We start from the raw sequence: 72,089 nt of genomic DNA, 5'->3' as shown, positions 1-72,089 counted from the left end.
ACTTAGAATTTGGGGAGATCAAACACCCAAAGGAACTTGGAAGAGAGAGTTTAAACTAATTGTTTGCAAATCTCAAATGACAAGGTGTCCCCAGCTGGTATTCAGATTACTTAAAGATTTAAAATACTAGAGTAGAGCCTATTTCAAGACTGAATAAATCAAAATTGGAGCTAGGCTCAAGGAGTTTAAAGAATTACATTCCCAGATTGCTGAACATAATTCAGACAAAATTAAAGAATATTACTTATTAAAGAAATTCACTCACCGGGACTTGAATTATTCCTATTCATTAGATGGATGTGTTAACCCAATGGGGGAATTCTTTCACAATGTATATGTGCATCAAATCATCACAGTGTGCACCTTAAGTATCTGATAATTTTGTCAACTGTACCTCAATAAAATAATAAAAGAAGATGTGAGTCAATTATAATTATATCCATTTATTATCAGCTATATTCTGTATTATAATATGTCTATATTTCTACACACATATAGCTATTAAGCTGCAAGTCAAACGCATTGAAATCCTGTTATTAATACGTTTTTACTGTGGAATTTGTAACCCTGTCACACACGTGGTCACTAGCTCTTCCCTCTCCTAGGATGGCTCCTTTTCTTACTCCCTCTGCTCAATCTTGTCCTAAGGTGAGGCCTCCCCGAACTGCACTCTTACCACTCTCATCTGCCCAGCACACTCCCTCCGTATTCCTGCTTTATTCATTAGTGTATTAACACTCCTCCAAAACAGTTACCACTATCCAGCATTATAAGTTTTACTCATTTATTTATTTGTTATTTTTTTCACAGTTTTCTCTCCACAACAAAAGTTTCATGAAATCAAGGGTTTTTATTCTTTACTGTTTTCTTTAAGATTATTTCTCTAGCACTTAGAACAGTGCCATCCCCTAGTAGGCATGCAATGACTATTTATTGAATAAATAAATTAATGAATTCTTAACTAGGAGTCCCATTAGGACATGCCATCTCCTCTGTTCAATTTGTCCTATTTTTTCAGTTAATGTCATGGGTTCAGAACGGCTTGTTCACCTGGCACTACATCCTCTACTATTTGTAATGCATTCATATTTCTGAAATAAGACTTTGTTACATATAAGAAGACATTCTTATCTTTTCTATCCAAACTTATTTTAAATTCACATTTTAAAGACAGAATATTTTGGGGATATCACCTTTCAAAATTTTGTTTTATAATAGGGTGGTATGTTATTCTTTTTTAACTGGGAAAATGGTGTTAGTTGCTTCAGTTTATCCATTTTAATTTAAACAGGGAAGCACATGAGTGGTTGACAGTGTCATTGGGGCCTTCTCTGTAAGAGGCTAATTTCTCTTCTTTCCTCTCCTGGATGCTCAGCTGCTGTCCTGATGGCCTCTAAGCTGTTATTGCCACCCTTCTCTGATTACACTGCTCAACATCTTCTTCCTCTTCTGTTATCAAGGTCACTGGGACACTACAGAAGCTTAAACTTCAGGGACTTTTCCTTGCACAGGCCTCTTTCAAGACCCGTACATCATTTTATATTTCTAGATCTTGTAGACTTTTCCTCACTGTTTCCCCACTCCCATACACATATCAAATTGTGTATGTCTTAGTCAGTTCAGGCTGCTATAACAAAGAGCCTAGAATGGGTGGCCTAAACAATAGACACTTATTTCTCACAGTTTTGAAGACTGGGAAGTCCAAGATCAAGGTGCTGGCTAATTCAGTTCCTGGCAAGAGTTCTCTTCCTGGTTTTGTCCTCACAAGGTGGAGAGAGAGAGAGAGAGAGAGAGAGAGAGAGAGAGAGAGAGAGAGAGAGAGAGAGAGAGAGAGCGCCAGAGAAGAGGAGGGAGTGAGAGAGAGAGAGGTTGGAGAAGAGGGAGGGCGAGAGGGAACTAGAGGGAGAGGACAATCTGTAGGGTTTCTTTTATAAGAGCACTAATCCTATTCATGAGGACTCCACCCTCATGACCTAATCACCTCCCAAAGGCCCCACCCCTTAATAGCCATCACATTGGGAGTTAGGATTTCAGCATGACTATTGGGAGGACACAAACATTTAAGCCATAACACCTCACAGAACCAGATCGGTCCTGCCATTGTCCCACGGAATTTTGTAGGGTATAAAGAATTTATCACATGTTATCATAGATATTTATCTCTGTGTATAGTATTTATGCAGAGTATGGCCTTCTCAAGTCCAGAGTTTTGTCCTATTATCTTTTTATCCTGAATGTGTGGCATGCAGCCAGATGCATAGTGGTCAATCAATAGGCAACCATGGAAGTGATATTTTTTAGAAAGAAATGATACCACAGTTCCACGAATCCATCTCACTACTTTCTCACCTGTAAGAGAAGAGGGGGGCTCATTTCCTTCCTGCCACCCATTAAAAAGTTTCTTTGAGTTAATACCCAGCTTAGGAAGGAGCAGTTACATTTTTCATGTCACTCTTAAGTCTGAGTTAAGCTGTTTACACACTAAGAGGGAACCTACTGTAATGGGAAGAGGGATGACATTTTTAGCTTTAGCTCTGGAGCAAGCACCTATATTTGCATGACTCTGGAGGAATCATTTTCTATCTGTGAGCTTCAGTTTTCTTATTTAGTAAAAGCAAACAAACCAAAGGGGCCGAGGAAGAATACTTGACCTGGTAGAATCACAAGCTGTTCAGTAATCAGATGGGATTTTATATAAGGAAGTCTTGACACTGCATAGATCTAAAGTGTTAATATTATTTTGGAGAGTTAGGGGATACTTTTATTTACATAATTTTATTTATATGTAAACATGGGTTAGCATGAAATGATTATGATCTCCCAAGCTCACAAATTTAAACTCCAGGATCATAAAGTGATTCAAAGATCAAAAGAAAAAAATACATAAGTGCACTCATAATTAAAATGTCATAATAATAAAGTTCACTTGCTACTTTTGATTTCTTGGGGTTTAGAAACAAACAACTCGCTCAGCATGTTTTGGCAGAACTTCTTTTTAGAAAACAAGAAGGTTAACTACGAAATTATGAGGACAGCAAATGGAAAAAAACAACCGTAATGTTGCTAAATATAGAAATGAACACAAATTCTATATTGGAAATCAAACTAGTGTGTTTTAAATTGGAGGTTGTGTGGGTTATTTTTTTTTTTTTTTACTTTCTTCTTATATTGGATAAATTTTCCAAGAGTCTTATTATACTTGAAAAGGGGTTCCATTTTTTGGTTCCTTCTCCCCACCCTCCCCCCCTCAAAAAAAGTATGAACTTTTTAAAAAAAACAACAACTCTGTGACGTCTATTGACAGAGAAATAAATATGTTCCTCTATTTTAGTCTTATTTAAATACATGTGGTACATAAAGGTGTGATTAGCACTAAAAATACACATTCCATGTGAAGAAATTGTGTCTTTAGAATATAACATGTAGGAATGCAGTAAGAGACTTTTTGTTGGACAGTGTGTGTGAAATAATATTTTATGGCTGTTGTACTATTACCAGAGGGCATGCGTGTGGACTTGGCCCGCCAACTGGGGAGAAACATAAAGGGAGCCAGCCCCTGTGGGAGGAAGGCATAAACTCTCCCTAACAATTCAGGCCCACATGGTTTACCTTAAGAATATTGTACGGCTCTACCAATTTTGGGGTGAATCAAATTGCTAAGTCCACCACTCATATCACCACACACTTAAGTATTCATAGATGCAGTTTATTAAAAAACATATATATCTTTCTTATTGCCAGTAGGCTGGCAGTTTTCAAAAGATTTTACTAGTGAAACAAGGATGGAAACAAATGGGAATAAAGAGAATTTTCTTTTAATGGCTTCCAGAGCACAGAAGAGTTATGCTAAGATAACTAAAAGTCACCTCAGTCTTCCTGGCTGACACTAGACAAGCATTTTCAATCACTGGCTTGACTTGGTTAAAACTCACGGGTAAAGAGACCGACCAAGTAGAAATGGCTTCAGGAGCTGTTGTGAATTACAAACTATCTTAGAAGCTATTTTATGGGGTTACCCATCGCATATGAACACATCGATTTTACACTCTGGTTTCAGGGTTGAATGTCTTTCTCCATTAGGTTCCTCAGCAACCTTGGAGATAAAAGATATTGCCATTCTTGGTCCCTAGTTTTCATCCCAAGTTTCAAATTACTCTTTACCCAACTTGCAGGCAACTTTGCTTTCACTGTGTCACATGGTTTCTCTTACTCCCTGGTCCCTTCCTTGCTGTCCTGTTTGGCTTGCTTGAAACATAATTTTTTAGTCAGTGTTTCTCAAATGATTAGAATGCAAAAAACAAAAATTAAAAAAATAAAAATGTTTACATGCAAAAAAGGATTCCATGGTGAAATAAGTTTGGGGGAAACTGAGTTAATTGAAGTTAAACTGCAAAGTTTCTCAGGGTTGCAGTGTACAAGGTTTACACCCAAGGTGCTGAGCATTTCCCAGAATCATTTATTTGTGGGACTTTTTTTTCTCAATGGAGAATACTTTGAGAAGGGATGCTCTGTTGGAAGTTATATAATATTGATTCTACCCATAAGCAAAGTTAAACCTTTCCATCTGTGTTTGCATTTAGCATCCGGGCGTCGTTAGCCAGCCCCTCCTTGTCCCCATGTTATTGGTGTGAGAGGATGGAGAGGTGGGGTGGTGGAGTAGAGGATTGGGCACAATTTTTCAAAGATTCTGAATTGATCCCAATTACCTCCTCACTTTATAGGACTATATTAGAACACTCAGTATTTCTCTCTTTGAAGACTCCATTTTTCCTCTGAGGATTTTTGCTAAGTTCCCCAGACTCTCAAATAGTTGAAATTATATCATCTGTGCTGATCGTAGGAGATTTATGGTCTTTGAATGTCATACACTCAAGGTCATGCCTGGCCCCACTCTCTATTTCTCTCTGGTCCTGGCTAGAAGAATAGTGTGGTATAGTTTTAGTCTTTGTGATCCAACAGCTAAATCATTAAAAATGCAATAATAGTAATAACAGAGAGATCTTATTAGTTAAGTTGCTCACTTTTAAAATCTTGACTTCCAAGATTCTAAAGATTAAATGAAATAATGTGTATTAAATGTGAAACAGAATGCCTGCTACATAGTGATTCAATAAATGGTAGGGACTCTTTGTCTATAACTAAATCTTAAAAACAAACAAACAAACAAAAGAATTGGATGCAGAGAATGAAGGACTATTATATGGTAATTCCACGCTTTCTAACAAGGGTAACTGAGAGGCAGGTGACCCATATAATGGAGGCGAGGAAATGTGGACAAATCATTCTGCTGAGGCAGAACCAACAGAATACGTGGTTCTCCAAAGCAGGTCACACACCTGGAAGGTTGATGTGGTCATATACTTTACACAGTCAGAAAGTCAGATGTGCTAAAAATACTTTTCTTAGTTTCTCCATAACTGACGTCACCTTTGTTCCTACGACTTCAACTCCAGTTGTACTAGAAAATGTAACCTTGCTATTCTAATGTAACTCGGAACCAATTAGGTCTCATTCACCAGTTAGATCTTAATAACTATTTGGATTCTTCAAGGATTTCTCCTACTTCCTCCACTTCCCTTATTACCAGGCAAAGGGAGTGATCTAGATGCTTGGTTCAGGATACCTAGGGAAGAAGCAGAGAGGGAGGCAGGGTGGCTTGTAAATTGTCCTGGCATCAAGGGAAGTGTGTTCATTCTCTGGTCCTCGCATGTCCTTGCTGGCTTCAGCTTGTAACCCCATTTTTCTCAGTGGCCTCTTTCCCCAGTGTATCAGCTGCCAGTGTCCAGTCTTGCCACAGCCCCCACTTCTTTGAGCCACATGTTATGCATCCTTGCTCTCCCCCAGTGAATGGTCACTTTTTCTCTTCTGGCCCTGAAAGCTATTTCTACACCTTGCTCAAAGGGTTTTAGGATTCCCCAGTGTTTTCCCTACAACTTACTGGCATTGGCTGACACTTGTAAGCCTACACTCCAGACATTTCCCACAGACTTAGCAACTCTGGCACTCAGGGACCGGACTCTAGGCTTCTCCCTAAAAACCATTATATATATGATAAAAATGGGAAAAAAAACACACCTTTTCCCCCTACACTGATAGAATTGTTCTTTATTTTTCTCTGGTTGAACACAACTTGTTTCTTAAAGATTTCTGAGCTCTCATTTATTCTAGCTATGAAGTTGTCTATGGATAGCTTGCATGATTACTAAAAAAACTATGTTATATTTTTAAATGCAAAAATATTAATTGTTAATTATTATATTTGGGACTTGCGGATCCATACTTATTTTTCTTTACTAATTAAACTACTATGTTTCCATTTCAGTTTGTAGTATATATCCTTTATCTATCATCTAGCTAGCTAGCTATTTAGCCATCTATTGCTCTTTCAAGTAAACCAATTACTTTCAATTAATGATTAATGTTTATGGGAGAGATCTTTACCTTATTAAAGGTCAGCAAAAAAAAATGGCACACATATCAGATACTCCTCTCATAATTGTTTCTGGACACATCATACTTCTATCACCCATGGTGAAAGGAAAGAGAAAAGGGCTTGGGGGAGAATTCAGAGTTGATTTCATAGTTACACTTAAACAGAGTTAAAAATTGATTGAAACGACAATTTTCCATTTTTCAGAGTAGAAATGGTATGTGGTCTTCTAGCCATAAAAAAACAGAAATGGGGATTAAGAGCAAAATGAGATAAAACATAGCAAGATTAATTTTATTTCAAAAAGTTTAGCAAGTCAAAAAGTTTACCAAAAAAATAAAAAAATAAATAAAAACTACAAAAAAGATTTTAAAAAATAGATACTCCAAACAAAGTACTAATCCTGATATATAAAAAGCCAGATGCCGTCACAACCTAAACAACCGGACAGACAACCAAACAGCAGGTTAGGGAGCTGAGGGAGCCGGAACTGTAGGCCCCTGGCTGTCCACGGCACAACAGAGGGAGGGGGGAGCTGTGGGCCAAAATAACCAAAGGACTGGTCTGGCTCTCACGGCGTGCGGAGGCTGAGGAGCCTCTGGGAGTGGGGGCTGTGAGCATGGAGCTTCGCGGGGCAGCTGAAGCCGAGGAGCCTCACAGGGCAGGGGCTGTTAGTATAGAGCTTCGTGGGGTGGCTGAAGAGGAGGAGCATCATGGGGCGGGGGTGGTGGAGGTGAGGCAGAGGAGTGGGGCGGGGGCTCTGAGCGTGGAGCTACGCAGGGTGGCTGAGGCGGGGGAGCGTCGTGGGGCGGGGGCTGTGAGCATGGAGCTACGCAGGGTGGCTGAGGCGGAGGAGCATCGTGGGGCGGGGGCTCTGAGCGTGGAGCTACGCAGGGTGGCTGAGGCGGAGGAGCATCGTGGGGCGGGGGCTCTGAGCGTGGAGCTACGCAGGGTGGCTGAGGCGGGGGAGTGTCGCAGGGTGGGGGCTGTGAGTGTGGAGTTCACAGGGCAGGGGCCACGGAGGTGGAGGAGCAATGCTGGGTGGTGGACATGGCCCTGATTGCAGCTATACCTGGAGACCCTAACCACACACGACTTAATCGTGCGCTGGGCCTCTAGTATATTTAATAATCAAAGCAGTCGCCCAGCTAGTGTGGCTCAGTGGTTGAAGGTTGACCTATGAACCAGGAGGTCACAGTTCCATTTCTGGTGAGGGCACATGCCTGGTTTTGGGCTCAATCCCCAGTAGGGGGCATACAGGAGGCAGAGATCCATGATTTTCTCTCATCATTGATGTTTCTATCTCTCTCCTTCCCTCTCCCTTCCTCTTTCTGAAATTTGGAAATAAAATAGCAATCAGAAAATAACAAACAGGTAATCATTTGAAATTATTTTAAATTTATGTTAAAACTAGCCAAAAGATGAAAAGTAAAAAATAATGTATAATGGATATCACTTTTCTCTAATCAAATGTGCAAAAACTGAAAATTATTGGTAAAATAACATTTTGGCCAGGGTGTGTGGATGTGAATTTAAGATAAATTAAGCAATATTTTTAAAAATTTTTAATGTACTTCCCCTTTCGTTTAATGATTTTACATATATATTCAATCTATAGATAAATGCACAGTGTGCATTTCAGCATTCATTTTTGCATTTTATAGTCACAAAATGTGAAAACAACTGAAATGTCCATAAGTAGGTTAAGTTATATATTCATATAAATATGTACATTTTATGTTCATTAAAAGCAGTGGTCTGTGTTTATTGATTTGGGCTGATTTCCAAAATATATTGAATGATTAAAAGCAAGTGGCAGCACAGTGTACACATGTTATCATTTGTGCCCAAAACACTCATATATATGAAACAGAATAGAGAGCCCAGAAATAAACCCGCACCTTTATAGTCAATTAATACTTGACAAAGGAGGCAAAAACATACAATGGGAGAAAGATAGTCTATTCAATAAATGGTGTTGGGATATTGGACAGATACATGCAAAAATGAAACTAGACCATCTTCTTACATCATACACAAGCATAAACTCAAAATGGATTAAAGAATTAAACATTATGATCAAAACCATAAAAGTCCTAGAAGAAAACATAGGCAGTAAAATCTGGACATTTCTCAGAGCGATAGTTTCTCTTATATGTCTCTTTGGACAAGGGAAACAAAATAAAAAAATAAACAAATGTAACTACATCAAGCTAAAATGTTTTTGCAGAGCAATGGAAACCATCAGCAAAATGAAAAGACAACCCATGTTCGCTGAAACATCTGATAAGAGATTACTATCTGAGATTCATAAAGAACATAAAACTCAACACCAGGAAGACAAGCAATCCAATTACGAAATGGGCAAAGGACCCGAATAGACACTTCTTCAAAGAGGACATACAGATGGCCAATAGACATATGAAAGATGCTCAACATCACTAATCATCAGAAGAAACCAAATTAACACCACAATGAGATGTCGCCTCACACCTGTCAGAATGACTATCATCAATAAATCAACAAATAACAAGTGCTAGCAAGGATGTAGAGAAAAGGGAACTCTCAGGCACTGTTGGTGGGAATGCCAATGTCCATAGTCTTGACAAACAGAGATTTCCTCCCACAAGTTTAAAAGAGTATATATTCTAATAAATTTGAGCTTTCATGGATAGAGTGTTGAGAAAAAAATTCCAATATATAACATTTCCATATGATAATAAAGTACATTGACATTTATGTATAGTTCAAAATCTTTAGCATTTAGCATATATAACAAAAACACGCACATGGTTTTAAATATTTTGAATACCTTTTTGAGTGAATAGGAATAGTTTCTCAATCCAGAATCCTAGATACTGAAACTAACTAGATTCCAATATGATTATAAAAACAAATAATATGTCATTTAAGTACAATGCAATAAAATGTAGGTGGTTTTCGATTTTTAGCTAAATGGTATATTGTTATTCCAAAAGACTAATTGGATATCCTGGGTTGAACAAAGGGTAGACTGAGAGTTGGGGAACATTAAATACAAGTAAAAAATATGCAAGGTAACATCCTATATAATAAAAGCCTACTATGCAAATCGAACAGCAGAATGACCGGTGAAACGACTGGTCACTATGACACACACTGACCACCAGGGAGCAGACGCTCAACACAGGAGCTGCCCCCAGCCCACAGGCCCCATGCCAGCCAAGGTGAGTGCCAGCAGGGGCACCCCTCTGCCACCCCGATCACCCTGCCAGTCACCTCCCGCAGAGGGTGGCTACCAGCGGTGGTGGGGGGTGGGGCCGGCGAGCATTACTAAAATCACTTCAGTTTGTTGGCAAACTGAATTACAAACCTATGCGCTGACAGGTTCTCACTTGAAGTAGTTATCTTTAGAGCCCAGCTGGCATGGCTCGGTGGTTGAGCATCAACCTATGAACCAGGAGGTCAGGATTCAGGACACATGCCCCAGATGCCGGCTCAGTCCCCAGTGGGGGGCATGCAGGAGGCAGCCAATGGATGATTTCAATCATCATTGATGTGTCTATCTCTCCCTCTCCCTTCCTCTCTGATATCAATTTTAAAAAAAGAAATAGTTATCTTTAATTTCCCCAGCTAATTCTTTTGCTGCCATCAGTGAACCTGAGGTTTAGAGAAATGACTCCAAGAAACAACTGCCAATCAAGCATCATTATCTGCCATGATGACAGCAATTCTAGACCATAAAAGAATTTCCAATGTTTGAAATCAAAATACGAGGGTATGAAGATTATTTTCCATTCAGTCATTATTATCTTCCCTGATTTAAAAGTTTCAATTTCAGCACATTCCTCAGATCTGTTTCTTTTTAATATTTTGTTCAAAAGTTGCCTTTTTTCTCCCACTAGCTTTGCTTCCCAGAACAAATAAACATTTCCACTAACCACGGCCGGCACTGTGGCTGGTCCCTGAGCAGAGGCCTTATGCTGGTACATAATACCTTTCAAAAGGTAGAAAACCAGCTTCTGGCCCGAGGGAACTTGGGGTGGGGGCTACTTCATACTCTCTCTTATGCATGTACACAAGAATTTTTCTTTCTCAAATATCTTCAAGAAAATCACCACCTACTTGCCTGTCCACTGGAAGAATCTACATTACTTTGTCAAAGGCTAGGAAACTTAAAATCATTCACATATTCTCTGCACAGATTTGTTAATGTGCATTGACTGTTGCTTCTATATTTAATGTAAGTAATGCAAAGGAAGTATCAAATGCTCCTATGACATAACTATTCTAAGTTCCTATCAATTTCAGCAGAACGATACTACTGCTGATAGTTACAAGAGTGGCATCTGTTGGTCACTCGTGTACCTGCGCGTATGTGACTACAGAAGAAACTACGTGATAGAGTGACCACAAAAGCATCAATTATTTCAATAGAACATGGCTGTTCTGTGCTAATACTTGAGATACAAAGATGACCTAGCACAGACTTGTATAACAAAAATATTTTTAGAATTTTGTGAATATGCAATAGGAGAGGCAAGGAGGTAAATGCAATAACAGAGATACAGTTCAAGTGCTATTGGTGCTCAGAGGAAAGAGAACAAGCTTGTAAATGGGGAACCAAAGAATCCCAAAGGAGGTCAAATCAATGCCATGTGAGAAGGACTTGTGTTATGAAGGACACACACACACACACACAAGTACATACACAAAAATACACAAATACCCAAACACACACACACAAGTACACACACAACACACACAAATACATACACGCTTTTTTTTTAATATATTTTATTGATTTTTTACAGAGAGGAAGAGAGAGGGATAGAAAGTTAGAAACATCGATGAGAGAGAGACATCGATCAGCTGCCTCCTGCACGCCCCCTACTGGGGATGTGCCCGCAACCCAGGTACATGCCCTTGACCGGAATCGAACCTGGGACCCTTTAGTCCGCAGGCCGACGCTCTATCCACTGAGCCAAACCAGTTAGGGCTACATACACGCTTTTGAACAATGTAAATCATGAGATTAGACAGAGATGTTGAAATGTTTAAGTTAGAGTATGAGTGATATTAATTAGTTTTGTTCATTTATAAAAAAGATGGGTAAAGAGTAGTTGGAAAAAAACTGAAATATGAGGTCTCAGCTCAGCTAGGGGAAATAAATGTGAGGACACATTGTTTGCATTTGTGCTGGAGGGGGCAAGAAACCAAAGAAAATATTCAAAGAGGGGAGTTACGTCTCAGGAAGACTGATTTAGGAATGAGTTGTCCCATAAATTCACTTTCTCAACCATAGTTAACCTATTATCTTCCCTGGAACCAGAGATAGTAGAAGTCAAGGAGAACACAGAATCCAAGGAAAGAATTTCAAGAATAAGGGAATGAATTACTGCCTTGAGTGCAACAGGGAGATAGGAGATAGTAAGAAGTGCTACCTATTTTTAATAAATAGATCAGAGGAACCTTCCAGCCAATTTCCTTTGATAAAGAACTAACATTCAGGTATTTGCACAAACTTCACCTCGTAGGTGAGACCCTTCCTAACCATAACCATCTAAAATACCCACAACCCATCATCCTCTATCTCCTTCCCCTGCTTTATTGTTCTTCATAACAATTATATCCCCTGGGCATTATATCCACTGGGCATGTTATGATGTATGCATTGGCTTCTTTATTCCATCCCCTTCCCCACCACCACTTCACTGGAAGCTTTTGGTCAGCAGATACATGGTCTGATTTTTATCTTGAATAGTACTTAGCATGTAAAATGTACTTGATGAATATTTGTGGAATATATGAAAGAATGGAAAGACACCAAGGATTAAGTAGGTAACAAGGATCAGAAGTCAGTGAATATAGGTGGCACATTTATGAATCTGAGTGGTGAGGGGCTAAAAAGCAGATAAAATAGTGACTATTTCTTGTGCTGTTCTGGACTTGGGAGATAGGTGAAAATACAAAAGAAAGGGTGACGGGCAGAGCGAGGTCTTAATGAAGGTGGCCTCCCTGACTCGCTACACTATGTGAACATAGAGGCCAGGTGATCCTTCTGAAATGTCAGATCATGGCACTTTTGACCTCACTGACCTCTTTGCAACACCGCCTTCTTCCCTAACTCTGCTGCAAGTCTGTGGGCCCAGTGGCCATGTCCTGCAGGAGGGCTTTGTCCTCACTTCCTCTGTCTGGAAACTTCTTCCCCAGAGATCCACATGGTGCAGATGCTCCTCATCTTACCATAGGGTTATGGCTGATAGAGCCATCGTAAGTTGAAAATACCATTAAGCCGAAAGTGTGCTTAACGCCTCTAACCTACTGAACATCAGAGTTTAGCCTGGCCTACCTTAAATGTGCTCAGAACACAATACCCCAAAAAGGCTCCTAGTGACTCAGGCCTCTGTGGAGTGCTGGTCGTTGATCCTCCGATCCTGGGCTGATGGGGAGGTGTGGCTTCCTGCCGCTGCTCAGCTTCACAAGAGAGGAATGTGACGCATGTCCTAGCCAGGGAAAGATCAACGTTTAACATTCCAAGTGCAGTTTCCACCGAATGTGTGTTGCTTTGGCACCATCTGTAAAGTTGAAATATGTGAAGTTGAACCATCGTAAGTGGAGATCATATGAATGTGCAGAGGTATAGGCTCCACATGGCTGTCTCCCTAAAAGCCTCACATCTTTGCTGAAATGTTCCCTTAGGCTTCGTCTGACCCTTTATGTGAAACACTACCTCCCCTCCTCCCACCTTAAATTTTTCTCTGCAGCATTTACTACCCTCTGACATATTCCGTGTCCTTGTGATTGTTGATCTCCTCCCCTCTGGAATGTTCCACGAGGCATGGATTTTTATCTGTTTTGTTCATTGCATGCCACCCAACTCTAGAATAGGGAGTCAAAAAATATTGTGGGGGGAAAAAAGAGTGAGTATGAGCATAATTGCAATGAAATGTAGGAATGAGCAGCCATAGAGGAGTTTAATGAGTTCATCAGTCGGGTCTGGTTGTGACTGTTCACTCATGAAGGTCTCAGTCAGGGGTCTGCTGCACCCCCGCCCCTCCAGGAGGGCATTTCACAAGGGATGCTGCTCGCATTGTCACCATCCTGTAGAACCTGGACAAGGTCCACAGGCATTGTTTAGTGTTCTGAGGGGCCAGGGGTGATAAATACCTTTTAAGACATGAGACAGTCCCTCACAGTATTTTCCCACCCAAATGTCACATCACTGCTATTGAGAAACACTGCTTAAAAGTTCTTCTTCCTTATTTATAAAGATAACATAGAAGGGTTGCCTATTCCTGTTATGCCTATTTATTAATAAATAGGTGAATATTGACCTAGCCAGTTTTGCTCAATAGTTAGAGGGTAAACTGTGGACTTAAGGGTTGCAGGTTTGATTCCGGTCAAGGGCATGTATCTTGGTTGCAGGCTCAATCCCCAGCTCTGGCTGGGATGTGTTTGAGAGGCAACCAGTAGATGTTCTCTCTCACATCAATGTTTCTCTCTGTGTGTCTCTACTCCTCCCTTCCACTTTCTCTGAAAATCAGTGGGGAAAAAGGATCCTTAGGTGAGGATTAGCAAAAAATATATACACTGAGTGGCCAGATTATTATGACCACCTGACATTTGTAGGCACTGCAACGTATGGGATGTGGAAGCCGAAGGCCTGTTTGAACACCTTTGCTGTCTGCAGTTACCAAGATAAAATGTCTCAAATTCTCACAGGAACACAAGGATTGGACAGTTGAACATTGGAAAAAAGTCATGTGGTCCGATGAATCACGTTTCCAGTTGCATCATGCGGATGGCAGAGTGCGAATTTCATGGAAACAGCATGAAAGCATGCACCCCACATGCATGAGTACAACCCTTCAAGTTGGTGGGGACAGTGTTATGGTTTGGGGCATGTTTTCCTGGCATGATTTGGGCCCTTTAATTTGTGTGGAACAACGTCTGAATAGCACAACATACCTAAGTATCATTGCTGATCAAGTTCATCCTATCATGTTGATGGCGTATCCCAATGGAGATGCCTTCTCCCAACAAGACAATGCGCCATGCCACAGTGCTTGTATTGTGCAGGAGTGGTTTCAAGAACATGAGGGAGACTTTACCTTGCTTGGGTGGCCCCCACAATCACCACATCTCAATCCAATTGAGCACTGTGGGACGAAGTTAAAAGAGCCATCAGGCAGCTGGTTCCACAACCATCAAATCTCACAGAACTGGACAGTGCTATTCATCAGGCATGGTGTCAGATTCCTCGCATCACCTTTCAACATCTCGTGGAGTCAATGCCAAGAAGAATCGCCACAGTATCGAAGGCAAAAGGTGGCCCAACGAAGTACTGATGGGGTGGTCATAATCATCTGGCCACTCAGTGTATAATAAGTAAACAAACAAATAAATAATAAAATATTAAAAATACTTGGGCATTGTGTTTTCCTTCAGGGATGATTTATAATTTATCTGAAAACTTACTAACATAATCATAATTTCATATAGTTGTCATATAGCATGATTTATCATTTTATTTTCTATCTCCAAAAAGTTTTTTATGTCCTTAGCCTTCATTTTTTTTGATATAAATGTGTTTCTCCTTCTCACTGGTTTAATAGCTTGAGTTCATGAATGTGGTTGAAACAGATTCTCACTTTCTCACTGTTCTGTGTGCAGGAACTCTCTAGGGAATGGGAATTCCCAGGTTTCAAACACGACCATGAATTCGGACATTTCCAGATTGCCCTATCTGATTTACATAAAACTACCGCACTAACACAGCCCGCAACACAATTCTCCGCACTTTTTACCTCTTTTCCCGTAGCCTCCTCTAGTTCTTCAGTGCAAACAGTGCAGCAGAAGCTGCAGAAGTTGGTGCTGCTCTCTCAGCATTTCACTGTTCTCCTAATTCTTTTCCATATAAAGGTGAAATCAGGGCCCCCATAAAAATGTCTCTCTGGGCGAATGTGTCATCAGTTGACCATTCAGACTATATGGACCTGTTCCAAAGGATATTAATTTAATTCTTATTTCAGTTGCAGATTTAAAGAAAGTATCAGATGAGGGATACTAGTATTCTGGAAAAACAGGCTTGGTTAACTGCTTCTCTGATAAGTTAATTCTGTTCATTCTTTCTAAGGATAGAGATCCCATAGATTCCCAGTTACTTTCCAGAACATTATGAAAAAATAACAGTGGTGATAAAAATCACGATTTTTGTTCATTCATTACCAGAAACTGTGTGTACATAAGGCTTTATGTGCATTACCTCATTTATCTTTACAAGTCCATTCATTCATCCTATATAATAAAAGGCTAATATGCAAATTGTCCCCTCGGGAGTTCCACCGACCGTGATTTCCACTGCTCACCATGACGTGCGCTGACCACCAGGGGGCAGCGCAGAACGAAGGAAGGCCCTGATTGCCAGCCAGGCCTAGGGGGACCTCCTATCTCTAACGGGGAGACAACCAGGAGACTAGTATGTGTAATGCACTTTACCACCACAGATCTCAGCTCAGTGATCACAGTGCTCTGAGAAGGGAGCAAGAGAAGGGAGTGGTGAAGGGGAAGAGTGTCAGTCACGTGACCTTCTGGGAGGTCAGTGTGAAGAAGCCCAAGGAGGGGATGAATTGGGCAGAAAGAAAGAGAAGGAGAGAAGTAGAGAAGGATGCGGGTGGATGAGGCGGAAGCCAGCCCTGTAGAACTCTGTAAGCAGATAGAACATTGAGTCTGTCCAGGGCGTTGGAATGTCACCGGAGGTTTCCTGCAGTGAAGTCACTGCCCATGCTTTACTTTCACAAAGACCAGTCCCCACCCGGTGAGGAGGGACTGTCAGAGGGGGGCCCAGAGGTGTGTTAGAAGCTGCCAGTGTTCAGACCTATCACCTCCAGACATTTGGGTCCTGTGCCCATATTTATAAGCAGTTTTGTATCTTGCACCCCACTATATTTAACATAAATTTTACCAAGTGATAATATATATTAGACAGTATACCATGCACTCATATATTGTATTCAATGTGAAATAGAAATTAACAAATAAAATATGTGGAAAAAATTATAAAAACCTTCAAATGATTTCATCAATGTTGTAAAAACATTTGCCTTCACCAAAACATTCTTTTGACATTCTATTATCACTTTTAGATTAATTTTAAATTTTATTTGTGCTTAAATTTTTCATCAGAGCCATATAACAAAGTGTGCTTAATAATTTTGAAGAGTTTTATTTAGGACATGACTTAAATCTACATGTTACATTTATGTTGGTGTAAAAATGTTTGCTAATCATAACTGCTTAACTTTCACCAGCAAATATATCAAGGCAAATTTTCATTATTAATGCATGATAGAATATTTATCACGTCAAATAGTCTTAAAAATTACTAATTCTTTGACCAGTTGGTCAAACCCGATTAGATCGTTATTGTTTTTACCTCATAAATGCTTGCTATCAGAAGCAAGGTAATGATCAACTGTAACATTTCTTTTGTGTTAGCTTGTGCTTTCATTATTAAATCCTCTTAAATCTTGCTTCTGCAGGAATTTTCTAAGAATGTTTGTCAGTGTTTAATAGAGGCTGGGTTTCAAAATTAGTTAATTCTCAGCCCCGAGTCTCTAAATGCACTATGTGCAAAAGCCCTGAGAGCTAACAGCCATGTGAGGCACACCGGGGGGGACACCCCACTGCCCACAGGAGACTCGCAGCCCTTACATGCATGGGCCTTGGGAGGGCAGTCATGTCAGCCCACTAGCCTGTGGGGAATCTTAATAATGTCCTTCTGATTTCCTCAATAAAATTAAACGTAAGTAAACATTCTTGGGTTGTTGTTTTTTTAATATATATATATATATTTATATTTTATTGATTTTTTTTTTTTTTACAGAGAGGAAGGGAGAGGGATAGAGAGTTAGAAACATCGATGTGAGAGAAACATCGATCAGCTGCCTCCTGCACATCCCCTCCTGGGGATGTGCTGGCAACCAAGGTACATGCCCTTGACCGGAATCGAACCTGGGGCCCTTCAGTCCATAGGCAGATGCTCTATCTACTGAGCCAAACCGTTTAGGGCCACTCTTGTTTTTTTTTAAGCACTTATCTCAATGGTTCGTCTTCTGTGCTTTCCAGGAGGACAAACTCCCCTTTGGACACCATTAACCTACGTGAGAAACGATGGGGGCTTGGATTAGGATGGTTGCAGCCTGCGGGGTGCCAACCGGTCCTGAGAGGTGACAACAGCCTGGGTAATACATGTGCTGGTCACTCCTGGGATGCCGTTGCACTGAGGGCTTTTCACCATTCGAAGCTAACAAATATCAATTTTCAAAAAGAATATATCTTGAGTTCATAATGACATCTAAATGTTAATATTTAATGATTCATCATTAGTTAACTGTTTTAAAAATTGACCCTCTTTTTGCTTACATTGAAAACGTTGGTCTAAACAAATAGCCTTATTTCTTCCTTGCATTACTCCACTCCTCCTCCCCTCACTAATAATGCTAATGGCAGACTGCTGAAGAAAAATGTTTTTTGCAACTCTGCCTTTACAAGATATTCCATTAAGGATGTGTGCTCAAAATGCTGTTTCAAAGTCACTGGAAATATTTTTGTTCCCTCCATCCTGTTTCCTTCTTACTCCTAGAAATAATCATTTTTAATCCTTTTTAAGTTTACGGTTCCACTTTTCTTTTAGCAAATAAAAACAGGTTTGTGTTACAAATGCATGTGTGCATATATATGCATTATTCCCCCTAACCTTTCTCACGGGAGTAGCATTCTAGTTATACTCCTGTGGACCATGCTTCCGCACTTAGTATCATCCTGGGAGACCTCTCTCTACCAGTTCACAGAGATTTCTCTTATTCCGTTTTTCAATTGCATAGAATCACCTTATGTGGACATATCATTCAGTCCACCCCCTTTTGGTGGACCTCTGAGTTGTTTCTGGCCCTCTACTAGTACAAATGATGTTATAATGGTTAATGTGTGCATGTCATTTTATGAGTTGCCAGTGTGCCTTGGGAATGCATTTGTGGACGAGGAATTGCTAAGTCAAAGGGTAATGGAATGTAAATTCTCAATGGGACAGATTAAGGCCACATGCCAGGTCCTTGCTTCTCTTTCATCAACAGTGAGAATTGGGCCTGAGAGATTCAACTCAGGTTGTTGACGGGTCTCCGGTTGGCTAGGACAGGACCAGTGTTGGCTCAACCGTGTAAGCAGGACTCAGGAAGGAGTCCGTGCCCCTGGCGCTCCAATGCCCAGGTGACTGTCTCAGAAGGAACTGGGTCAGAGTCACCCATAGAGGGAATAGGCTTTGCTCCCAAGAGCATAGACCATTGTTTCTGGGAAAGCCCATGTTTGCCTTGTCAGGGTGTGCTTGCTTCTCATGTGCTTGTCTCCCATAGCTGTCACTGAGAAGGAGGAATGAAGGAATGAGACCAGGTACCCACCATGCCCCCCACGTGTGCATCGCCAGAGGTGTGCATGTCTAGGAGGTTAAGACTGTTTTGCATCCATCAGGCCTTGTCTGAGGCTGGAATCTGCTCCTCTCTCTCTCTCTCTCTCTCTCTCTCTCTCTCTCTCTCTCTCTCTCTCTCTCTGAAAGGAGCCCTGTCTCCATTCATTGTGGAGCTAGATGGAACTTTCCAAACATGTGGGTGGGAACCTGGAGACTTGGGAGGAGAAGGTGAAGTGAGCCCTAGCCGATTTGGCTCAGTGGATAGAGGGTCAGCCTGCAGACTGAAGGGTCCCAGGTTCCATTCCGGTCAAGGGCAATGCCTGGGTTGCAGGCTTGATCCCCAGTAGGGGTTGTGCAGGAGGCAACTAATCAATGATTCTCATCATTGATGTTTCTATCTCTCTCTCCCTCTCCCTTCCTCTCTGAAATCAATAAAATTATATTTTTAAAAAAAGCAAGTAAAGTGAGAAGGGAGGACTAGCAAGAGGAAGAGAAGCTGAGTGAGAGCCTCCGGCCTCCTGGGGATGACCCTCTGAGAAGTCTTGTGTTAGTGAGGCTTTCTCACACATATTGTGTGAAATATGGCAAGGAGGAATTTACAGTTCTAGGTCCGGGTCCATCTCAGCGAACTGGGTAGGATCTACCATCACATCAGAAAGGAGTGACCCTTCTGCAAGGCAGAGCCACCCTGGGAATCACAGCCTTGGGTCAACTGGTGCTTCTCCCCCAGGACCACAATGGTTTCTCCCGAGGCCCTCTGTGTGGGAAGCATGAAAATATCTATGTTCAACTCATGCAATTTCCTCAGCCAGAACTTCTTGATAGTTACTTTGGATGTAAGTAGAAAAAGAAAGGAAGAAGGAAAGAAGAATGAAGGGATGGGAAGAAAGAAAAGGGGGAAAAAGATGTTTATTTCAGTGATGCGTTAAAAAAATAATCATTGTTGTTTTAGAAAAACAGATCATCTCTTATCAAAATTAACATGTCCTCTAGTTCTGAATCTACTTTAAAACTCTATTGAAAACAAGAAAAAATTGAAAAAACAAAACAATTAATTATAATCTTTTATTGAAAGAAAAAACAATATAGCTGAGTTCCAAAAGCTATTCGTGATAAGCTTTATAAGGACAGAGGTTTACACAGCTTCTATGTATGTACACATTCATGACATTATATCACATCATTGCAGGCACCAAGCATGGCCACAGTGTTAGGTAATGAATAAAACTCATCCAAATTAAACTTTTTAATAAAAATATCTAAAATGATACAGTATATGGTAGGTTTATGTACATATTTGAAACATTTAGATACCTTAAAAACACATTATTTTCATATGTGCATCACAATTATCTCTAATTCTTAAAATATTATGGTACCAAAATTCTGTTTGTCAAGTAACACAAGATGATGTAATTTATAGCAAGCACCAGTTAAAGTCAGCATTTAATTTTCCAAACAAGAGGCTTTCTAACACATGCAAAGTGATGTGGGTATTTAAAAGAACCATTGAAATAATTCAGAGCCTCAAACTTTGTTTCTTTCATTAGTTGATTATTTTAGAGACAATGGGCTGGGGCACTGGATGATTTACATCATTTTTTTTTTCCTGTTTGATGGAATCCTGGAGCTCTCGGAAGAAACTTCCAAGGCACTGGGGAAGGTGTGGGGGATAAGCAGATCCATTTTTTGTGTATAGAATGTCAGAGCTTTGTACTAGTATGTCATTGAGATAATGGAAAGGGTTCTGTTGCTTTAAAATAAGTTTGAAAATACTAATTTGGAAAGCAGCCTCAAAGCATATTTCATTAGGTTATGTTAACATAGTTTAAGAAACATCTCTTTCAAAACAGATGATCACATCAGTCAATTGCATACCTCACCTGAAAGTTTACGTAAGAATATGGCCCATTTAATTACAGGTGATGTGATTCTAAACATTGGTTAGGCTAAAAAAGAGTTTGAATGGAATATTAAAATTGTATTCTTAGCCCAATAGTTCAGCTTAGAGAACATTATCACATTATAGACCAACAAGTCAAGGTGAGGAGATAATCCTTTCCTCTGTGGAATTAATTTTTTTAACCTATCTCCTTTTTATCTTATGCGCCCTGCGAAGTAAAAATAAATTATTGCTTCTGCAAGTGGAGCACACTTATAATCTTGTTTGCTAATTTTAACTCTAATTGTATTTAAAATGTAAACCAAATAAAAATATTTTAGTAATGCCTAGTTAAAAAGAAAACAACAACACTGTAATAAGCACCTCAGAACTGGAAAATCATGAAAAACATTATTTAGCAAAGTGGATACCAAGATGTAGTATTGCTCTTATCATCTTAGAAAAGTATGTCAAAAGAGTCAAGCATTTTCAAATACTGTCCGATTTAGAGAGTATTTGAGAATTATAAAATTACGCAACTTAAACTTTTATTGGACAGAAGAAAGGGCTTTTGCTTCAGGCCAAGCAGCCATCAAGAATTTGTTTTTCAACCGCCAGAGGGCGCCAGTGCCTGCAGTATGGTTGGTAGGTGTTTAACCTTTAGGCAATATTTGAATTTGGACATTGCCAAACTAAGAAATGCCTTAAAAGAAAGTTAGTAACTTCAGAAAAATAAATTTACATTCTGTAACACTAAAATAATTTTTGGGCTGTTAGATTAAAAATAGAGTTCACCGGCCTGTTTCTGGTTAAGATTAATTTAACAGGATTTTATTATTATTTCTGAATCGGAATTGAATGAATAACACTTTTAATAATGACTAAAAAGAGCCTTACTAAAGCTATTAACACTAACAATTCATTTAGCACCATATATTTAGCACCAAAATAAATGATAGTTCACACCTAATAAAAACTTTCATTGCAAAGAAACCTCAAAATTGTAACAATTTTGGTGTTTGTAATGCATTTTCAGCACCATTAGCCAGTTCATTGTTAAACTTCCTAAGTTTTTGATTGGCCTCTCATAAGTCAAAGTTACATCATGACATAATTTTAAAAAATCATTTTGCATGTGTTTAAACATGTCTTTCCCATACATATAATGGCAATATTAAAAAATCATACATAAGCAATGATGTTAGACTGGTAGAAATCTAACTCTACTCTCCTTAAATGCCAGCAGATAAAGGCTTCCATCCATGTCAAGATTTTCATCCTAGGAGACTGCAGGGCCCGGGGAATGTTGTTACACAAGGCGGAGAACATAGACCTCAGGCTGAGCATCACTTTTCCTCCATGGATACATTCAAATGACCTGTTCAGCTTATCATTCATATAATAAGCAGGGGATGAACACAAAACACAAACTGGCCTAAATGTGTATGAGATTTGCTTATGTAGATATTATAAGTTGATTCAACATAAGCATGTCTTAATGAATATGTGTGTGTGTGTGCATGTATATGTATATTTATATGTATATATATATATGGTCTCGAATCAAATGTTCAAAGTAAATTGTATTAGTTGAACTTGCCCTAGTGTTTGGTCAACTCTGTGCCAAAGCTGCCTGGAGCTTTCAAATGGCTGTTTCCATGGTTTCAAGAGAGTATGATCTCACTGCCAAATGAATTGGTAGGGACACTCTGATGGCCCAAAGAAGTGATGATACTTCAACTGCTGGACAGAAGCAAAAGGGATAATAATTACTGGTTCTGCCACATTGTAAAAGCAAGTTTCTCTCTCAAAACCAGGAACATTAAGACTGTTGGTTACCAAACCCAAATACAATTCTATAAAGAAATCCATCAGTTTAACAGCAAAATTTATCATTTTCCCAGTCTTTTGATGTCACGAAAGCCGAAAAATATATAATGTGACAGATTTTTTTTACCTTTTTACTAAAAAAAAAAAAAAAAGATGGAAATGAAAAAACTATACCATAGAGAGGATCCACGCTATAGAATATGTTTGCCAATTACTGTATCTTTTGAATGAAACCTTTTGAAATGAAAACTTCAATACTGACTATTTAAAGCTGCTCTTATGAAATAGCTTATCTCCAGACCCTTTCTGCCTCTGGGAATTACAGTGAGAAATAGTTATCCTAGCACCTTCGTTGCATGCTGTAAAAATATGACAGGCTACTAGCAAACTGTCATTTGCTTTAGCCTGGGAAATAAAACATTTTACATGGCCACATTATATTACTAACTTTAAAAAGTATAGATAGACTAACAAATATACCCGTTACATTTTCAGCTGAGTTGTTAAATTATAAATAAACGTAGTTAGCCATGATTTGGAACAGACTGCTGAGTAAGTTCTAAGTGTGTAGTAGACCCTAGTCTTCATCTGATATGTCTGATGATTCATCTGGATTTTTGATGCATCCAAAGCTTTGTACTGAAGACGTTTTGTCTTAATAAAACATGGAAAGGTGGGATTCCTCTCAATTGTTGCAGTTCTAGAGTTTTTAGTTAATGCTCAAAACCCATTCATAGAAACGTTTATTACGTTACAGCCACTGTATAAGAAGCTGAGATAAATGCAAAGAATTAGAGTTTCTGCCAAGGAAAAGCTCACAATAAACTTACTTTTATCTTAAAGAAAAGTTTCACGTTAATGATAATTTTAATCTTCATAAATCCTTTTACTATGATAATTTTACCTTCCTAAGAACCTCTGTGAAATAAATATCCTTGTTCATTTTTAGAGCTAAGAAACCAAGCCACATGAGTTAACCAGTAACAGATTGGAACTAAGCATAGTCATCTTTGGTTGAATAGTACTTTTCTACTTCTGTGCAGCAAAATCAGGGATGGAAAACACTTTCTACAGAAATCAAGCCAAAATCCTACCAATGAGATTTCTCTCCAACTGCCTATTGCATGTTAGATAAAATTTGAATTGGGACCTGAATCATATAATTATTTCTATTCTTCATTTAAGTCTCCAAAATATGTATTTTTAATAAAGTCTATATATGTGCCCACAGAAGTGGAGTAATAGGATATCAAAACATTTGGTCATCATATCCAGTTTGTAAAAGGAATCAGGCCAATTATTTGTCATCATGTACATCAAAACTCCAGATGGGTATTTCTCCCGCATTGAATGGATTTCATTATCTATCCTCTCAATGCATCCACCCTAAGAAACTGCAAATGTGCAGGGAATTTTAAACAAGTAGCTTCCTCCTGTTATTTGCATTCTGGAACTAACCATGTTTTCTTACTCAGAAATTCTATGGAAGTATTATACAACCTAAGCACTTCTCTCTCTCTCTCTCTCTCTCTCTGTCTGTCTATCTCTCTCTCTCTCTCTCTCTCTCGCACACACACACACACACACACACACACACACACACACACACACACACGGTTTATAGTATTAAGTGTCTTGACCCAGATAATTGAGTTTTCTCTGAAAGCAATTTCCTGAATGTTTGCCTTTCCAAAATCGCATGATTGAAGTTTTCATAGTAATTTTGATCTCCATAGTCAAACCTAATTGAGAACTCAACTGAAATGTAATCGTCTACATAGAAATAAAATCTGGTAACTCATCCTCAGAAAGTCGTTCTGAAGAGGGCTGTTTAACAAGTCATTGCTGTCTGTGGTGTGCACCCAGGGTCTCTCATATGAGCCCCAAAGTCCCACGATAACAGTGAAGCAATGGAGGCATCCTTGGTACCGAGGTGTTTCTTTCTGGCACCCTTTACCTCCTGCTGACAGACCTCACGATACACCAGACCCTCCGGATAGGCCCTTCTGAAGCTCTGCACCCGGAGTTTTTGTGACTTTCCTACCTGTCTCCTAAACCTTACTTCTCTTGGCCGCTTCCGTGTTCTTAGGGTCTAGCTTTCTGCCTTCCAAAGGCACAACAGTCTACTCCAATCCAGTGTCTTCTGGGCAGTTGCTAATTCGTCCCTGCCTCTTCTGGTTCCAAGCACTGTAGCTAAACTTTCACGCTAATCAGGAGCCTTACCTATTGCACAGTGTGGCTCATCCCCTGTTCCACCTACAGGTGGACAGCGTTTTTGTGTTCACGTCCTCACAGCTACATGAACATCAACTCGTTAAAAAATAATAACTGTACAGCCAAATCATTGGGCTGTATTATTTCCTGAATGTTTTTGTGAGCTTCTGAAGGCAGGAACTGAATCTCATTATCTTTGCATTATGAGAACATAACCAGAAGAGATTAAGTAAAAGTTAGGATTTGAACCTCACATAATTGGAGCATAACCTTTCGTAAACCCAAAAAATGTCTCCAGAATGAAAGCTGGGATTGCTTGATTAATTTAGTATATCCAGATATCACTGAGGGTTATTTTGCAAACTATTATTTTGTGGGTATTACAGAGGTGGGTGCTGGACACGTCCCACCACCTCCCATATATTTTAAATAGAATATTTTAAGTTCCCTGTCAGTTTACTACTGAATAATATTATTATCAATGTGTTACATCATCTATTATGTTTGTGTGTGTATATATGGACATATAAATGCATACACATGTGTATGTCTATATATGCACACACATGCCTTACAGATCAACTAGATTTTTTATTCCGTAGGAACATAACATAATTCTTTTGGAAAGCAAGTTTTAGAAGTGGATGCATCGACGATATCAATACTACCTATACAATATTTTAATTTAGGGTTAGAGATCAGAAAATAGAAATGGATGTTCTGATGACCTCAAAAGATTAAACAAACATACTAGACAAACACTGATTTATACAAGGACTAATAAAAGAAAAACAAGATTGTTATAAAATATGTATAATATGTGCAAAACTCAATATATATATAGACCTATGATTCCCAGAAAGCATTCAACTTCCTGGAGGAGCCGGTAAACTTATTTGAACCAGTATAGGTAGTTTGACGTTACTCCCGGAAAACAAAGGTTGTCAGTACAAGATCCCCCATAACTCGGAGGACAAGCTGAACATGGTACCCCTACTTTATATGGCGCTTCTCCAATCCAGTTGCCCCTAGAGAAAAAAAAGAAAAAAATGGTAGCATTAATGTTACTTGCTCATTTAAAATTTTTTTAATGTTGCCCTGGCTGGTTGCTCAGTGGTTAGAGCATTGGGTCAGCCTGCTGATCAGAGGGTCTCAGGTTCAATTCCTGATCAAGGGCACAGCCTCAGTTTCTAGTTTGATTCCTGGCCCCAGTCAGGCTCCTGAGGAGGCAACCAATGGATATGTCTCTCTCGATGTTTCTCTCTCACATAGATGTTTCTCTCTCTCCCCTTCCTCCCTCCCCTCTGCTCTCTCTAAAAAAAAAAAATCAATGGAAAAAATACCATGGGATGAGAATAAAAAAAATTTTTATCGTTGTCAAGCACACGATCACATGTATTGACATGATGATTTTTTTGAGAAGTTTGTCATTTTTGGAAAGGCACTGAAAGTTATATCCATTTCTTATGTATACAGTAACTTATATATCTTACTTTTAAAACACTTTCTCTCTGACTTAATAGTATCTTAATTTATAGGTAATAGTGACTCACTACAATGAGTAGTGACATAATTAGTCATCTGACACCAAGCTTAATGCTCATTCCAATCCACCACATCTGTCTCTTTCCCATAGCCATCCTCTGGAGCACATGGGCCAGATTCCCTTTTTTAAAATTTATTTTTAAATTTATTTTTTAATTTCTTTATTGATTAAGGTATCACATATTTGTCCTCATTCCCCCATTCCCATCCCAAACCCCTCCCCATGCATGCCCCCACCCCCCTGTTGTCCGTGACCACTGGTTAGGCTTGTATGCATGCATACAAGTCCTTTGGTTGATCTCTTCCCCTTACCTCCACCCTCCCCTACCTTCCCTCTGAGGTTTGATGCTTCCCTATCTCCGGGTCTGTTTTTGTTCATCAGTTTACGTTGTTCATTATTTCCCCTAGATGAGTGAGATCATGTGATACTAGAAATACACTTATAAGAACTGAAAATGAGATTCACTTTTAAAAAGCTCACACTAATAAGATTCTAAGGATAATAAAAATATATGAGTATATACACCTTTATAACTGTTTTTGTGCTTATGACAACTTCCTACTCATGTCATCGTTTCTGGGAGGCTTAGAAATGATTAAATGAACAAAAAGTTGTCATAAACACACAAAAAAAGTTCACAAAATTTGTTCCTGAAGTTGTAAAATATTGAGATTCTCATTATTTATAAAATGAGATATAGAAAACTCCATTTTCGTAGTAAGAGAATGATGGCCCACAGAAGCAATTAAAGGTGATTTCAAAACATTTTCCCATAAATACACTCCTAGGCCTTTTTATAGTAGTGCTATTCGTTTTTTTATAATAAACACATTTAACTGAATTACTTTGTGTTCTCAATATTTTTCTTTATCTGTATTGATCACCAATATCAAAATAATACACCAGTTCACTATTTAGGAGAGTTACCTTACTGTTATTTAGGTACTTTAATTACAAAGAAAAGAGTAATAAATGTATTTGCATAGCCTAGGTTAGTAACTAGAGTTCTGGGAAATAGCAATATAGCCAACAATGTGAAGGAACTTGAATGTTCAGGAGAACATCTGGTTGTCAATAATAAAAAGTCAGACGACAGTAGGTGAGAGGCTAGGACATGAGACAGGTGGTTCTCAAAGTCTTTTAAGACCCGAATAAGACCAAGCAGGGACTTGGAACCTGTCTCTATAGGGCATGAAGGTATCAGTTTAAATCAGTCAGTTAAAAATTCACACTTATCTATAAAACTTTTATCTACACACATGTAAAACATGCTGGTTAACTATTCATATTACAACATGAGATGAGATTCTAAGACTGTCCACCGAATCGAGTTTATTCTAAACTCGGACCTCCAGAGAAGCTTCCTTAAGTGTAATTTTGATGACATAAGCTTGCTTAGAAACATCCAAGGAGACCCATTCTCTGATGAGTGCAGCTCCCTTCTTGGTCCTAAGTTCCCCCGTTCTATATTCAAAATCTTATTTCTCTAGGTATCTCTACCCAAGCTACATCTTTATCAAGATTATGTTACCTTAATTTGATATTTTTCTTTTTATTCTATATACTTCTTGAAATTATACAGCTCATATTTTAGTAACATGAATTTAGAAGTACAATTTTATTATCTGTAATCCTATCTAATAAAAGAGTAATATGCAAATTGACCGTAACTCTGCTACACCCACAAGCCATGCCCACAAGCCACACCCACCATCCAATCAGGAGCGAATATTCAAATAAACCCAACCAAGATGGCTGTGGCCACAGAGAGCAGGAGGGAGGCTTGGGTTTCCCTGGCAATGGAGGAAGCCAAGCTTTCCACCTGCCCTTGCTGACCCAGGCCTCCACTCCAGGCTACAAAGTTTCAATTATAGAAGATAAATAAATCCCAACAAAATGGTGGCAGCCATGGAGCTGGAGAGAGCAGGAGGCTAGGGTTGCCCCCAGCGATGGAGGAAGCCAAGCTTCTGCAGCCCTGTCCTGCCTTGGCCTCCGCTTAAGGCTACAAAGTTTCAATTATAGAAGATAAATAAATCCCAACAGAAATGGCTGCTGCCACGGAGCGAGCAGAAGGCTTGGCTCTGCTCCAGGCTACAAAGTTTCAATTGTAGAAGATAAATAAATCCCAGATACCAGGGCCTCCGCTTGGGTCGCTGGGGGGTGTGGCCAGCCTACAAACCACCACAGGCCCCTTGCCCAGGCTGCCCCATGCCCCAAGGGAACCCCCACCCTGATCCAGGACACCCTCCAGGGCAAACCAGCTGGCCCCCACCCGTGCACCAAACCTCTATCCTATCTAATAAAAGAGTAATATGCAGATTGACCATCACTCCAACACACAAGATGGCTGCCCCCATGTGGTCAAAGATCCTGCCTCCATGTGGACACAAGATGGCCACCACAAGATGGCCAGCAGGGGAGGGCAGTTGGGAGGGACCAGGCCTGCAAGGGAAGGCAGTTGTGGGCAATCAGGCCAGCAGGGGAGAGCAGTTGGGAGGGACCAGGCCTGCAAGGGAGGGCAGTTGGGGGCAATCAAGCCTGCAGGGGAGGGCAGTTAGGGGTGACCAGGCTGGCAGAGGAGGGAAGTTGGAGGTGACCGGGCCTGAAGGGAAGGGCAGTTGGTGGGCACCCAGGCCTGCAGGGGAGAGCAGTTGGAGGGGTACCAGGCCTATAGGGGAGGGCAGTTAGGGGTGATCAGGCCTGCAGGGGAGGGCAGTTAGGGGCAAACAGGCTGGCAGGGGAACAGTTAGGCATCAATCAGGCTGGCAGGGGAGTGGTTAGGGGGTGATCAGCCTGGCAGGCAGAAGCAATTAGGGGCAATCAGAAAGGCAGGCGAGCGAGCAGTTGGGAGCCAGCAGTCCTGGATTGTGAGAGGGATGTCCGACTGCCCAGTGGGATTGGGCCTAAACGGGCACTTGGACATCCCTCGAGGGGTCCCAGATTGGAGAGGGTTCAGGCTGGGCTGAGGGACACCCCCCAATACACAAATTTCGTGCACTGGGCCTCTAGTAATTATATGTTACATTATATACTTTTACATAAATCACAGATTTTTATCAAATAGAGAATAACTAATTATATTCAATAGTAAATCAGCCAACTAATAAAACTATTATTTATTCTTTTATTGTTTATGTAATTAAATTCTCCCTCCCTGTCTCTGTCTCTTTCTCGCCCCTCCCTTCTTACTTTTAACCCTGAAAAACTATTAGCCTTGAGATAACTTCATACTGGCATTAGAAGAATCGTATTCACATATCAGTCAGGATTTGAAAACTTTTTTCATTGCCTAGGTTTCAAAATAATGGTCTTTTATTACAACAAATATAGCATATGAACACGATATCTTAATCTCTTGGACCCATAAAACAATCAAATCTTTCATTGATAGTATTAGAAATTCTAGTCATTGGCCCAAAACAGAGAAGTTAAATGAATAAAATACAAATGTCTTTCATCATCTGGGGAGGATACTTGGCTTATTTGTGTCAGAAACAAGGGTAAAAGCTTAACAGGGAAATATAAGGAGTGAGACTGAAAATATTAATCAAATGCACAGTTCCATACTTTTTATAAAGCAGACACATTCTACTTTCCAAATCTTATTCTTCTAATAATTGTGAAGAGGGGACCATCGGGGAAATTGCTATTTCTCTAACTCTGCAAAAACACTGGCACACTACCACATACATGAGTAATGCAGCTGTTTGTGAAACATTTTCTCATTCCCTCCCCACACTGGCAAGGCTAGAGAAAATCTTTGGGACTTACTTTGGAAAACACCAAGAATGTCATAAATCCTTTGCACATTTTGGTATTTACTCCAAATGGGAACAGACTCATGAATAAATACTGCAATCTTTTATCAGCTGAAGAGTTATTGTTATCAAGAAGGCATTTTCTCGAATGTTAACACATGCTTATTTATTGCAAAAAATGTTCATAAATATGTCCATATTTTAGAAACTGTAATCAATTTCACAACATTTTTATGTAGGATGAAATTACTAAATACTTTTTAATACTGAAATTTAAATCATGGCAAAGCCTCAATTGAAAAAGAAGTCATAGCTTGTAAATCTTCCCTTCCAATATTGAATGCCTCCCTCGCCATCTATGGAATTAATAAACTATAGTTTTAAATTTTACTCTTAAAACAAAGAAGGAAGAAAGGCTTGTTTTGCTTTCCTAGGGAAAAAAGTAAGTTGACATTTTGGCACTGAGAGGTGGGAATATTATGGTGTTGATAAATTCCCTAGAAGATTGTGTTCTGATGCTTTTTTATGTAGCTATCAAAAGCCTGGGAGAACAGAGTTTATTTTACAATCGCCATGACAAAGGAAAGAGTGTGAGGGGAATTTAGTGACTCTCCATACTCAGATTGTTTTGCCACCAGTTTTGGCCCAGAATCCTTTTACTTGTGCAAAGAAGCCTTTCAGCTGATTTTTTCAGGTTTATGGGAATAATGAAGGATTCAAGATCAGAGGCCCTTGTATTTAAGTCCTTCTCATTGAAGTACCCAACAGACTGCCCTAGCTGGTTTGGTTCAGTGGATAAGAGGCTTGTGGACTGAAGGATCCCAGGTTTGATTCTGGTCAAGGGCACGTGCCCAGGTTGTGGGCTCGATCCCCAGTATGCAGCATGCAGGAGGCAGCCGATCAATGATTCTCTCATCATTGATGTTTCTATCTCTCGCTCCCTCTCCCTTCCTCTCTGAAATCAAATTTAAAAAAAAATTCACCTCATTAAGGTAACAAGAGGCACATTAAAAAAAAAAGAAAGAGAAAAATACCCAACAGACTGAAGATATTGAATAATCATGAAAGGTTCCAGGAAGCAGCATGCCACCTGGGACTTACTTTGGGGCGTAGTTGCACACCAGGTACACTGCACGGCGCCACACAGTTCCCCACACATTCATGTTTTGGCAAGTATGAATTGCACATCCTATCCGATTGGAGGTGGCCCAAACCATCTGCAAAAATAAACCAATATACCATTACTGAGGTCAGAGCTAAGAACATGCATGTTCACCAAAATAGATCCAGAGGCGTGGAAGCATGCAACAGATTGAGGATTCTCAGAGGGAAGGAGGGGTGGGGAAGAGATTAACCAAAAAATTTATATGCAAATATGCATAACCCAGGGACACAGACAACCGTGCTGTGAAGGGCTGGGGAGGGGGCAAGAGTGGGGAGGAGGGGTAAGTGGAGGGGAAAAGGGTGCATCTCTAATACTTTCCACAATAAAGATAAATTTTAAAAAATAGTTAAGACCATTTTTTAAAAGTATGATATGACCCCAAAATTAACAAGACAGTTAAAATAACCTGTGTATAATGTGTACACATGGGGCCAAAACATCTCATAGGACATCTGGGGTTGCAGTCTTGGGGATACGGAAAAGCATAGTCTTTCACTTCATCGTACCATGGCTTGACCAACTGGAGAATAGAGCGATATCTAGATATCAAGATAAACAAAGAGAACTTAGAACAGAGCAGTGGTGATACACAGCAGACTCCTGTTAAATTGTAAGTTAATTGTTTGTAATGCAGATTATTCATGATGAATCAAGAGCATACCCACCCCTTACAATTACCAGCACTACCTTGTAGAATCCTCTTTTCCTTCAAGTAGGATCAACATAAAAAAGCACAGAGCTGGATCAAGTGATCCTATATTTGCATAAGTATACATCTGATGGTTTTAAAAACAGACATGCAGATATTTCAGGACTTATTGTTTTATCTTGTTTTATCTATGTCAAAAATTCCTTCCATCAGAATCTTACACACAATTACGAGTTGATATATTAGAAGTAGTCGCGATACTAGAATTCAGTGTGGGTTTTTTTCTTAAACTTATATCACTTTAATTTTAAAAATAGGACACCTGATTTTCTTCCCTCACATGCAAGAGACTGGGCCTTTGGAATGTTGTATGATGACATTCCTCAGTGGTAGGAAAATTATCCCATCACTGGGAACAGCTTTTCCGTAGTTGCATATACTTGCAGATAGGTGTGTATATACATATGTGTGTATACCTATATATGTGAATATGTATAATTTTTATAATAGAGATATATGCAACCAGGGCAAAGTTGCAGACACACAAGAATGGCTTCTGCCACTGTCAGGATTTTCTTGAGGTAGAAGAGACAGGATACAGGGTATAGCACATGCTGATCCTTCCAAAGCTAAGGGAGGGTGCTTCAAGGGTGAAATGGGAAACTGATCGTATTAGGTCCCTTTATCCAATTAAATACTCCTTGAAGATATCTAAAATAGCCAGGGGTCCAGCATCTGTGCCTGGCACATAGTAAACAATCAATAGTTGCTGATATGACTCGAAATTGGTGTCACTCCCCCTTGGAGTCTGTGAGCAATGACGTTGCGTGGCTATGAAGGGTGCCAGGGAAGCCGCTTCCTACCTTCCAGTTCGCACAGAGAGATTTTGGCCCAAAAATCTCAGTAAGTAAGAAGGTCCATGTTCCCAAATGCAGGTGGCGGCCCAAGCCTCAGCAGATTTTGCAAGATTTTCATCCCAAACCTGTGAAGGGGAAAAAAGCCTTTAGCTTTGCCAGGTTTTGTTGACAAGAAACAAAAAGTAAGAGGAAAGAAAAGGTGCTACTGTTCCCTAAAGTTCTTCCAATGCTGGTTCCTGAGGCTGTTTTGACTCAAACAAAGCAAATCCAGGCCACTGATACTTGAAGTTCTATAATGTAATATGATTATACCACCAAAACTTGGTTGTTTTTATAGAGTCCCTAGACCTCAAGTCTAGATGTCAGTTTTAGTAAAGGGATGGTTAACAAAAATACTATATCTAGGTGTAAACTGGGGTCACCTCATACTGACCACTGAAATTTGAATCCCCCAAAGTCAGTTGATTTCCCTAGAAGTCATCTTCACAGCAATAAGGAACCATGCTATTAAAATACCTTAAAAACTAATATGATCAAAGTTATTCAAATCAGTTTATCAAGATTAATAATGTCTAATATTATACTGAAACTTTCAAAGGTGAAACTATATTAGCATGCAATAAATCCCATGGAACTTCCACATTTTATATCATTTGAATCTTTGGTAATAATAACATGAGATTTACATTTTAGTTGGCATGAACTGGAAACAAACTATGATAAAAAGTAACTTGACTATGCTACATGGGGCTGCTATAAAAATATAGTGCATTGTGATTTAATGAAATATTATGAAAAATAGTAGTTGTTCTTGAAAAGAAAGTGGTTTAAACTGGCAAGGGTGTTATGGGTGTATAATGACTTTTCTATAATTGAAATATTTGTGGGATAAGATTTAAATAAGCCTTAGATTTAGTTTACATTTGTGTTAGTTACTATATGGATTGATATTCTCATTTCCAAGGCTGTATGGGGAAATCAAGCTCTGAGCATTTGTGGACCTTACAACAATAAAGCAACACTAGAATGATGATCTATTTTCTAGCAAGTTACAAGGTACAAAACACAAAGTGGTGTATATTTCTAATTCTTGTACATAAGTATAAAAAAAAGCTTTCAAAATTTCTCCCTAGTGAAAATATAATTTAGTGAAGCATTTATCTCTTATAAAAGTGATTTTGAACTAAAAAAGTTCAATACATGACATTATTTTATAAATTATTTAAATATTGGTATACTATTCTGTCTGAAGAAATTTGTTCAAATTGTGATTAGACAGTAGATAGTAGTATATTTTGGAAGGTAAGACCATGTATGAAAAAGGAAGTGATAGTCTTATATTACTCAAATTCAAATGAAGCTCCATAGATGAGGCCTGTGGAGATGTCCTTCTGCTAATCATTGTTTTCCTGCTTTTCATAGTCTTCCTTATCTTATCATCCTTTTGGTGCCTTTCTCTTCTACCAGGTTGTGTGGAGCTAAGCAAGACTCCCCTCCATTAAGGTTAATAGCCATTAGTTTACTATGTGTTACCAAGCAAACTCGGGACTGTTTGACCATAACATTATGAAGCCATAGTTTTCCTCAAGGATAATGGGATACATAGATTTATTTAATAAAATAGTATATTTAACTAAAAGAAAATGAACTCTTCAAGAGACACTTTCACTGTAGAGGCCATGGCAGCTGCCCTCAAAAGAGATTTGTTACTCACACGTAGTTTTAAATGAGAAAAACAAAGCCATCACACATACATTGATCTAGAATTGCATTAAAATAAGCTCACAAGCCCAACCGGAATGGCTCAGTGGTTGAGCGGCAACCTATGAACCAGGAGGTCATGGTTGATTCCTGGTCAGGGCACATGCTTGGGTTGTGGGCTCAATCCCCTGTGTGGGATGTGCAGGAGGCAGCCAATCAATGATTCTCTCATCATTGATATTTCTATCTCTCCCTTCCTCTCTGAAATAAATAAAAATATTTTTAAGATAATAAAAAAATAAACAAACTTGTGTAAAATCAGAATTGTTTAGAAGGATCTGGAGTAATTCTGAGGTGAAAATACTACTTCTCCTTTGCCCATGTACAAGGAGCTGTAGCAAGACACACTTTTAGTTATCCAGAATATAATTTGCCCATTTTGTGCATTAAATTAAATGTGGCAAGATATTACATAATATCATTTTAATAAATAATGTTAAATACAGTATCAAAAATAAGGATAATGCTCATTCTATAATATTTTATGAGCTAGTGTCTATGTATTTGTTTTTTTCTCTAAATTGATATCATGCTCTTTTACAATTATGAAAAAGATTTTGTACTTCTTTTTTATGGTTAATTTCTTAGCTCAGTAAAATCACTATTTGACAGAAATTATATGAATCACTATTTCAAACTTCTTTGTTTTTTTGTATAAATTAGGCAAAGTATATCAACAAAATATAATAAATTTATCATGAAAATTGTAGAATCATAGGACTGAAATGAACTTTTAAAAGCATTTGTTTGGTGAACTTATCTATTACCTATTCTGATGTTTGTGAATAAAATATGGGTTATAGTCCATCGAAATACAAAACAACACAATTAATTCACAAAGGACTTCCAGATGGAATAGTATCAACCCAGTTTGTCCCCTGGAGGGTTCTTAGCTAATTGTAGTCACTTGAGAAAAAAACGCATCTACATACTATTTACATAGTGTGCACACCAATCAATAACTGCTAAAAACACTTAGAGTCTTGTCCTGAAATATCAGCATGGCATGGCACAAATAGCGTTGACCTAAGAATAAAAAGTACTGTGTTCTAACCCTGATTCTGCTGCTAACATCATCTGAGGGCACGTTCATTATTCTTTCTGTCTCCCACTTAATTCACCTGTGAAATAAGATTGAATGAGGTCATCTTTAGGGTACCTTTCATCTTCAACTTCTCATGACTTAAGATACTTGAATAGCCCAGCATCGAGCCAGGAAGATGTATGATTTATATGTGTTCTATGGGTCTATGATTTACTCAGTGCTAGCCCTTTCCATACCCCAGAGAGAATAAACTTCTCTTCAAAATTACTAAAAACATTTAAGGCAGTTGAGGATTTAGCATATATAATCCTATCTTTACACTCATCCACATATTTAAAAACAAAATATTGTATATGTCAAAAAGATAAACCAAAAGTTTATGCCTGAACAGTATCTTATGTGAGCATTCATTTTAACTGTGATAGCGGATTTTGATGGGAAGACAAAGTATTATTACTGATGCCTACATTTTTTTTAGGGGTTTCTATGTACAAAAGTCACAATTAAAATTTTGGAGAAAGTGGTTGTGGGGGAGGAGGAATAAGGCCTCTCTCTCTCTCTCTCTCTCTCTCTCTCTCTCTCTCTCTCTCTTCTCTCTCTCTCTGGCATTTACTTTTAGGGAACTGATGGCAGGGGTTTCTGCCTGTCTCCAAGTCCCTGAAGGAAGATGCTGGAAGCTTGGTGGGCACTGGCCAGGTCCCACAGTGGGTCACTTTCCCTCCCCATGCAAGAGATGATCAACTGTCCTTTCGATGCCCACTACAGAGTAAGTCAGAAGGTCCTGTACTCTTTCTTGCCTCTCTGTCCCTGAGCAGGACTCACACCATCCTGTAGAGAGGGACATATCCAGCTGGAGTAGGGAGCGCGGAAATTTGAGGATTACATCAATCACATCTATTGGTAAAATTGAGATCTGCCTTTGCTGTCTCTGTCTTTCTTCTTTGGTTGTAACTCCCATGAGAAAGTGGGTAAATTACGTATCCCCTTAATCTCGAGTGGTATTGGATTGTATTAATTTGATGAGAGGTCTTTGAGGTTTGAAAATAGCAAGCAATGATTACTTTATTTAATAACAATAGGAAATTTCAACAAAAAAACTGGGGCTGTAGGGAGTGGCCCAATATTATCTATTCTTTCTTAATGGCCCAAGATTATTTGTTCTTTCTTAATCAGAAGCTCTAAACTACAATGAATGTTGCCAGTGTAACCATGTGAAAGAATTTTAACAACTTATAGAAGTTCAGGGCCCTGGCCAGTTTGGCTCAGTGGATAGAGGGTCAGCCCATAGACTGAATGGTCCAGGTTCAATTCTGGTCAAGGCCACATACCTCGAACCTTGGTTGAAAGCTTGATTCTTGGCCCCCACTGGGTCCTGCCAAAGGCAAATAATAGAAGTGTCTCTCTCACATCGATGTTTCTCTCTGTGTGTCTCTCCCCCTCCCTTACACTCTCTCTAAAAATCAATGGAAAAATATCCTCAGGTGAGGATCAACAGCAACAATAAAAGATTCAGGGAATGAAGATGAAAATTGCTAAGCATTTAAGTTGATATATAGGGTGTCCCCCTAAAATGTGTACATGCACTTTGAATAATTATTAAGGCAGGGTTTATTTAAGTACATTTCATTTTCAAAATTGAACTATCAGCTGTTAAAGTGTGTATACATTTTGTTGGGACACCCTGTATACATTTCTGTTTGCTTGATGGGCATCTGCTGAATTTCTGAGTACCTGTGGCATTTATTTGAAATGACTTTAATATTATCCCCCACAAATACAGCAACAGAGCAAAGAAGGGCACCCATGTGCACTCACTTAATGTTCTGTGGAATTCCTAGTAAACATACAATATATTATTCTCTGTTGGTCGGAAAAAAAACTGAACACCTGATACTTAGCTTTTATTCAACCAGATTCAACGTTCTGTATTCCCTATAAATAGATAGGATACTCTCAAAGGTAAGTTAGTTGTAGCACTTAAAATCTGATCTTGCCTCCTAAAAATGAAGCAAAAATTAAGAATGTGCATGGATACTAAAAGGTATTTATTGGACCCACTAGAAGATATTATAATTAAATCAGATAAATCACAAAATAAATCTAGCTTAAGACAATGTTGGAGCATACATATACTTTTAGGTGTACCCTGTTGACCCAAGTGGTTTTCTTCCATTCTTTGTTGTTAAGAACCATTTAGTTGCTCAGCTTATAAACTGATTTAGCTTTGGGCTCAAATGTTCACCGTGAGCTATTCTGCTTATAAAGTCAGCACCTTGTCTATGGCAACCACATAGCTGGACTAAGCCATGAGAAATATTCAGAATTCAAACTGATGTCATTTAAATATCTAAAAGATTTGTGGCTCCAAGAGAGAGGAGGGATGTGACAAGAATGCAGATTCTCATCAAGTTCAGAGGTCTTCAGAGCTTGAGCCAGAGACATAGAAAACCGAGTGAAAGGATTTTCTATCCTGGGAGAAGGGTTGACATTCTCAAATGGACAGAAGAATAGAGTAAGACATGCTCTGGCCAGAGATGAAGTTGTTTTCTCAGGCATTTCTGCAAGTTTGGTATCCACAACAGAGTGGCAGCCAGATTCGGGAGCACGGTGCCATATGAATCTCTCTTCTTAAATCCCAGTCAATATCTCTGCACAACAAGAAATTGAGTCTAGCTGGAGGCAACCTAAAATGACTTGGGCATATATCCCTAACATTATTTGATGTGACAGACTGTTTTTTTAAAGTGGGTAACATCTTTTAATTTCAAGCATAAGAATTAAATGTAGAAGTATTTGAAAGAATCAAATTGAAGTTATTAAAAAGGATAGCTATATCTGGATGAAGAACTTGCATATTTGATATTATTAAGATTTTTAATGGTTAAGAGAATGTGGCTTATTAAAGCAACAGGTTAGCCTTGTAACTTCAATAAACATATTGAGTAATTACTTATATTGGTGATTTTTAAGTTGAAAATTAGAAGACTTGTTAAATTTTTTTAAACAGTATTGCAAAATTTAAAACTTGAGGGTCACTGTATACCTTAGACTTTTAAGACATTATAGATAATAGAAATTATTATTTTCAATCAATCAATTGAAATATTTTAAAGATCAAATATATTAAAACTATCAATGCTGTTTTGAGAAATTTAATTTTTTAAATTTGTTAGTAACAAACATTGAGGAAATGTGATTGCCAAAACTTGCTAAATTTATGGATACAACTAGAGATTAGGAAATGTAAGCTAAGGAAGAACCAGGAATAGTACTTGACAAAGCAAAAGATACCTCTTGACAAATGTAATGCACAGTTGAATCCATCTTCAAAGACAACAAATGTTAAATAAAAAAATCGTACTTTGAGTCTTTGGAGACATATTTCTAAACTGGTTATGATAGTAATGGTATTGGAGACAGTATGGTATATGCTGTAGACATTATTTCCCTGGAAATTTATGTGGTCATTCCTTGTATATTAAGATAAAAAGCAAAGTCAATTTAGATAGACATGTTTTGGAGTTTTAAAAAAATAATTTAGCTAGGACTGTTTGATCTTTTCCTGCATTGGTCAGATTGGGGAAGAAGTGTTGACTTACAGAAGTGGGAAAGAGCCATTAAAAAGAAATTAAGTGATGACAAAATTATTTCCCCTGAGGGCAGAAAAATGCTTTTAATACACTTTAAAACAGCTTTAAATCATGGGCATGATTGCAGTTCTGTTTTGAAATGAGTGGGTTTATTCCCATTAGGTAGAAATGCATGTGAAATGCCAATAAAGAAAACTCAGAGCTGAGATCCAGGGTTAACCAGACAGGAGGGCAGAAATGAGTACTGGGAAGGAAGCCTGGGGTCGGGTGGGGTGCGGTAGGGTAGAGGAAGAGGAAGGGAAATTTCTGGTGTCCATTCGATTATTTAAATGATGTTAAACTGATTCTACTGTATAAGAGAAGTAGAGAGTTAAAGGAACTTGATTTAAAAATTCCCTCAAGCCACAACAATACCTATAAAAGATGGGACCAAATTATATCATAAACTACCTAAGTGGGGTTCTAGCATTTGGTAAATGTTTAAAAGAAGATAATGAAGACTTCCCTCAGGTAAGAAGAATGCCACCTTACAGGTAGGTGGGGTAAATTTCTGTAAAGAGATGATGTGAAGTGCACTTTTTTGGAAGGATCATTGCTAACAGCATACATTTCTTAAAAACAAACCAATGAAGCCCTTTTTCCTCATCCCTTTTTGTCTTCCGATTATTGCAGTATTCTTCTCCTTCCAATAACAATAAAATTCCTTGAGAGTTGTCTTAATTGGGAATTTCCAGTTTTTCTTCTTTTATTCTTATTTGATCCCCGCATAGAGGTTCCCCACTCCACCTCCACTCTTCCCAACTGCTCTCCTCAATGGCCTGGTCACCAACTTCCTTGGTCTATCAGCAGCTCTAGTTACTTGCTCCTCCTGGACACACCCCCATTCCTTGGTCTCACCACTCCGTACTTGCTTTGTTGAGCTCTGGTTGCTGATTTTCCATGTTTGATGGTTCCTGCTCATCCCTCCAACCTCTATGTGCTGGAGGGGTCCCAGGGCCCCCCCCTCTCTCCCTCTCTCCCTCCCTCCCGCTTTATCTGTATACACTGCCTACATAATCTCCTTCAGTCTATGGATTGACATGCCCTTTACGTGCGGTTGGTATTATCACTCCAAATTATATCTCAACCTCTCAGTTGAATTCCAAACCTAGGTACTTTAAGCCTCAACCTAACTTGTCCAAAGTTGAGCTCCAAATACTCACAACCCTGCCCCACTTCCCCCACCACCACCACCCTATAACCTGCAGTCTTCCTCCTATCAGCAAATGGCATAGCCCGTCTTCTAGTTCAGGGGTCACCAATCTATCTGCTTTCCTGTTCATATATATCTATGGCTGTTTCCATACTGCAACTGCTCTTGTATTGCTCAGGCTAAAAATCTAGTAGTCATCTCTTTGCTTTCTTTGTTTCATAATCTTTATCTGCTCCACCAGCAAATATTGTTGATTCTGCCTATAAACTACCATATATACAAAAGATAAGTACTGATTGCCACCACTATTGCCACGCCCGGTCAACACCACCATCATTTGTTATCTGGATTACTGAAAGGGACTTTTAACATATGTATAAATAAACGAGGGCATGGATAAAAGCAAAAAAATAAATTTAGGATTTGAGATTAAAGTACTTAAATAAGATTGGTGATTAGGAAAAGATGGAAACATTTTTAGTGCTTTAAATCACTAAAGCATGGCTCTGAAACTGTACTTCAGCCAAGTGCTGAAAATGGCCAAACTCTGTAAATATAATTAAACAAAATGCTTTCATTGTGGGAATGGTCTACTAATGAAGATGACTAAATGTAGTATTGGGTATAAGATTACAAAGTGCACCTGCTGCTTGACCTCTGGACAGTTATATGGGGGGGGGGGAAGAGAGAGAGAGAGAGAGAGAGAGAGAGAGAGAGAGAGAGAGAGAGAGGGAGAGAGGGAGAGAGAGAGACTCAGAAATAAGTGAATTTGCTGCACCCAAAGAGGCTACTCCTCCCCTCTCTAAGTCATTGCTAACAAGTAGGAAGTGGGCTCAATCTCTCTAGAAATCCTGATATACATGTGAAATGTATCAACTTTTACATGTGGGCAGTTAACTTTTAAAAATATAAAATTATGTACAATTCAATACTATACAGAGCAAATTAAACATACCTACTAGAGTGGTTGATGGGCCTGCAGTTTATGAACTCTAATGTAGGGTGTCATTGTCACCATTCCACCTACCCAAATGAGTCCTCTTCCCACCTCATATCCATGGGTGGTGGCAGGACACAGCAACCCTGTACCTGCATTTGCCTCAAACCTCCTTGCAATAAACTTACCACATGGGGAGGGCTGCGTTGTCCTCAACAATGAAAAGTACAAGAGTGCAAGTTTCCATATTAACCAATAGGATTCCAGGTAACTCATTCACCTAGACAGCCAGTAAGTGAATATTTATTGGGAGGCACTGGGTACTATGAATTCCACTGTCAGCAAGACTAACAGGGCCTCTGCCTTACAGCTTAGGGAAGAGACAGGCAACAAAAGCACTACCAAACAAATAAGCAAATAATTGCAAATTGCAATAAATTACATAAATTTAGTATTATACAATTCAATACACGTATATGGGAGTGGGGATGGGGAAAAGTGGGCTTACAGTTGTAATACAAATAAAGAATACAATTTTAATAAATAAACATACAAAAATAAACTCTGTTTCATGTACTCACAAGTGTAAACCTACTTCTGCCCATCCCTGTATAGCAGATACGGTGTGTTATATGAAGAAGCTCTGAAAGAACCATGTGCTACTAAAAGTTTGTTTCCTTTGAAGTGTCCTTAGTAAATCAAGTACATTCCCACGGAAGCCTTGTCCCATGTGGCACACATCTGCAGCTCCCCCAGAGCGCCCACGTGCTGTTTTTTGGAAACAGGTGCTGAGTGAACATTCAGTGAAATTGTGCTGATATAGCAAGTATCACTGGAATAATTCTTTTGGGTTAGCCTCATCCTTCTTTCAGTGTATAGTCCAGCCATGGGCAAACTACGGCCCGCGGGCCAGATCCGGCCCGTTCGGCTGTTCTATCCGGCCCGCGGAGCCGAAAGAGCAGAGGGTTCTCTTGCTCTCCCCTCCACTCCTTTACTTTGAATTTATATTAGTTCACACAAACACTCCATCCATGCTTTTGTTCCGGCCCTCCGGTCCAGTTTAAGAACCCATTGTGGCCCTCGAGTCAAAAAGTTTGCCCACCCCTGGTCAGTCTCTTGTTAAATAAGTGGCTATTTGAGCCACAAAATACTCTGCTCAGCTTATTTTTGTGTCCTGAACCATGACCTAAGATAATTCTCAAAGCAGGTGTTAGAGGTCTCACCTGGGAACGTACTCCAGCATCTCCAGGGGAAGTGAAGAAGGGATGCCTAGCCCACCCCTGGGCCAGAGCTGGGGATCTTGAATGTGTATTGCAAAGTGGCTCTGCTCTCCTGGGTAACAAGTTATTTAAAGCCCTATTTGGCGGTGTGTCATTCTGCTCAGAAAGAACTTTAGGCCTCCTCTCTCCTATCTCACCCCTACTCACCCCTCTTTCCCCACTGCACTCACACACCCCATGAGGGGCTTTGGAAGAAGGGGGCATTTCTGGTAGTTGATGTCTGTTAATTTTCACTTTATGAGCCCTCATATGCGTATCCTTCCTTTCAGCCCTGGTCTGTTATTGATTCATGTACCCAGTGACAGTGAAATGCTCTGTGAGGATGTCTGCTATGGTTACACATGAAAGACTTGTGGGTGAGGAGGTAGAACACAGTCCTGAAGACTGCTGTACAAACAAGCTGATATCTCACATTCTGAGGACAATAATTCCAGGGGAGGGCACATGCAGTCCACAGCTCCATGGGTATGAATACCGAGATGACAGATGGTGTTCACAGTGCCTGTTTAGACAACATGGGAACTCTAAATGGATTTACTAACTGAGGTACCGAAAGTAACATGTGGAAGAACAGTTTGCATCACTTCCTGAAAAGTCTAAAAACTTGAAAGAAAGGGTTTAAAAATTTAAAGTAAGGCCATCTCTTTCCATTATAACTTCAAACTTGTATTTAAAACACTCATTTGACCTACACATGACTTAGTTAATGAAATTGCAGGAGACTTTGGCCACCAACTCTGCCAACCTCCCTTTAGGGTGCATCTGCAGAAGCAGAACAAATGAGGGAGTACCTCAAATCTCCATCTCCTTAACGACACAACTCTTACCTTTCCCAGGATTTTCAGAAAGCAAACCTCTTTGTGCAGTCTTCCCTGAGAGGCAACACTCTGGAGGCCAAAAGTGGTTTAGACAGCAGGTAGTGAACACAAAAGGGCTGGAGGCTAAGAAAGAGCTGGGTGCCTGGGGTCAGGGGTCAAAGACCTAGATGCTCACAGCCTTCAAAGACCTGAAGCAGTATTCTAATGCGGAATGTTCCCACATGGTGTCCAAGGAAGAATACAGGGAGCAAGGTTCAATTCCACGTGAAGAAACACTTTCTAATATCCAGTGTTGTCCTCAGATGAAATGCATGTAGGGAAATTTCCTAGAGCAGGAGATGAACACATGAAGGGGAGTGCGTATTGTTGTCTTTCCAAGCATGGACTTTGTGGTCAGACAGAACTGCGTTCTTATCATTTTGTCTTATTTGCCCTGTGATCTTGGCCAACTTACTTATGCTCTCCAGGTTCAGGTTTCCCGTCTGACTGTGGTGAAGGCTAGGTGAACTAGTGACTGAGAGCATTGAACCCAGCTCTAACAGCACAAGGGTGTATGTAACGGTGGATATTATCAGTACTGGGGATCCAGGCCCTGGATGGTAGTGAATGAGAAAGCCGCCTAACATGGGAAGCTGTGAGGTGCCCTTTGATCACATTATCTGGCAGCCTAAAGTTTGAGAGCCACCACGCTTTAATCTCAGCTAAGCGTGCGACCAGATAAAGGCAAGCCAAGCAAACCCTAAAGCAACTAAATAATCGGAAGCAGAATTATGTATAGATAACAAGGAACTTGCTTCCGGGGGAAAAAACATCAGACCGTGGAAGATAAAAATTTGGGGAATTTTATAAGTGTGAAAACTTATGAATTCCCCAACTTAAACCCCTCTTTCACATATGTTGTGTCTCTAAATTTTAAGACGATTTCATGATGGATTCTAGCAATGCGCTGCTCTCTGGGGAAATATAATGCCCATCGGCTATCATTGGATTCTGGAGTTATGAGACAGGAAGACCTTTTCAGGTGTGGTTAATTCTTTCCCCTGAACTCAGTGTCACACCAATCTGAAAAACGGATTCCTCGATTGTTAAACTCTCCTGTGCTACACGTGCAAACCCCCGCTCTTGCCATTGCACTGAAGAAGTGGAATGCCTTTCTGCCTACCTACAGCCTGCTGGAAGCTAGACCTCCCTGGAATGCAGAGACCCAGATTGGGGAGAAGGTTCATATTTAACGCAATTATGAAATGTGATTTGATGCACATTTTAGGGGAAAAAACATGTGTCCTGAAGTAACATTGCTGGACTGTTTCCGTTTGGAGTATGTGGTGTGAAATTTTAAAAGTCACGAAAAGTTTAGTTTGAAAACACAACTTGTTAGGCATTCTTTCATCTTTGTGTCCAAAAAAAAAAAAAAAATGCTTGATGCCCAATTTTAGACACTATGGGGAGCATAGACTGGAAACATTGGAGCCCCATCCCTCCAAACCTCATTCTAGGTAGATTTTGTACCAAACATTCTTTCTTGACCAGTTTGAGCTGTTAGTCTTTCTTCTCCCCACCATCCTTAAGAAATTCTCACAGACAATTTAACATCTCAAGTTCTGCCCAGCTGTTTAATGGCCACTGACTAGCTATTAAAAAGTTTTCAGAGGAACTAAACTCAGGACGCCACACCGCCAGACCAGTCAGCTGCTAGTTTTCTGAAGTGTTTTGGAGAGTTTCCAGAAAGACCTTATTCTGAATGTGTCAGGAGGCCTCGGTGGGCCTGGTGCTATTTAGGCCCCTGAAACAGCTTTGAATTCATGTTGATTTAAGTCTCAGCACTTATTCTTCAAAAAAAAAAACAAACCCAAAAAACAGGAAGCTTTCTTGCAAACATTCTTGAGTTGATTCCCAGACATAAAAGCATCCATCCATGCTGTCTCCATGATACTCCCGGACCCCTTATGCAAAGTGGTCCATTTTGATTAGCAAAGCACATGCCCATCCAACATTCTTTGTAGTGGAGCAGCGATTTTCAACCCCTTTCATCCCATGGCACACATAAGCTAATTACAATTCTGCAGCACACCAATTTTTTGCCAATCTAACAAAACAAAAAAAAGGTATAATTTTGATTCATTCACACTGGACAGCTATTATTGTGTTGGCTGTTTTCTTTTTTCTTTTTTTTTGATTTGACAATGTGAGAGAAAAGAAGTCAGTGCCCCTGACTAAATAGTTAGGTGCTGCATGTTTTAACAACTCTTGCACCGGCTGAAAATTGCTGCAGTTGAAGAATGTTCCCTCCCACACACGCCAGCTATTTCTTTCAGCCTCTATAGGTGAGTACCTGGGTGGTATACCTGCAGCCCTTAGAGACAACCTGACCCCCACTCTTTACTTTGTGTTCTTCAACTCAGAGAAACCCAGTTGTTCTGCTCACAACTGAAGGCAGCTCCTTGCCTGCTTCCGCACACAATCACTTATCCCATTGATTTGATCCCTACATGTACTTGGTCACGTCCCTATGGCCTTAAACTTTACGAGGCTTCAGTTATTGCTCACCCAGACTTCAAGGTAATAATGGCCTCTGGATTGTGCTCCCTGCCTTTACTTCTGCCTCCCTGCAGCCCCTTCCTCATGCTGGAGCCAGAATGTGAATGAATGATATAACTTCCCTGCTTCAAACCTTCAATGAATGATCTAACTTTGATCTTAGAATAAAACTCAACAAGTTCCTGCTTGCCTTCCCAGCCTCACTAAACATCAATTTTTCCTTAATGTACTCCCTCCAAGCCATCCCAAATTTCTATCCTTGCCTTCAACACACCGAGCGCCTTCTTGGAACATGCTCTCACCCCTACAACAGGTTCTCTCTTTCCTTAATGCCCTCCTGTATAACGTTTATTTATTTTTCGTATTTGATATTTGAAATATTGTCTTCTAGAAGCCTTCCTGGCCTCTCTATCCTGAGTCCAAGTCTGGTCTAGGTACACCCCCTGTGATCCAAAGCACCCATTAGCACTCGGCTCATTGTGTTGCCCACTCACTGGTCTGTGCACAGTACTCCTAAGGAAAGGTGTCCCAGCTCCCCTCTCATTCCCCCAGCAGAGTGCCAGGCACCTGGCTAGATGTTGCGGCATGAGTGATTGAATGCTCCATGCTCTTTAGCCACGTGCTCTTTACACTCATGCCCAGAAGCACTTCATTCAATTGTTCCATAATATTCACCGAGTGTTCTCTGTGGACCAGGTATGATGCTACGTTCTACCAATACTCAATAGGAATGCAATAAAATTCTCTTCCTGCACTGTTGTATTTGGTCAAGTATCCTTTGCCGCAAAAAAAAAAACACACACACACACACAAAACAAACAAACAAAAAAAAAGCACTGTTGACTCTTGGGAAATATGGTCACCCTACATGTGGCCTCTGTATGATCACAGCTTTCCTGTCTTCCACCTAATGGTGACCTTCTGAATTGCATCCTGTTCATGTGTTTACATTTGTGCTTCTTTGGAATCTGTCTTCAAATGGTCTCAAACCAAATGTTCTTAAGCTTTCCTCAGCTGGCTCCATCCATGGAGAGCTGAACATACAACACCAAGTGATACTAAGCAACGTGCACCTTGAAAGAAAATTCCTACAAAACGTGCCCAGTCTCCATCTGAAGCCAAGACACTTGAAAGGTTCTGCATCCAGAACAGGAATGCGGAGAGAGCTGGACCCATGCCTCCTGTCAGCAGCCACCTCTCCGCTCACCGCAGGCTGGCAGCGACTCTCAGGAGGCCTTCGAGCAGTCAGAGAAGCACTCATCGAAAAGATTTAGGTTAGACACATCCAATTTCTCATGTTTATAGCAAGAAATTTAGTTATCCTTCTCGAATGAGAGGAACTGCGCCATCTGGGACAATACATGGTTTTATTTTTTCAAAATAATAAGGACATCACATGTGTTCAGTCAACTATTGAATAAAGAAAAAAAAAAGCAATTTATATTATCTACATTCTCTTCTATGTGAAACCCAAATAAATGAAATCAGCATTTTTCATTATTCCCAAGTCGGAAATCATTGTAGGCAAGTAGTTTATTGGTTATTTCCGAGGGTGAATTAATGTATTCTCCATTCATTCACTTGAGTCATGCTTTCTGTTATGTTTCTACCTGCTGTGACTTGGTAACTAGTATTGTTCTCTTTTCCAGAAAAGCACAGGAGGCCGTGTTCCTTTAGCTTTGCCAATAACATCTGCTGGCACCAAACACATGAAATAGGCCACATTATCAATATGCTGTTTGGGCTTCTTGAAATTACCTTTTATTTTCAGCTTCAAGTGCATCCTTATCTTCACACTGCCCCTCACCTGCCTTCCCACCATTCTCTACTAGATGTGAGGACTGCTATCTCATACACTACACCCCAGTTAGTTGTTACTACCTGTCATTGTAGGTGCCAGCTCCCCCCTACCTGTGCCTAAGGTGGGAAAACTTTTTGACTCAAGGGCCACAATGGGTTCTTAAACTGGACCGGAGGGCCGGAACAAAAGCATGGATGGAGTGTTTGTGTGAACTAATATAAATTCAAAGTAAAGGAGCGGAGGGGAGAGCAAGAGAACCCTCTGCTCTTTCGGCTCCGCGGGCCGGATAGAACAGCCGAACGGGCCGGATCCGGCCCGCGGGCCGTAGTTTGCTCACGGCTGGCCTAAAGCAATGGCATCTCTGACTCAGTGGTTGTCACCTCTCCTGTCACTTTCATTGCTGATCCAAGTCCATCAATTGCCAGGATCATCTTTCTAAAATGCACTCCTGACCCTGCTCTAAACTCCCACAGTCTCTGGAACTCCTTTGTATTAAGTGATCCTCAGTCTCCTTTCAAACTCCCCCTAAATCTGACTGGTGGACTAATTTCTCCCCTGGCACTTTTGTTCATGCCTCGCTTTAACCTACCATAAGAGCCGACCCTGCCTCTTCCTGATCAGGGGTCTCAATGCCCCTCCTCCAAAGAGATTTTTGATTTTTGTCAACTAGAGATTATCACTTCTTTCTTTGACTTCTCCATGGTATTTATCTGGACCTCTTTTATTACATCAATCTTATGCAGCAGTGTATTTTACTGAATTATATGCTTAGTGGGTTTTTTCCTGTTTGTTTTGTTTTCTTTTCTACTGTTTTGTTTTATACTTTAAAGACAGAGATTTCTGTTATCTTTGGATCTCATATTCTCAGGGAGGGACTTCAAATTTTCTAAAGTTAATTTACTCAATTGACTTGGATTCAAAGAAGATCCTACAAATTTTACTCCATGTGTGAGTCTTGCAATTTCATTCTTTGGGGGATAATTCTTATTCTAAGAAACTAGTGTGGTTTGTGGTTTAGAGTCATGGTTTAAGCTGCCCTTAGGAAGAATGAAAAGCAGCTGGTGTCCAAGGAGCTCTGGAAATATGTCAATAAACTAATTGGAGAACAGAAGCCAAGAGGAAAGAAGTTTGACTTGTATATCTTAAGCTCTATCTATATTATGGCTTTTTTGAAATTATGCAAAACTTATTTTGGGTGCATATGATAAAATGCTATTATAAATGATGATAAAATTTCTGTAAAAATATAAATTATACAGTTGCCCCTTGGTATCTGTATGAGATTGGTTCCAAGACTCCTATAGATACCAAAATCCGTGGATGCTCTTTATATTAAACTAGTAGCCCTGTGCACGAACCCGTGCACCAGTAGCTCTCTGCGGGGCCTGGCTGCTCCATGCCCACTGCCCAGAGTATCTCCACAGCCCAGAGGCCCATCCATGGTTGGGAAATGCAAACGATTTCCCTCCCTGTTCTCAGGAACTCTGATAAAGGGCTTCCCTCCTCTTTCTCGGCCAGCTTTCACCCCTGTGCCTCCACCACCAGCCCCTCCTGTTACACTAGTCTCCACCCCGAACTTGACCTTGCCTGGGAGTTGGGGGCCACTCAACTCTTGCTCAGCTTGCCAGTTCCTTCTCTTCTTACGCAAGCATTCCACGCCCCGGCCTGGCCAGAGGCCCATCTGTGGCTGGGCGCAGAACACTTGCCTTGTCACTGTGGCAACGAAGCAAGCATTCTGCCAGGCTGCTCAGGCTGCCCGCTCTCAGCAGCTGCCCCCCGGGACTTGGGGACTCCAGTGGGGCTGAGAGGACTGGGCGCTGCTATCTTGTGGCTACGGGCACCACCATCTTTGTGATGGAGTGATGGTTAATTTGCATATTACCCTTTTATAAGCTAGGACTAGAGGCCTGGTGCACAAAATTTGTGCACTCATGGGGGGGCGTTCCTCAGCCTGGCCTACACCCTCTCGCAGTCTGGGAGCCTGTGGGGAGTGGGCCTAAGCTGTCAGTCCAACATCCTTAGTGCTGCCACTGCTGCTGCACTCCCAGCTATGAGCCCGGCTTCTGGCTGAGCGGCACTCCCCCTGTGGGAGCCACTGACCACCAGGGGGCAGCTCCTGCATTGAGCATCTGTCCCCTGATCGTCATTGAGCATCATAGCGACCAGTCATTCTGCAGTTTGGTTGATTTGCGTATTATCCTTTTATTATATATGGCCTAGTCTTTACAGATAAGATACACACATCCTCCTATATTTTAAATTACCTCAAGTTTGCTTATTATGCCTAATACAATGTAAATGGTATGTAAATAGTTGTTTTACTATAATACTTAAGGGATAATTGCAAGAAAAAATCTACATATTGTAGGTCTAACAATATAGTACATGTCAGTAACAATGTAATAGGCTATTTCAAATATATTTGATCTACTATTGATTGGATCCATAGTTGGAGAACCCATAGATAGGAGTGTTGACTGTCATATCAAAATTAATGCTACTTAAAAATAGAGATAAAAGGATGACTAAACATAGACTTAGCACCCTGAAGGCTTAAAATGAAGAAGTTTTCAGAAATATACAAATAACTGTAAATCCAGTTCAATTTTGATGAGAGCAGTATAATAGATGTATATGTTACGGTGCTTCAAAGGAGAAATCAAATGAGGTTGTGATCATAGGAAATATCAACAAAGGACACGAATTCTGATTACAACTTGAAGGGTAGGATTATAGATAATGGCAGACATTAATGAGGAAACATTAGAAGAAGAAGAAATGGCATAGGAAAAGGTTCCGAGAGAGAAGCTGGGATGAGAGAGATTACCAATCAATCTGGTGCCATTAGGAAAAGCCCTGAGCTGAAGACTGCCTTCCACGAGGCTCCCATGGTGATATAACTCACTGATGGGGACAATTTGTACACATGGCTGGTGGCCATAGTGAGCTAACTGTCCCAAGTTTTTGAGATACGGAGTAGAGCAGGGAAGTGAACTCATTTTCAAATTGCTCAAACTCCAAATCAACATTGAACAAGTTAAGACAAAGATAACTGTTCGATTGAGAGCTTTATTTTTTTACCTGAGCTTAGAGATTAAAGTCACTTACATCCTGACCTACACGCTACCTATTATATTGTACCTCCCTCAGTAGTTTCTCTGAGTCTTCTTGAGGGGTCCATTGAATTATTTCCATGGGTCAGTTTATTCAGGGAGGTCTACAGTTTCACTACATAAATCACATATTTTAATGGAACGAATACATTTTCTGTCTCAGGGCCTTGGTCCTTCCTTACTCTTCCCTCTGCTGGGAATGACCTCTCACCTATCAGTGTGGCTCCCTCCCTTCCCTCTCTCCAGGATACTCTCACTGAGCTCTTCTCTGACCACCTTATGAAATGTCACAACCTCATCACAATCAGCTTTCTGTTTCTTCATAATCTTATTATCTTCTGATGTACTGTGAACTTTATATACTTATCTTGTTTATTGTCTGATTCCCCACCCCAGATGGCTAAGGAGTGTCTGTTTTATTCATGAATATGTCCCTAATGCTTAAAATAGGGCCTATGTATTAAGTTAATAAATACTTATGCAAATGAACTATATGCAGTATTTATTTTTAATACATTTTTATTTATTTCAGAGAGAGAGAGAGAGGAAGGGAGATGGAGAGAGAAGCATGGATGCAAGCTCAGAACATAATCCCTTCCTACTGGCTGCTTCCTGCATGCTCCCTACTGGGGAGCAAGCCTGCAACCCAGGAATGTGCCCTAACTGGGAATTGAACTGGTGACTTCTTGTTGCAATGGGATGACACTCAACCAAATGAGCCACGCTGGCTAGAGTTAAATGCAGTTTTTACATGGTAATTGAGACAGTCATACGTTCCTTTATAAGACTTAACTGTTCTAACTACTATTTTTCATTAACTCTCCTGAGTTAAGGAGGATTTATAGAGCATCTATCATCTAACCAGCACTGTATCTGGTTCTTAAAAAGTAAATTGTATGTAATAGCTCCTGTATCTGAAAAAAAAAGAGGGGAATGTCAAATAAAATATGAATGCTATAGGATTTCAGCTGGCAATGTGAAGAAGGACACAAAGATATCCCAATATCTCTGGGGGTTTCCTCCAGTAGAACGTTTGCTAGATCTAAATACATAGATGCTACCAGTACAAGCATGGGCTTTGAAATTACACAGACCTAAATTCTGATCCCAGTGATCCGGTTCCATATGGATAACCACCCACACCACCGTGGCCTATTCATGAACTTCTCTGGGTCTCAGTGATTTCAAGGGTAAATGGGAGACCACAGTCTTAACCTCACAGGGAAAATGTGAGCTATCAAATGAGGTCATCTGTGGAAACAATTAACCAAGTCCTTGGCACATAGAAGCAATTAAATAAATAACATGTGGAATGAATTAATTCTTGATCAGTGGGGAGAGATATAACTAGAAAAATGTGGCTTTCTTCATTCTATTTCTACTGTGTTGTACCCAACCTATGCCTGTATTCATGATGGTTCCTCTTCCCTCTATATCATAAAAATAGTGAATTGCAATTATGTACTGACGGGTTCTTATGTAAATTATTCCCATTTTACAGATAAGAAAATTGAGTCTCAGCAGTTTAAGTAACATATACAAGACAATAGAGTAAGCAGCAGAGTTAGGATTTCAACCCAGATGAGCTTATCTCCAAAGCCTGTTCAGTTGTCTTGAGTCTCAGACTGCATAGCAATGTGATCCCCGCCCTAAACCCACACCTGGATATTACTCCTTTCTGAGTTTAAGCAAACCTTATGCATATTACTCCATAATTGAGGGTAATTTTGAAAACGTACTTGTTTCTCTTCTCTCTGTGTCTATACGTCACCTTCTAGAAACACCTCTGCAATGTGCATGACTGTTACTACTTTAGATCTAGAATAGGTGTTTGCTGGGCACCTTTCACCAGAAGTTCATGGCAACCCATGAAAGTTCATGTTTAGTGAACATCTATTTTGCAGTCGGCTTTGGTCTAATTGCTCCACCACTCAACTTCTACATTCCTCATAACAACTCTGAATGGCAGATACTACCTTTATCTTCATATTAGAGAGGATGAAAATGAATGAGGGAGTGAAGTCACTCAGCTTATATTCCAGGACTGGGGTTTAAACGCACACATTTAGATTCCAGAATCCACAGTCTTAATCATGAGGCTGTATTGCCCCTTATGCACTAGGACTGGTTACATCTTCTTCTTTGTATTTCTTTAAAAGTCCAAGGAACATGCATTTTTATAGGGTAAATTGCACTTCTCTGAACTATGACTCTCCTACGCTTGGCAAGCCTTTGATTGCCCTCTGACAGTGATAGCTGCAATTAGTCCAACTTAAAAAGCAGACTTGAATAAAATAGATGGAATTTATCATCTGATCGGAATCCCAAAATTTTAGGTCAGCACTTATGAAAAGTTGTTAGTGGTATATCCACACCCCACCCACCCCTCACACACACCCCACCCACCCCTCACACACACCCCCCATCTTAGAAATACCATATCGGTGGTCTTCGTTGCCTTAAATAGGCTCCAAGCTGTGCTCTTGGAAGGTACTGGAATTTAAACCATAACCTTGCATAAATTCAAAACCAGAAAGAAATGTTAAAAAGACCTCTCTCCTTTCAATACCATCCCTATCGGAAACAGTCTAAGTAAAATGATTTCGGCACAGGGAGCCTATTTTAAGAGAGAGCGAAGAATGTGTTCCGAGCAAGTTGGAACAGGCGCAAGGCAGTGCACACTGGCTCCCGGCTTCTCTGCGGGGCGAAGCACTAAATCACAGGAGCAGGGGCAGCGTGTTCCCCAGAACACTGAACATGAGCGTCAGAAAGCGCCCTGTCCAAGAAAGGGAGAGGACGCCTACCCAGCCAATAAATCATGCCCGTGAAACCTATAATTTGAAAAAAAAAAATGATTTTCAATAAATGTCTTAACTGGGACATGTGGCTATTAGCTAAACAAAGCCCCAAAATTTTCCATGATTTTTTTTTTTAAAGTGGACCTTCCAACTGTGACCAGTCAACACACCTCCGTCTTCCCCTTTGTTTCTTCTCTAAGACCTGGTTCATCGATGGTTCTGGAACTCACAAAAGCTCATGAGACGTCCCCCCCCCCCCCCCCCCCCGCTTTCATTCTGTAATGAGGACAGCGCCTAAGCTTACCAGGCACACAAGGTTATGGTTAAAATTCCCACTTCCTGTAGGTAGGTAAAAAGTGCCCCTGTATCTCATACAAACACTCCTTAGGTTCTTCTAACGGACGATGGGAATAAAGCACTCTCACTCAGGACGTAAAGAAAAATTCCTCTTACCATATATTCCATGTTGGCGGCCGGTGGGAACACTTTGCCCCGGACTTGGTTATGATAGTCAAGGATGGCGATCATGTCATTTTGCGAAATGTAGCGCTTCCGCCTGGCTTTGGGGATGTCCGCAGAATCGAGCTGAGCTTTCAGAGCGGCTTCAATATCAGTGAAATTATTGGCTGGCGAGGATGAGTCAGTGGAATTGAGTAAGACAACAGCACTTGCCTCACAGAGAAGGGAGAACAGGAGCGCGCCGCTGACGGCAGAGGTTGCTGTCATTTTGAGGGTGGAGGAAGGCACCGAGTTTCCTTTGCTTTAAATCAGAAAGGTAGAATTAGGGTCTATGAAAGGGGAAAATGGGCCAGAGAATATGGAGGTACAAGTTATTATTTGGGAGCATTGTTTGCTTTGGTTTTCTAAAAAAAAAAAAAATTAATAATAAAAATCCAAACACATGTTGAATTCAAGCCTAGGAGACAACCTATAGTAATCTCTTTGCATTTTGCTTGGTATTAATGAGGCAGACTCCTAAGAGGAATTTCCTACAGCTAGAGAAAAATTAACAGTCTGACTACTAACCCTAAATGCATGTGAGCATCAGAGCCATTTGTCCCAAATTCCTGAACCACAAAATGCATATGTATCTTCAGATGGAAATCTTTAGAAATTAAAAGTCATCTAGAGAGTGAAGAGAAAAAAATGCATTGCAGGTAACAGCAGAGAATGTGCTGATGTCTCCCAGACACATTTGGACATCAAGTGAGAGAAACATACAAACGAGCCATAACCATCCAAACTCATTTCTAAAAGTAAAAAAAATAAAAAATAAAAAAATAAAAATTTAAAGTGTGAGCTACTTTAAAATCAATGCATGCAAAATAAACTTGTTGAGCTAAATAGCTTACCTCTGCACAATGCCAAAATGAATATTTTGTTCTTCCAAAAATGTAAAGTCTTTGCTAAGTTGTAGTATGAACTCTTGTAAGAGGAGTGTGTCTTATTACAAACTCTGAGAGAGTAAAAGTCTGCAAGGTTTAAATGCTGCTGGCTACAGGAGCAGCTAACAGCTTTTATATGTCACAGTCGGCAACGTCCAGAAAGGGCAGTCTTTCTTAGGGTCTCTCCCAGCCAAAATCAAAGGGGAGGGGTTTGGGATAGAAAAAGAAAAAAAAAAAAAAACAGTGATTGGGTGGCAACCTTTTTTATGTGGGTGGTGAGGAAATTGAGTCACACCCACAGCTTACAAAGTACAAACCATAAAAGACAATCCCCCTTTTCTTTGGGCTTCTACCTTTACTGTGAGTGGTTCATTTCCCCCATTTAACAGTTTCTAGTTCCTGGTTCCCATACAGAAGGAAAGAAAGAAAGAAAGAAAGAAAAAAAAAAAAGAATGTGAGTTCTTGAAAACACAGATGCCTGAGTAACAAGGAGTACATTTTTTAAGATGGTAAGTGACATTGGAGCTGAAAAGAGCAAGCTGATATTAAATCAAAAGATCAGCTCCCATAGCTCATCTGGGTGGCCACAAATATGATTCAAGAGAGATGCCAGGCAAGTCAGTGGTAGCCAAGCTATAGCATATGATATTAGGATAATAGATGCTCACGTGGTAGTTCTCTGTCTCCATGTGGCTTTATTCCTCTAATTTCTATATTTATTCTCTCTTTTGTTTCATTCTCCCACTCCCTTTTCTTTCTCTACAAAGTGAGGCAGCAAATTACCTGCCTTGTATGTAATGCAAATAGACAAGCCCATGGCAAAGGACGGCCGCCAAGATAACATCTGTTTCAGGTTTAGGAGCATATAGTCGAAATTTTAAGCAGAGAGTGGCTCAGCTTCTCAGGAAGCGTATTGGAGGGCACAGCACAGAGCCCATGAAAAATTTAGCAGCAGCAGCAGCAGCTGCCACCGCCAGCAGTCAGAAGTGCCTTCTTAGAAAGATGCCTTGGGAGCAAAATCCGTGTCCGGCAAGACAAGAGCCAAGAACTCGAATATCAGGACAATCTGTAATGAAAGCTCCCTCAGCAATGCCATGTGTTCTGGTGACATTAACAAAACATGGCCCATTCACAGTGAGTGGCAGCAGGAAATCCTGGAAAATACACATTATTCCGTTTACTTAATGCACTGGTTTGTCCAGGGTGCCGATGTGCTTGTCTCCTGCATGTTTCTGCAGGAGGAGTACTATGTGAATTTACAGCCATCAGAAATGATGGTCATGTGGTTAGAAGCACACCAGACTGAGAGCCAAGTTTCCTGGGCTCTATTCCCAGTTGGATCTCCAGCAATATGTGTGGCCTGATGCGTGTTCTTTAACTCTTTATTAGTGCATCTAAAAGTGGGAGGGGCAAGGTGCATATTTATGGTGAGGCTGACTTCATCAAATTCCCTAGGAGAGCAGAACCATTTCTGAAACGGGAAGTGCCACTGACGTTCAAAGTACAGTGACGAGGTGCCAGGAGGGATGTCTGATGGCAGGTGTCAAAGTTCAGGTGTTGCTATATTTTGATGAGTATCAAGCTTTTCACTGAAGAGGAGTCATTTTAGGAAAGCTCCATCTGCAATACTGAAAGCTGTAAATAAGACTCAGCACTGTGGTGTTGAAAGGCAAGACCATGTAAGGGCAGGAGGTGAATAGGAAGAGTGTGGAACATCAGCGCAGCTGGAGGAAATGCACGTGACCGCTCACAGCTGCAGATGTTTAACAGCTGGAGCTGTCCAGCTAGGGTCTCACCCTTCAGGAAGGACTTGCGGTGCCTTGAATGAATCTCAAGGATGTTGTGTTAAAGATCTCTGAATTGAATAAGAGGTTAAACAACATACTCTTTATGAGCCGTCCAGCTCAAAGGTCCTAGGACATTTTGTGAAATTAGTGACAGTGCTGATTAGCCTATACTGTCCAACATATGCCATATAGCAGTCCAGCATATAGGGGACAATAGGACTTTTAATGCCTAAACAGTGGACATGAGCCTTTCTTTCTCCAGGGTGGCTGAGTTCTTGCTTAGAATCTCATACATATCACCAGTTGCTTTCAAGGTCAAACCTTTGTCATGCACATAAAGAGGTATTGTTCTATCTCTTGGGATTTGACTTGAGGGACTTCCGTGGGAATAAAAAAAGTGTTCCTGGAGAAACTTGTCTGAGCCACAAATGGGTTTACTGTAAGAGAGTGGAGGGAAAGAGGAGGCGGAAGAAAGAGGGGATTTCTGAGATAAACCTAAATGTGCCCAATTACATGAGGGCAGATCTGATAGTTGCTTAACCTTAAGACCCTCAGGCATGTCAATGATTTTAGATATCTTTCAGCACACGTGGATTATATTGTGGAATTTGGGACTATTAAGTAAACCCACAAGGCTATGGAATCATAAAAAAACAACAAGACCTGTGGGAGGAGAGAGTTCAGGATTCTGCTTCCAGGCAGATGTTATTGCCAGAAGTATTTAAAATGCTTTGAACATAATTTTAATTTTAAAATACTTGCAAAATTAAGAGGCATGCATTCTAGTTGTCAGTAAAAGAACTAATAATGGGCAAGTAGCAATGAGGTCATTCTTTATGAGATCTCTTCTTGAAAAGACCACTGACATATTTAGAAACCTTCAAGGAAATGCTTGCCAACGGAGACAGAAGTGGAATGCATTTAGTTATATTACCCAGAAGAAATATGTATACTCTTGGCAGCCAGTAATACCCACCTTGAAACCTGTGAGAAATTGATTGGGATTTTAAAATTGAAATCAGGTACATTGAAATTGTCTCAGAATGGCACACCTGCTTTAGCAAAGGTACTTTGATGTGTGTGTGTGGCTTTAGTCAAAATCCTTTCTAATCAAAATGTGTTCCAAGGACCAGTGGCATTGACATCCTGGGGAGTTTGTTAGAAATGTAGAATTTCAGGCCCCATCCAAGACCCACTGAGTCTGAATCAGCATTTTATCAGAATCCTTAGATGATCCATCTGCTCAACGTTTGAGAAGTACTGTCTAAATTTTTTCAGAAACACACAGATATCACCTACAACACACATGCCCATTAAATAAGCTCTTTGTGAAAGTCCATTTGTCTGATATCATGGGAAGAATCAAAGATAATACAGGTATGCAAGTATCTTTGAAGAGGAGAACATAAGTCAATAAGGAAAAAAGATGACTTCGTATCACATCTCGCACAGAAATGATTCTGTAGTGGTCAGAGCCTTTTTAAACTTGCTTCATAAGCCCTATTTATTATTGAATGCATATGAATTTATCACAAGATTGTGGAAACAGTGGAAAGCAGTATAAATAGAAGTGTTTTGTAAATTGCAATGCGTCATATAAACAGAAACTATAATTTGACTGGTCATCCCCAGGACACAAGCCCAAATCGTCCTCTTTTCCTCATTCTTTCTCAAATTGTTTTTAAATAAATCTACGGGCTCTGCAAAACATGGGATTTTCATCACTGAAATGACTCAGAAATCTACCCTTTTTTTTCTTTTATTATTATTATGACTGCTTAAAGTTAATCTTGTTATCTTATCTAGGATTACGCTAATGTCTCTCCTTTCATGCATTATCAATGCTGTCTTTGGTTACCTTCCTAAAAATCAAATAGAATCATTTTACTCATTCACAGATAACTCTGTTGGCTCTTCATTGTTCATAGGATCAAGTTCAAGTGCATGATTGGCCTTACAAGGTCCTTGAGGAGATAATCAGTTTACCTTTTAAGCCTTATTTGCTGCAACCTTCCTTATCGATTTCTCTACTCCAGCCACACCAAGGCCAATTAACCACTCTCTTTTTTCTGTTAGCTTCAGTAAGTCAGCACCCCAAGTGTGTTTGTTCTTGAGTGGAGTGGCAGCCTTTCTGCCTCTGATATGTATATGATAAAAGATCTTAGCAAACAGTAAGATAACACTGCATTAACCTGTCTTTAATAAATTATTTTATTACTTAATTATAAGTCTCATATAGATGCCTAAAAGACCTTTGCAAACTTTTTTTTTAAACATATTTAGTCATTTATAACCACTAATCAATCTAAAGTGTATATAGGGGGTAATTTGATGAAAGGTGGAAGCTTTGCAAGAATGGTAAAGAGTTTTGGTGTCGAATGTGTATTTCTACATTTTACTCTGTAAAAATACACATTAGATGATCATGAATTTATTGGATTCAGAAAATGTGCAGAACTTTGGCTCAAATAAACTCTTATAAAACATTTTCTTAGAAAAAAAGAAAATATACAGAATAAACATACAAAATATTTCAAATTTCAAGTTCTTTATCTAATTAATACTATAGATAAATATATGTTACATATAGTTAGTTATATATCACTAGAGGCCCAGTACACAAATTCATGCACCAGTGGGGTCTCTCGGCCTGGCCTGCAGGATTGGACTGAAACTGACTCTTGGACATCCCCAGAAGGGTCCCAGCTTGCAAGAGGGCACAGGCCAGGCCGAGGGACCCCACCGGTGCACGATCGGGGCCAGGGAGGGACATGGGAGGTTGGCTAGCTAGGGAAGGACTGCAGGAGGGCTCCAGGGCATGTCTGGCCTGTCTCACTCAGTCCCTATCAGCTAGACCCCAGCAGCAAGCTAACCTACCAGTTGGAGTGTCTGCCCCCTGGTGGTCAGTGCACATCATAGAAAGTGGTTGAGCGGCCTTAGCATATCATTAGCATATTACGCTTTGATTGGTTGAATGGACGACCAGACACTTAGATATTAGGTTTTTGTTATATAGGATATCTACATTAATAAAAGAGAAATACGCAAATTGACCATACCTCCACGACACCACCAGCAAATCAGGAGTGACTATGCAAATTAACCCAAAAAGATGGCAGGTTAATATGCATATGCAGGCTCAGAGTGGCTGGGCGGAGCAGGATGCCTGCTGTGAAGGGGAGGTTGGGGGGTGGAGGGAGCTACAGGAGCAGTGGTCCAGCTGAAGCAAACACTGAAGGCTCCGGTCTGAGCAAAGGCAGAAAGCAGCGGCCAGAGCAAAGGCCTGGGTCCCAGGTGCTGGAGGAAAACCAGTGCCATCAGCCAGGGGAAGGAAGGCCTATTCTTGCATGAATCTTTGTGCAATGGGCCTCTAGTATACATATACTTTTATGTATTACATATTCATAATATATACATTTTATATATTATATAATAAACATAATTATGATATGTAATACCAAAATACTGCATTTTCAAAATATTTTTGAGAAATTCTATAAAATACATATGTAATGCCATTCGTGCATATATTCCATTATAATTTTATTACTTAGTTTTATGAAACCATATTCAAGTATCTGTATTTTAATTCATCATTATCTCTTTTTTATGATCTTTTTTACAAAAAATAGTTAGCAACTAAATATTGCATAATGATATTTGTGTGATTATTTCAATTTCTCTGTGTTTATTTTTCTTCAAGTAAAAAACAAAAGCACTTTTTGGTTTTCTGCACTGAAATAGCATAAAAATTAAAAATTTTTAAAGTGTGACCAAACTTGAGCTTTCTCATCAGAAATGGTTCTGAAAAACATGTTTCCGAAACAGTTCTTTTAAGTCTCTGATTCAGTTTGATTCTAAAATAAACAAATAATACAAAATAATGAGGAATTGTTCAGTGAAATATTTAATGTAAGAGTAGAATAGAATTGTTTATATTCATACAAGGTTTTCAAACATTACCATTCATGTACCCTTTTTGGAAAGCTATTGAACAATTTGCTACAGGAATAAATCAAGAAGGAGGTAGATATGGAATCCAAAAAATTGGTGCTACAAAATTAGAACAGTGGATTGCCATGATGATGATTAAGGGAGTTCTCAAGGCGAGAATGTTGTAGTATCCCAGGGAAAGCCAGTCTATAATGAAATAGAATCATAAAGAGCTTCAATCTAGAGTGTTTCCAAGAGGAAAAATGAAATTGATAGATTTCGTAGACTTTTTAAACATATAACATTTTGTGTATAAACATTGCAGAAGAAAGAAGATAAAAATCACAGCATATTAAGTGGCTCTGTTATGAATATTTATATACATAGTAATACAAACAATCTATAGTGTGAGAACCAAAAGTTATGAAATTATTCTATTGGAAGGATGAAGGAAGAACTGAGAATATGTATAATTAAGAAAATGGGGCAGGGCTTAGAAGGGAGCTAAATACTCACCTTTTATTACAGGAAATGTAGTGAAACTTATCAACCATTGCACAATAAATTATTCCAAAACTTAGAGGTTAAAACAACAATAAATATTTATCTCACAGTTTCTATGGGTCAGGAATTTAAGAGTAGCTCAGTTGGTGTTCTGGCTCAGGGTCTCTCCTAAGGTTGTAGTCAGAATGTTGGCTGGGACTTAAGTAGGCCTGAAGGATTAGCTTCCAAGATGGCTCATTCACTTGGCTGGCAAGTTGGTGCTGTTGGCAAAAAGCCAACACACATGGATTTCACCCCATGGACCTGTCCATAGAGCTGTTTGGGTGTCCTCAAAGCATTGAAGCTGGCTTCCCCCGGAGTGAGTAATCCAAGATAGCAAGGTAGACTATCCAGGGTTTTAAGGCTGACCTGTGGAAGTCACACACCAGCATTTCCACAAGGTCCTGGTAGTTACAGGAGACACATAGACCTGTTCAGTGTGGGAGGAGAATTCATAAGGCCATGAAGCAGCAGGTGAGAATGCTCATCGAAGGTCATCCTGAAGGCCGGCTACCATAAGACAGTTTTAGACAATAGTTTTGTTTTGTCTTTAAATCAAGAAGTCTGCCTATAACTTGGAGATAAGGAGCTAACTACCAAAAAGAAACGATTAAAAGAAGTGAAAGCAGTTGCTTCTGGTGAGCAGAAATACAGGTGGGGAGTGAGGAACATGGGATAACTCTGTTTTTTATTTTAACTTTATAAAACTTTTTGACTTTTAATACATATACATTTGCAACCTGGTTAAACTAAAAGTTAGCTAATTAAAATTAATTTGGTAAACCATTCAGATTAAAGTATATCTGTCTACTGAGCAAACAAACAAATGGCAAAATGGGAAATGGAGATAAAGTGGAACAACATTGAGTTTCCTTAGGATCTCTCTCATTGGGTTGGATATGTTACAGGAGTTTCTGACTAGAACGTTCCATCTTAATAATCTCACTCTAGACTAAGCCTCCTGTGTTTTAAAGGGTCCTGTCTGCCTACCTTGTCCTAGTGAGTTTGAGGCTGTTTTCATCTTCCTATGATTCAATGGAGGAAATGAGCCCCGAGTGAACATGTGTGTAGCAGTTGCTGCTATGGATATAATGGGTTAATAGTCTGGGTATTTATTGGCCCTGGATAAAGAGGGGGTAGCCTTAACTCTTATCTCAGGGATTGTGTTGTTGCCTTAAAACCAAGTGCATGAACACCATTGCCCATGGTTTCTTTCGGGCCAGTGAAAGATGAAGGCTTCCCTTCAATTATCAGATCAAGCCTGAAAACAGGTACATACTTTCCTTTACCTCCTCTAGACATTCTTCAGGAATGTTGGGTAATAATCTCAAGGCTCTTAAGACCAAAGGGTCTTCAGGATCAAAAAGAATCTCATACCTTAACTAGACTTTAGCCATTAATGGACTTTGCCAGCCCCGAAGAAGGGTAAGCATGAAGGAACTTTTCAATCAGCTACTGTGTGTGTGTATCAGTAAAACAGCCAGTTAGAGAGCTCTGTTGTTCTCCACTAAGAGGCTTGCAGATCCCTTGAAATTTATTGGGTCTAAAGGATTATATAATCGCATGTATAACTATCTGTCTCCAGAAATTATAAAAATCATATTCATGCTAAGCAGATAATACATACAATTACATTGATAAATTCAGGTATAAAATATCAGATATATCCGGTGAAACACATGAAAAGTCAAACATATTTAGAGGGAAATGGTTGGAGTTGGGGCATGGCAATTGATTACTTAGTGAAGGAAAAAAGAACGTGTGTGTTAGAATCCTCCAGTAATTATGTGGTTACTCTACAGAGACAAGAATCTCTAAAGTTCTATTCTAGCAAAATAAATAAATACTTATTTATTTATTTATTTTAATATTTAGGATAAAGTTGCTGCTAGAAAACAAGAACAGTACAGTGACCCAAGGGTTGGCTATTTATTTTCCATGTGCCAGGAATATATCAAAATAAAGCCCAAGAGGTCCATGCTGTGGTCAAGTAGACTAAGAGATTGTAACGCACTTATTCATGGCATAATTTCAGACTTTGCCTACAGTAGGCATTCAAAAGATATTTGTTAAACTTGATAAATGAACAAATGCTGTATCAGCATGGCTTTTTTCTAATCCAGGACCTCAGCACACAGCCAGAAAAAACTTGGGCTCTCCAAAAGCCATCTGCACTCTGGCCAGAGTCATCAATTCTCTTTGGTCCTTTCACCGTGAAGAAGGTCTGGATAAACTTTGTGGGAAAGTCTTGCTAACTGTCCAGTAAAATGTTTAGAAATTCAGATAAGAGATGGTGGTATTAAGATGCCTGGCACTAGTAGGCAGATTATCTTTCATGAAATTCACTATTTGTCATTCACAAAGACCATGATTAGAGGTGTGCAATCAGGCTGCCCTTGTGAAGGGTGATGGAAAGTACACTGAAATCTCTTGAAAATGTGCCATTTCTGATATTTGAGAATAACCTCGGACTACTGGGTAATCAACAGTTAGGAAAAAGTCTGCTGAGCAAAATTATACATAATGGGTTAATATTCTGAAAATTACAAACTGAAATAATTATTCTGTTTCCCCTAAGTCATGTTCCCACAAAGCCTGCCTGCCACTATGGCCCCAGTGAAGGTAACAGGATGAGCAGGTTATCCCATAAGAGATGTCCCATCTAGACAGAAGAGGAAGACAAAGAAAGCCTTCTTTGATCCAGACAACATAGTAAGAAGAGAAACAGGAAGTGAGATGCAATAGCCTAACTCATCCCTGCATGTCACAATCCTGGGAGATAGAGCATGATGACAAAAGATAGGCACTTCATGTATACAAAACAGAAAGCCTACAGTAGAAAGGCTTTGACTCACTTCTAATCTGGGCTTTTAGGAGAAGAGCACTTTGCAGGCATCCCACACCAATATGGGATTCCCACAACTGGTGAAAGGGTGTCATTGGTAGCGTGGCATATTTCAGTGGAGAGAAGAGCAAATGTAAGATGTGATCAAATTCCCTCTGATCACAAGTATCACAGAAAGCAATCTTCAACATGCTCCAGTGGCAGAGAGGGTTGGGGGACAGAGGAGGGACAATAATGAAAGACGGGGTAACCTTGTAACAGAAGCTGCAGGTGGATGGAGTTGGAGAGCCCAAGTGAAAAGAGAGAATGAATAGCCTGATTGAAATTCAGAAGACCTGTGGCACCAGTTAGAGCTGAATTGAGGGCAAATTATCAAGGGAGGACCACTGGATTTGGACTGTCCTATGTGATAGATTCAAGTTTCACCCACTATGGTTTCAAGAGCAGATATTAGTTTAATGCCCAGCTACTAGGCATACAGGAGACTTTGACACTTGAGCAAATTAGTATGCAGGAGACATAAAGACAGACACAGAATTAAACAGTTCTATCTTCATGAAGTTGTCCAAGATTTCCTCTTCCCTTGATGTCATCTCGCGTAGGAGGTTGGAGGAGAAACCCTGAATTATTGAGCATTTACCCAAAACACATTGAGTTAACCTGTGATCTTGGTGTTATCTCTGGATGAAGCCACATGCCAACAGAGAGCCACATTTCTTTGACCCTGCTCCCGGCCTGCTTTAACTGACTTCTGCATTGGTACTGTGCCTGAGAGGAGAACAGTACACTCTTAATAACCCCAGGGATACTGGTAAGGGTGTTGCCAACCGCACTGTCCAGTGTTTTCACCATAAGTCTCAGCATGAAAAGCTAATTTCCCATAGATAATAGGATGATCTTCATTTCTATGACAAATTTGTGTGCTTTTCCTTTACGACTATTGCAAACCTTGAAAATGTCTGTTTCCTTTCTGCTTGGGTTAACAAATCCCTGAATGTCCATGTCAGTGCCCACCACTGAATATCTGCTTGTCCTTCTGGTTATATATTCCAGGTCTATCTGTGCTTTTGCAAGCCATGATTTTAAATTATTATCTTTCTTTTAATATGGCTCTTATTCATTTTTTAAATAAATTTTAAATATCGCTCAATATTCTTTCATAATAACAACTACTGATAATAATAATTTCCATGATATATTGAGACTAGCTCTTCTAAGATAAAATGTAATCTTCACGACAGTTCATAACCTATGAGAAAGTTTTCATATATTCCTATTTTACTGCTAAGTAAACAGCTTTAAAGAGATTAGGCAATTTTCTCAAGTTCACAGAGCTAGAAATTTTTCCCACTGGGATATAAACCTTTATCTTTCTGAGGGCAAAGGCTGATCTCATAGTTTCTATAGTATTTCATCATTCTCAACCAAAGTGAGCTTTCTATAAATAAATGATCAATTACTAAACAATTATCTGATGCTCTCTCAATTTTTAATCCTTTGTTGAGCACTTAAGATAATATCAAAAATAATAAAAATAAGTCAGCCAGCCTATGCTCTTAAAGCTTCTTATATATTCATTGTGGAAATAAGACATATATTGAATTATTACAAATTATAGAATTGAATTTATAACTAAATATATTCCTGTACTATGTAGTAGAAGAAAGTCATCTAAATTTTTTAAATGGAAGGACACCTGCAAATATTACTTTAATTGGGAATTTCTTGTCAAGAAATGAAAATGAGGTGAATATAAAGGATGGCTAAGAATAAAATTAATGGAGGAGAAAACAAAGCCTTCACAGAGACTTTGTCTTCCACATAAGGAAAATGGGTAGAAATTAGACAGGAGACAAAAATAAAAGATAGCACTTTTGTGGGCCAGAGTGATTAGATATAGTCAAGAAATAGGGCTTAATAGGTAGATCAATAATAAGGTTTTAAGCCAGGATTTTTTAAAAAAAACATACCTATGACCAAGAGTTTGGGAAGAAAATCCCATTTGAGGAGTAAAATGAGAAGCTTAATGTGTATGTGTTGAGTTTGAAATGATATCCAATGGGAAATATCAAACCATGGATTTGAAGCCATAGTACTGGGGACTGGGGGATGGTCAGGATTTATGACTCTGAGGCACATGAGAGCAAGACATAGAATATACTGTAGGTCAGGTTCTGTGGAGAAGCCAATCAATACCAGAGAGTTAGTTAATATGTAAATAAGTAACTTAGTGTATCTTCTCACTCCAGGCAAGGAAGCATGCATAACGCTGAGGAGTCTATATCAATGAGAGGAAGAAGTGGAAATAAATTTAGGCGGGGAAAGCAAAACCAGAATATGCAATGTCTTGTTTGAGGCCCTAGTTACATGTTGCTACCTCTAGGTGGGTGGTTAGTAAGAGTGTGCATTTGGAAATAAACAAAGACTGTATCCCATGAGATTTAGTAGGCTAAAACATTACCCCCAAAAGAGCACTCGACCTTTAAAACTGTTCTTAGGATTTCTTACCCTTTGCAACAGCATGGATGGACCTGAAAAATATTATGCTAAGTGAAATAAGCCAGAGAAAGATTAATATCACTTGACCTTACTTATAAGTGGAATCTAATGAACATAATAAACTAACAAAATAGATCCAAAGGCATGGAAGCATGGAACAGACAGATCTGAGAAAGGAAACAGGGGGTGGGGGAGGAGGGGGAGATGGGAAGAGATTAACCAAAGAACTTATATACAAATATGTATAACCAATGGACACAGACAATAGTATGATGAAGGCCTGGGGTGGGTCAGAGGCTGGGAAGAGGGGGTAAGGGGTGGGAGGAAATTGGAGGACATTTGTAATACTGTCAACAATAAAAATATTCTTAGAAGACTGGAAGTAAATATAATCTTCAAAATAGATATGCTACTAAAATCCTTGAAAGTGTACTAGCCATTTAAAGATGCAGTGGTAGGGAGAGAATAGTCTTTGGAAAACAAGAGATGTTAGGAAGTGTTAGGGAGAAAATCAAAAGAAAGGGATGAAGGAATGAGGAAGATAAGGAGAAGAAGGAACCAGGCTGGCATTCTTTAGCTATGATCACACACATTATGGTTCACTCTAACTTATCTGCATTTAAAGCTTATATAAAATATGCAAACATAATGTAATAAGCTATACAATTCAATAAGCTAGAAAATAAAGGTCTTGACTGATTCAAAGATGTTCTTGTGTGGAGCTGGTGTTCCATGCCCAAATGGTGACTAATTATAATGTATATTTTAAAGAAATTTCAAGGCTTTACTTACCACTTAATCTTCTCACTCTATTATGCTACCCCCCTTCTCCTTTCCTAATGGAAAATGCCCAAACTTAGAATCCCTAGTAAAATAGGCAACAAATGCAAAGCATATGTGTCCAAAAGGTCAATGGTAGCATGCATGTCTGATACCTAAAATAAACTTTTTTTTATTTCCTTTCCCCATAAGCACACTGTTACCCTAATGGATTTTGCTATATACCCTTTGAAAGGCAAAGACGGTCTGCCCCAGGGGCCTCCCAAACCCCAACCTACCCCCAGAGGCTTGTAGGGGCTGGGAGCTCCCCAATTTTCTTGGAGCAGAGATTCTCATACTTGAGCAAGATTAGAATCACTTGAAGGGCTTTTAAAACAAAGGTTGCTGGCCCAGTTTTCTGATTTAATAGGACTCCATAGGCTCAAGAATTTGCATTATGGTATGATGAGACCCACTAATTTAGAAAAAGGTTGTAGTTATTTGTGCAGTTAGAGTTGCCAGTTGATTTCATACTTATCTTGTTCACTAGGCAATAAGGTAAAGCGAAGACCGTCTTGTTCATCTCAGATCTCCCACTGGGCTGACATCCTACCTAAGACAATGATAAACTCGGGCTGCATAAATGAATAAATGGGTGGATTAATTTATCCTCATTTCTGCATAAAGACATTGGGTTTTTAAAAAATATGTATGCCTATTCTCTAATTTAGTTTCTTCCTCTCCCACTCTTAGAATAAGAGCTATCTTTCTCTTAAACATTAAATCTTCAAATTCGCAGATTAATTTCTTACTTTTCAGAAAAGGATAATTTTGGAGGTGAGGCAGTTCATTTCTTCCCCTTTCAGGCCTTCAGTCCCAGGCCCTGGGACCCTTACCTTTCCATAGTACCTCCTTTAGAAAGCTGTCCAGACGTCTTTCCCTTCAGACTGAGCCACTCACTCAAATCCCAACCTCATATTCCACACCACCTTCTGTTAGATAACTTGGATCCCAGCAATACCAGACCAATTACCACATGCTTCATAAAATATTTTCTCTCACCTTCTGTCTCTACTAGTTTCACCATTGGTCTCCTATTCATGTCTAGTATGCAATGTAGCCAAAACCTACCAATTTTCCCTTCATGAATACATGAATATCCATTTCTCTCTCTCCACTGGAGCTTTTATCACCCCATCTTAGGCACTCATGATAGGGGATGCTCAAATGAATGCTTAACTATTAGACTTCAGTTTTTCTAATGCCCATGTAACCAACCTGTTATTTCCAGAATTTCATAAACACCTTTACATCTTATTATTCCTCTATTTAAAGTTCTAAAGACTCTTACGTCCTGAATATGAACCCTTTCTTCATCATACTATCCATCCCTATTTCCCATTAACACTAGGCTGGTCAGGTCAGTTGCCTCCACATAAGGCAATGTTTATGCCTACTCCAGCCTCTGTGACTCTGTTCAGGATGTGTTCCCAATCACATAGATTCACACCCTCTTCACCTTTACAGATCTCTGCAGGCTCCTAGACTGCTTCAACAAATCATCTCAAATGCCTTTGGGAACGAGATGGAGAAGGCAAACAAATATTTATCTCATCTATAACTGATACCATTTTATTCTTTATTCGATTATATGCTTTATTATTTCTCCTCTGTCTTATGTAGATTACCACAAAATCATAAATCTCTTATGGACAAGGACTCTATCATTGGCAGCCTCACTATACCTAGAAAAGTGCCTTGTATGTAATAAAAACTCAGTAAATAATTTTTAGCTGTTGAGTTAGATGTATGAGTCAAAGAGAACATAGCTCAGCTTAATGTGAAGTACATCTCATACTATGAGTGGAAGAAAATGATATAAAAAGGTTTACATTATGAATAATACAAACTCTTAAAAACAAATAAAAGGTGCCCTTTTTACAGTGACTGCCCTTTAACATTTGCAGTGACATTGTCTTGCACAAAAGACTACATGCCTTTTCTATCTCTGACTAACACTGACTAAAGCAAACAGAACAATTTCCCAACATTGTGGTGGGAAAATCATCTCTTAACCCACTTTTCTTGCAAATTTCAGTTGTTTATGAAGCAGTTTTTGCTGTGTACATACTCCCACCACAGTGTAACGTCAGCCGAGTAATCTCTTAACTCCTCCACGCTGTGTTCTTGGCCTAGGGCCACATCCTCAAGTCTACTTCCCAGGATCTGAAAAGTAACAAGTGGTACCCAAGCACTGAAAAACCATAGAATACGGGAAATTTCATTTTTCTTTTCAAGAAAATGGTAGAGATTAAGCCATCAGGCATGTAGTAAGTCTTCTTTCTTCCCAGCTCTAAAATCCTGATGCTCGTACAGGTGCAGCCTCCTCTCTTTCACAGGGTTTCCATGTATCATTGGGGGGCAGGAAGAGTGTGGACAATATAGTAGGACAGCATGTCTTCTGGAAACACACCTGCCCTCCAGCATGCATCCCTCTCCACCGCTTCCCAGCTCCAGGATTATCTGCAAATTACTGAAGTTTTCTCAAGCCTAGACATTCTCTCATTAGAGGAGGGCTAATCATCTATCTCACAGTTTTCTTGTGAGAAGTGATCTGTGGAAAACATATAACACACACACACACACACACACACACACACACACACACACACACACCACAGCATATTTAGGGCATTTCTGCTTATGCCCGAGAACCTTGAGAAGAGGGAGGAAATTGTGGGAGTAGGGAAGTGGGAGGACAAGCGAGTTAAGGAAGGAGACTGTCCAGAATCTTGATAAAAGGAAAAACAAACAAACAAGAAACACATGCTCTTAGAGTATTCAAATTTTCTTTAAATGGTACATAGTTGAGAAGATATTCAGGAAGAGTAAGAGAACCAAATTTGGGGTCAATGAGTGCGAATTGAATATCATGGAAGAGAGAAGCATGGGGATCACAAGGACACCACTGTAACTAAGGGAAAGTCTCCCACAGCTGTTGATCAGGGCCATTCTCAGTCTCTGCGTGAGGTGGTCAGACCAACTGCCAGAAGAGCACAGGCCAAATCCCGAAGAAGTTTCGGGCTGGAAAAGGCGGAGGAAAGAACTGATAGGATGGAAATAAGAAGGAGTATGTAGGGCACATGGGCAGTGACATGACTCAGTTGGACTGTGGGAAAGCCCAGGTGGCTGGGCACACCAGTGAGGTCTTGGTGTCACACTGTCCTAGCACACTGAGTAACATTTAGAACTGGATGGACTCAAATGTCCTTTGGTCTTCCTCCTTGTTTCATTTTCCCACCAATACTGATGGCCTCTGTGCTTACAGAATCTCTGTGCATCATCTGAGTTGCAAGAGTCCATTGAATGATGTACTTGTTCAGAAAGAGATACATGTGACTGTCCAAATGTCCGAGCCAACTTTAGAGGGCGCCAAGCGAGATCCACTTCAACAGATCATAATTTATCCTGGCAGCTGGACAAACAAAAGCAGAGTGACGCATGAACCAGCTTAAGAAAATTGCCAATCCTCCACCAACTGCTTGTTATATTACTCTTAAATATTTCTAAATAGGTCAGTTAGAATAACATCATGTGGGCCATAGTAAGTCAGAAGAAAATAAATGTCACTTTTAGCAAGTTGAATTCTTCCTCTAAATGCCTTCTCTTCGGTCTTTTTATTTAACCATCATCTGGCTGAGGGTAAAAAGCAAAATTGTCATGGTTTTGTAGTGGTCAGCAGTTTCAATGATTCACATTTCAAAATGGCCCTGTGACAACTGTGGGTCTTTTCCAGGTGGTTTTTGGCATTGCCTACATGGCTGGTCATACGATGTATTTTGCCTTGGAGGCTGGAAGAATAATAACAATGACCCCATCTCTCATAGAACCACAACCTCACTCTGGCAGAGGTTCTGAGCCAAAAGATCTGAGATCGTGAGCTCTAGGATAGTAAGGAGTTCCAGCACCTTGGGTCACCCAGCCTCTCCTTCCTCAATAAAGATAATCCCTGGAAGTGTCCCAAATCAGTTCTTCTGGCTGAGGTTGGGTCTCACGTCAGATGTGATCTCTAATAAGACTTTAGCCAAATGGGGTTGTGTTGTTGGTTATAAACATGTGGAAATGCAGCCAGAGGAAATCTGTCAGCAATAGGAATTGCAAAGGCCAGTTGACTTCTTACTTGTGTAGGCTGTTCTATTGATAATGCTATGGGGGTGGGGGGGGCGGGATTACCATGGTCCATTTCTGAAGCAAGGAAATAGCAAAATTACAAAGCAGGAAAGGAGAGCTGCAGTGGCTCTTTTTCCCTTGATGTATTCAGATGGTGTCTGATAATCATGTCCCCTTTCAATGTGGAGAAGAGTTTCCTCAAATCATTCCTAAATACCACTAATTCCAAAGTTTCACTAACAATTGTTGTGTTGAATTTCAGGATGTAAACGTTTTCTGTTCTACATTCTACAATTTGCTGAAGATACATACTTATGCATGGGCTCATATATACCTACAGAATTAGTGGAAAAGCTGTGTCGTGGGCCTGCCATTGCCATATCTACAAGTAGAGTACAGTAGACTATGAATAGCATGTTCTTCACAGGTCCTGTCAGGTGAAGTCAAGATTGTTTGTGTGGCTGTTTTTCAGTAGATAAGCTGTTCTTTAATACTAGAATATGGTGAGCAAAATTAATT

At 39.7% G+C, this 72,089-nt stretch overlaps 1 protein-coding gene across 1 annotated transcript; it reads right to left on the bottom strand.

Moving 5' to 3' along the window:
* Window positions 1-25,693: 25,693 nt before the first annotated feature.
* On the bottom strand, window positions 25,694-55,119 carry PI15 (peptidase inhibitor 15; the record flags this gene model as incomplete). Its single annotated transcript, XM_080646372.1, has 6 exons — window positions 55,002-55,119; window positions 54,103-54,409; window positions 32,783-32,901; window positions 31,677-31,809; window positions 31,207-31,322; window positions 25,694-25,829 (listed from the first exon to the last, which is right to left on the bottom strand). Exons 2-6 carry the CDS (start codon window positions 54,373-54,375, stop codon window positions 25,694-25,696), a joined length of 777 nt encoding a protein of 258 aa, XP_080502498.1. The 5' UTR covers window positions 54,376-54,409; window positions 55,002-55,119.
* Between the last annotated feature and the right edge of the window lie 16,970 nt (window positions 55,120-72,089).

Source organism: Plecotus auritus (assembly GCF_963455305.1).
Source record: "Plecotus auritus genome assembly, chromosome: 11".
Classification (NCBI taxonomy): domain Eukaryota; kingdom Metazoa; phylum Chordata; class Mammalia; order Chiroptera; family Vespertilionidae; genus Plecotus; species Plecotus auritus.
This window is presented reverse-complemented; position numbering and strand designations above follow the sequence as displayed.